This window comes from Leucopleurus acutus, assembly GCF_964270905.1.
Source record: "Leucopleurus acutus genome assembly, chromosome: X".
NCBI classification, from domain to species: domain Eukaryota; kingdom Metazoa; phylum Chordata; class Mammalia; order Artiodactyla; family Delphinidae; genus Leucopleurus; species Leucopleurus acutus.
Genome location: NC_139148.1, coordinates 64,307,723 through 64,379,811, shown reverse-complemented (window position 1 = coordinate 64,379,811; position 72,089 = coordinate 64,307,723). Strand labels below are relative to the sequence as shown.

The 72,089-nt window shown below is 37.9% G+C and overlaps 1 protein-coding gene across 1 annotated transcript; it reads right to left on the bottom strand.

Moving 5' to 3' along the window:
- Window positions 1-34,590: 34,590 nt before the first annotated feature.
- On the bottom strand, window positions 34,591-71,016 carry UPRT (uracil phosphoribosyltransferase homolog). Its single transcript, XM_082865338.1, has 7 exons — window positions 70,575-71,016; window positions 46,066-46,108; window positions 43,273-43,342; window positions 42,138-42,200; window positions 39,988-40,149; window positions 37,986-38,084; window positions 34,591-35,821 (listed from the first exon to the last, which is right to left on the bottom strand). Exons 1-7 carry the CDS (start codon window positions 70,952-70,954, stop codon window positions 35,715-35,717), a joined length of 924 nt encoding a protein of 307 aa, XP_082721464.1. The 5' UTR covers window positions 70,955-71,016; the 3' UTR covers window positions 34,591-35,714.
- Window positions 71,017-72,089: the final 1,073 nt, after the last annotated feature.

Below are 72,089 nucleotides of genomic sequence, written 5' to 3'. Positions count from 1 at the left end.
TTTGTAATGAGGTGGATGGACCTAGCATCTGTCATACAGAGTGAAGTAAGTCAGAAAGAGAAAGACAAATACCCTATGCTAACACATATACATGGAATTTAAGGAAAAAATATCATGAAGAACCTAGTGGTAAGACAGGAATAAAGACACAGACCTACTAGAGAATGGACTTGAGGATATGGAGAGGGGGAAGTGTAAGCTGTGATAAAGCGAGAGAGTGGCGTGGACATATATACACTACCAAACGTAAAATAGATAGCTAGTGGGAAGCAGCCACATAGCACAGGGAGATCAGCTCGCTGCTTTGTGACCACCTAGAGAGGTGGGATAGGGAGGGTGGGAGGGAGGGAGATGCAAGAGGGAAGAGATATGGGAACATATGTATATGTATAACTGATTCACTTTGTTATAAAGCAGAAACTAACACACCATTGTAAAGCAATTATACTCCAATAAGGATGTAAAAAAAAAACAAAAAGTAACACATGTGCCCTGAATATTCATAAAACCGCCTTTTGCCTAATTTACAATTTAACTAAAATAAATATTTTCCTTACTTTAAAAAAAAATCAGGGAATTCCCTGGTAGTCCAGTGGTTAGAACTCCTCACTTCCTCTACAGGGGGCATGTTTTTGATCCCTGTTCTGGGAACTAAGATCCTGCAAGCCACGTTGCATGGCTAAAAAAAAAAAAAAATCAGCAAAGGAGGAATAAAGGAAGGAGAAAGAATGAGAAACATAGAAAATAATAAGTAAAATGGCATCATAAATGCCACTATTTCGGGACTTCCTTGGTGGTTCAGTGGTTGAGACTTCACCTTCCAATGCAGGGGTGCAGGTTCAGTCCCTTGTTAGGGAGGTGAGATCCCACATGCCTTGTGGCCAAAACACCAAAACATAAAACAAAAACAATATTGTAACAAATTCAGTAAAGACTTTAAAAAGGGTTTATATGAAAAAAAGAAAAATTTAAAAAAATGTAACTATATCAATATTTTTAAAAAGTCACTAAACAGACTACAACAGTCTTCCAAAACAAAAAATAAAACCAGCAAACCCTGGTGTTATGGATTGAATTATGTCCCCTCAAAATCCATAAGTTCAACCCCTAAATCCCATTGTAATGGTATTTGGAGATATGACCTTTAATGAGGTAATTAACATTAAATGAGGGCATAATAGTGGGGTCCTAATGTATTAGGACTGCTGTCCTTATTGAGAGGAAAAGACACTAGGCATGCATGTACATAGAAGAAATGTCATGTGAGATCACAGTAAGGAGTTTGAAAGCCAGGAAGAGAAGTCTCATCAGAAACCAACCCTGCCAGCACCCTCATCTTGGACTTCTGGCTTCCAGAAATATGAGAAAACAAATTTGATTTTGTTTTATTTTGTTTTGTTAATTTATTTATTTTATTTATTTTTGGCTGTGTTGGGACTTCGTTGCTGCATGCGGTCTTTCTCTAGTTGCGGCAAGCAGGGGCTACTCTTCATTGCAGTGCACAGGCTTCTCATTGCAGTGGCTTCTCTTGTGGAGCACGGGCTCTAGGTGTGCAGGCTTCAGTAGTTGTGGCACACGGGTTCAGTAGTTGTGGCTCATGGGCTCTAGAAAGCAGGCTCAGTAGTTGTGGCACACAGGTTTAGTTGTTCCACGGCATGTGGGATTTTCCCGGACCAGGGCTCAAATCCGTGTCCCCTGCATTGGCAGGCAGATTCTTAATCACTGCACCACCAGGGAAGACCCAATTTTGTTGTTTAAACCAGTCTGTGGTATTTTATTATGGTATCCTAAGCAGATTAATATACATGAGAAAGGGAAGAATCTTATTTTCAGACTTGCCACATGATAATATTCAAACGCCCAACTGTTTTAAAAGGGTCTTTTTTAAAAAACAGGAAATTATGGCACAAAGGAAGACATATATTGATAGGAACGGACCCTGAAGAAGCCCAGACATTGAACTTACTAAGTAAAGTCTTTAAATCAACTGTCATAAATATGACAAAAGAGTTAAGGAAACCATGGACAGATAAGAAAAGGAAACCAAAAAATTAGGTATAAAAAATGAGAATATCAATAAAAATATAGAAATTATTTAAAAAACCAGAAATTCTGAACCTGAAAGTTAAAATAACTGAAATTAAAATTCGATAGAGGGATTTAACAGGCAATTTAGCAGGCAGAAGAAAGAAATCAGTGAACTTGAAGACAGAACCATTTAAATTAAGTCTGAAGAGCAGAAAAGAATGAAGGAAAGTGAACATAGCTTAACGTATTATGGGAGAGAAGAAGAAGAAGAAGGAGGAGGAAGAGAAGGAGAAGAAGGAGAAGAAGAAGAAGAAAGAAGGAGAAGAAGGAGAAGAAGAAGGGGGAGGAGGAAGAGGAGAAGAAGAAGAAGAGGAAGAAGAAGAAGGAGGAGGAGGAGGGGAGGGAGGAGGAGGGGAAGGAGAAGAAGAAGAAGTAGAAGAAGAAGGAGGAGGAAGAGGAGAAGAGGAAGGGGAAGGAGAAGGAGGGAGAGGGGGAGGAGAAGGAGAAGAAGAAGAAGGGAAGGAGGAGTAGGGTAGGAGGAAGAGGAGGGGGAAGAGAAGGAAGAGGAGAGAGAAGAAAGAAAGGGACACAAAAATATTTGAAGAAATAATGTCTGAAAAATAAACAAATTTGATGAAAGACATGAACTTACAAATGATTGACAAAAGGTCAATCAACTCCAAGCAGGATAAACTCAAAGAGACACGTGCTGAGACACAGTATAAACAAACTGTCAAAAGCCAAAGAAAATGAAAGAATCTTGAGATCAGCAAGAGAGAAGTAATTTGTCACATACATGTGATCCTTGATAAGATTAACAACTGTTCTCATCAAAAGCAATGGAGACAAGAAGGCAGTTGGATAACATATTTAAAGTGCAGAAAGAAAAAACTGTCAACCAAGAATTTTATATCCAGCAAAACAGTCGTTCAAAAATGAGGGAGAGGGTCTTCCCTGGTGGTGCAGTGGTTGGGAGTCCGCCTGCCGATGCAGGGGACGCACGTTTGTGCCCCAGTCCGGGAGGATCCCAAGTGCCATGGAGCGGCTGGGCCCATGATCCATGGCCGTTGAGCCTGCGCGTCCGTAACCTGTGCTCTGCAATGGGAGAGGCCACAACAGTGAGAGGCCCGCGTACCGTAAAAAAAAAAAAAAAAAAAAAAAAAAAGCTATTTGAAGAAATAAAAATCTGTGGTAAAGGTAAATACATGGGAAAACATAAAAGGCAGTACTATTGTATCTTTATGTATGTATATAATTTTAATTTCCTACATGATTTAATAGATGAGTACATAAAAATAATTATAAATCTATGTTATTGGGAACACAGTGTATAAAGATGTAATTTGTGACAACAGTGATGTAGAGAGGGAATGGAGCTATGGAGCTATATAGGAGCATAGTTTTTGTATGCTATTGAAGTTAGGTTGGTATCAATACAAACTAGATGGTTATAAACATCAGACACTAAATAATAGCCCCATTTTAAGCACAATAAAAATAACTAAAGCATATACACAAAAAGAAATGAGAAGGGAATCAAAACGTTCACTACAAAAAATCATCTAACTACAAGAGGGCAGAAATGGAGGAAATGAGGGATTAAAAACACTATAAGATAGAAAACAAATGGCAGAAGAAATTCCATCCTTATCATGAATGTAAATAGATTAAACACTCCAGTCAATATCAGGGATTTGCAGAATGATAAAAAAAAGCATAATCCAAGAATATGCTTTCTACAAGAGACTCATTTTAGAACCAAAGATACAAATAGGTTCAAAGTGAATGAATGGAAAAATACATTCCATTCAAATAGTAACCAAAAGAGAGTTAATATCACTATACTAATATTAGACAAAATAAATTTTAAGTCAAAAATTATTACAAGAGAGAAGGCCATTATATATTGATAAGTGTCTATTCATCAAATATATATTTAGCAATTATGAACATATGTGACCCAAACAACAGAAGCACCAAATACATAAAGTATATATTATATATATATATATTCAGTAGTATATATATATATTCAGTAGTATATATATATATATTCAGTAGTATATATATATATATGTATATATATATATATATAGAGAGAGAGAGAGAGAGAGAGAGAGAGAGAGTGAGAGAAGCACTTCATCCAACAACAGAAGAATCTGCATTCTTCTTGAGAACACATGGAATATTCTCCAGGATAAACCATATATTAGGCCACAAAAAAGTTTCATTAATTTAAAAGATTGAAATCAACAAAACGTCCTCTCAGACCATGATATGGATTGAATTTTGTCTCCCCTGAAATTCATATGTTGAAACCACAATCCCCAATGTAATGATGTTTGGAGATTGGGCCTTTGAGGAGGTAATTAAAGTTAAATTAGGTCATAAGGGTGAGGCCTTAATCTAATAGGACTGGTGTCCTTGTTAGAATAGTGAGTGACACCAGAGATCTATTTCTTCATATGCAAACAGAGGAAAGGCCATGTGAGGACACAGCAAAAAAGCAGCTATCTGCAAGCCAGAAAATAAGGACTCACATAAACTGACACTGTTGGCCCCTTGATCTTGGACATCCAGCCTCCAGAAATATGAGAAAATAAATATCCATTGTTTAAGCTACCCAGTCTGTGGTATTCTGTTATGGTGGCCCAAGCAGACTAATATAGACCATAAGGGAATGAAGCTAGAAATCTAAAACAGGAGGAAAATGGAAAATTCAGAAATATGTAAAAATTAAACAGCATACTCAAAGAAGAAATAATGAGAGAAATTAGATAATACTTAGAGATAAAAGAAAAATAAAACACAGACCAAAAGTTACAGGATGCAGCAAAGGCAGTGGTTAGAGGGAAAGTTATAGCTATACATGCTTACATTAAGAAAGAAAGATCTTGAAGCAATAACCTAATTTTATACCTGGAGGAACTAAAAAAAAAATAGAGGAAACTCAACACAGAACAGAAGAAAATCATAAAGACTGGAGAAGAGAAAGACAATAGAATCACAGATATCTAAAATTGAGACTTTGAAGACAACAATATTGATAAAACTAGCTAGAATGAGGGAGAAAAAAGAGAATACACCAACAACTAAAATAAAAAATGAGGAGTGACGTCACCAAGATGGTGACATAGATTATTTGTCACTTTACTCTCTCTCACAAGAAGAACAACTACCAACTATTCATGAATAAGACACCACTGAAATAATCCTAGAACACACGGGTGAGGCCAAAACAGCTCCCTGCACTACAGAGACCAAGACAGACTGCATTAGAAGGGTAAGGGAAGCAGCTATACACAAAACCACATTGCCCATACCCCAAGCCAGTGCAGCACCACATGGAGGGGTCTCCGCTGAGCCTCCAGTTCTTCCAGTGGGAAAAGAGCCCAGGGAGGACAACAAACACCCCCAGCATTGTGGCCCCTATTCTAGTCTTGCCTCATGGGGACTGCAGGGGAGCCTGCAGGGCTCAACCACTGGGAATCTGACTGTTACAAAGAAGGGGGAGGGGCTTACAACAACCAGCACACAGGCATTGGCAAACCGAGTTCATACCAGCAGTGCTTAAGTGGTAATCTCAACCAGTGGCTTTGCTTATCTGCAGAACCAAGATGGTGCACTCAAGGAACTCATTGTGGTGCAGATCTGTCTGACTCAGTTTTTCAAATGAGGAATTTTGCCAGCACTAGAGGCTGGTTTTCCCACACCCATACCAGGAGCTGAGTCAGCCCCACCCACTGGGGACTGTGTCTTCCAGCCCCTTCTGGCCAGAGGGGCTGGTGAGAGTACCTGGAAGCTGGGTACCAAGAGGTGGGTAGGCAGAACTGATTGTCCTCAGAAGAAAGCCAGTACTGGGTGTGGTGGGTTCCCCTGCTATCCCCAGGCAAGGGGATTAATTCATTAATTAGCCAAGGTTGAAGGTAGCTCTCAGACCCTCCTGACAAGAAAACCTGTTTGGGAAAAATTGGGAGAGGTCTAGAGTAGCTCCTCCCCATCCTGCCCAGGCAGGAGAACTGAGACATGGTCCCACCCACTCTAGAGAGTGTCTCCTAGCTCCATCTTATGAGAAGGAATGGTGAGAATACCTGGAATCTGTTTAAGCCAGCAACACTCAAGCCAGGATATGGGCAGGCACAGCCAATAATCTCCAGGGAAAAGCCAGTGGACTTGTTCAGCCAGTGAACTTGGGTCATGGGTTAGCTTAAGGTAAAAAAAGAATTTTACCAGATTTAGAGCTGCTTCTTCCATTGCACCTGGACAGGGAAACTAATTCATAGCCCTAATCAGTACTGAATACAGCTTTCAGTCTGCCTGAACAGGGAACCTAGCCAGAGTGCATGTGAGGCTGCATAATCCAACCAATAGCCCTGCTTACAGTGGCACTTGAACAGAGAGCACATCCCTGGTTTTCCCTGTATGCAGAGCAAAACTGGTGGCCATACCTAACGAGGGAATTCAGTGTACACTATTGTCTGATTTGGGTTCCTAGTGAGCCATACAGGCCCTGGATCCCATAATGCTGCCCTGCTAGGGGAGAGAACGTAATTCATAGCCACATCTACTACTGAATATAGTACCCAGTCCTGACCACCTAGTAAGCCTGATCAGAGAATCTAGGCAACTGAGGAGCTCATCCTCACTGGGGTAGGGAAACAAGCCAGAAGTCCTATCCAGCTGTTCTCAGCCAGTAGCACACATCCTCCCCCTCCCTGACAGGAAAATAAGGAAAAATAAGCTTAACTACAATAACCTGTTATTAGTTACACAATATAGAAATATGGAAATTGTAACAGTAATAAACTAAAATGTGAATGGGAGGAGAAGTAGAAATGCAAAGTTTGGGAATTCTATTGCAGTAAAGTTGTTATCAGCTTAAAATAAGATGTTATAATTTTAAGATATTTTTCATAAGCCTCATGGTAACCACAAGGGAAAAACCTGAAGCAATTGCACAAAAAAATATAATAAAGAAGTCAAAGCACACTGATATCAAAAGACATAAAAACAAAAAAAAGACAGCAGGGTAAGAAACAAGGGACAATGGATCTACAAAAGAGCCAGAAAACAATTAACAAAATGACAGTACTAAGTCCTTATGAATAATTACTTTAAATGTAAATGAATTAAATTCTCCAATCAAATGACACAGAATGGATGAATGGATAAAATATAAGATCTAACAACAGGCTACCTACAAGAGACTCATTTTGGCCTTAAAAACACAAATAGACTGAGGATAGGGGAATGGAGAAAGATATGTTCAAGCAAATAGTAACAACAACAAGAAAAACTCGGGGTAGCTATAATACATCAGACAAAATACTTTAAATTAAAACTATTAATTAAAAAAGACAAAGAAAGTCATTATATAAACATAAAAGGGTCAATCCATTAAGAAGATATAACAAGTGTAATATCTATGTGCCCAGCATCAGAGCACCTAAACATATTAAGTAAAAACTAACAGAGGTAAAATGAGAAATAAACAGCAATATGAGGAGTTGAGGACTTTGATATCCCACTCTCAACAATGGGTAGATCATCCAGAAAGAGAATTAATAAAGAAACAGTAGATCTGAATGACACTGTAGATCAAATGAACCTAACAGATATACATATATATATATATACATTCTATCCAACAACAGCAGAATACATGTTGTTCTCAAGCACACATGGAACATTTTCTAGGATAGACCACACGTTAGGCCACAAAATAAATCTTAGCAAATTCAAGAAGATTGAAATCATACTAAATACCTTCTCTGACCACAATGGCATGAAACTAGAAATTAATAACAAGAGGAAAACTGGAAAATTCATAAACACCTATAATTTAAGCAAACTCTCCTTAACAACCAATGAATTAAAGAAAACATTAAAGGGGAAATTTAAAAGTTTCTTGGGAAAAAGGAAAATGGAAACACAACATAGCAGAACATATTGAATGCAGGAAAAACAGTTCTAAGAGGTAAGTTTATACCGATTATCAACTAAATTAAGAAGTAAGAAAAATCTCAAATAAACAACCTAGGACCCTACCCCTAGAAAAAGAACAAACAGCTCAAAGTTAGTAGAAGGAAGGAAATAACAAAGATTAGAGCATAAATAATAAAATAGAGACTAAAAAGACAATAGAAAATATCAGTAAAACTAAGAGTTCATTATTTGAAAAGATAAAGAAAATTGGCAAAACTTCAGTGAGGCTCACCAAGAAAAAAATCAGAGGACTCAAATAAATAAAATAAAAAATGAAAGAGAATGTTACAACTGATATCAGAGAAATCAAAGAATCATTACTATGAACAATTATATGTCAACAAATTAGACAATACAGAGGAAATGAATAGATTCCTAGAAACATACAACCTACCAAGACTGAATCATAAAGAAACAGAAAATCTGGACTTCCCTGGTGGCGCAATGGTTAAGAATCTGTCTGCCAATGCAGGGGACATGGGTTAAATCCCTGGTCTGGGACGATCCCACATGCCATGGAGCAACTAAGCCCATGCACCACAACTACTGAGCCTGTGCTCTAGAGCCTGCAAGCCACAACTACTGAGCCTGCGTGCCACAACTACTAAAGCCCACGTGCCTAGAGCCCATGCTCCACAACAAGAGAAGCCACCACAATGAGAAGCCTGTGAACCACAACAAAGAGTAGCCCCTGCTCTCCACAGCTAGAGAAAGCCCGTGTGCAGCAACGAAGACACAATGCAGCCATAAATAAATAAATAAATAAATTTATTTTTTAAAAAAAGGAGCAGAAAATCTGAACAGATTGATTACTACTAAGGAGATTGAATCAGTAATCTAAAACATTCCAAGAGGGGCTTCCCTGGTGGCACAATGGTTGAGAATCCACCTGCCAATGCAGGGGACACAGGTTCGATCCTTGCTCTGGGAAGATCTCACATGCCGTGGAGCAACAAAGCCCACACACCACAACTACGGAGGCTGCACTCCAGAGCCTGTGAGCCACAAATACTGAAGTCCGCGTGCCTATAGCCTGTGCTCTGCAACAATAGAAGCCACTGCAGTGAGAAGCCTGTGCACTGAAAAGAAGATCCAATGCAGCCAAAAATAAATAAATAAAGCAAATAAATTAAAAAAAAATTGCAAGAAACAAAAGTCCAGGACCAGACAGCTTCACTGCTAAATTCTACCAAACATTAAGAGTAGAATTACTACCAATCCTTCTCAAACACTTGGAAAAACTGAAGACAAGGGACCTCTTCCAAATTCATTTTATAAGTCCAGGACTACCATAATAAAACCAAGTGACAAAGATACCACAAGAAAAGAAAATTACAAGCCAATATCCCTGATGAACTTAGATGCAAAAATCCTCAATAAAATAGTAGCAAATTGAATCCAACAATACATTAAAAGGATCATACACCATGATGAAGTGGGATTTATTCCAAGGATGCAAGAATGGTTCAGCATTCACAAATCAGTCAATGTGATACACTACATTAATAAAATCAAAGATAAAATCATATGATCATCAAGATTGTTGAAAGATGTCAGAGTAGGAAGACTCTGAGCTCACCTCCTCTCATGGGCACACCAAAATTACAACTGCTTATAGAGCAACTATTGAACAGAAAAACAAGAATCTACCAGAAAAGATCTTCTACAATTAAAAATATAAAAAAGAACCACAAGACAGGTAGGAGGGACAAAGATGCAGTATAGTCAAGACCCACACCTCTGGGTGGGCAAACCACAAACGGGAGGATAATTATAATTGCAGAGGTTCTCCCCACTAAGTGAGGGGAAAAAAGCTCCACATTAGGCTTCCCAGCTCAGGGGTCCTGTGCTGGGAAGATGAGCCCCCAGAACATTTGGATTTGAAGGCCAGCACGGCTTTCTTCTGGGAGACTAAGAGGGCTGTGGGAAATAGACTCCACTCTTAAAGGGCACACAAAAATCTCACACACTTGGACCCAGGGCAGAAGCAAGTAATTTGAAAGTAATCTATGTCAGACCCACCTGCTTATCTTGGAGAGACTCCCAGAGAGGCAAGAAGCAACTGCAGCTCACCCTGGGGACACAGACACTGATGGCAGCCATTTTGCAGAGCTCATCCTACCACATGGACACAGGTGCTGGCAAGTGCCATTTTGAAAACCTCCCTCCAGTTATGTGTACAGGGACCCAACCCCACCCTCCAGCTTGTTGGCACCAGTACTGGGATACCTCAGGTCAAGCAAATAGCTGTGCAGGGACACAGCTCCACCTACCAGCAAGCAGGGTGCCTTAATAACCCCTGAGGATACAGACGCCCTGGATACAGTCCTATCTACCAGAGGACCCAGGACATAGCACCATACACCAGTGCACAGATACTAGAACCAGGACCCCTAGAGACCAGCAGCCAGAGACCACAGGACAAGCTCTACTGACCAGTGGGCAGACACCAGCCACAGGATCTCCTAGAACTTGACCCCACCCACTGGTGAGCCAGCTGTAACCTCAGGACCAGCCTCACCCACCAGTGGGCAGGCACCAGCCCAGCAGCAGGTGGACAAAAGCCCCATGACAACTGCAGCACCACAGCCTGCCATGGCAGGACCCTGCCCAACTAACAGATCCCACCAACCTAAAAACCAGCTTCACCCACAATGATCTCTTAGACACTGGCCATGCACACCAGCCTGGACATAGGCCCCAGGACAACTGCAGCCCTGCAGCCTGCCTTGTCAGAACACAACTAGCACATAACCAGGCTGGAACCAGCCCTGGGAACCTCCAGACCCTGGCCCCACTCAGCAGCAGGCCAGCACCACCTATGGGACATCAAAGAACATGCAGCCAGCCATGTCAAGAAATAGTTCCATACACCAGTGGGCCAACAATAGGTCCAGGAACACTGGCCCCATAACCACACATCCTAGAACCCAGCTCTGCCCACCAGTGAGCCAGCACTAGACCCAGGACTCACTGGGATTCTGCCGTCAGCTGCCTTGTGACTCAGCCTCACCAACCAGCAACCAACAGCCTCTGCACAGATCAGGGTCTGGCAAACAACCAGACTAGGGGCCAACCACACTACCAGACCATGCACAGTAGTCAGCCAGCCAAAACAGAAAGACCCACACAGCCCAATGAGGGGGTACACTAGAGCTTATAGCTTTCGTGACAAGAGGGGAATGAACTACTGGAACACATAGAATGTCTCCTACAAAAGGTAACTTCTCAAGGTCAAGAAATGTAACCAACCTATCATATACATAGAAATAAAAACAGCAAATTAAGAAAAAGGAGACGACAGAGAAACATGTTACAATTGAAGAAACAAAATAAAACTCTAGAAGAACTAAGTGAAATGGAGCTAGGCAATCAACAAGATAAAGAATTCAAGGTAATAACTGTAAAGATGATCAAAGAACTGTGGAGAACAGAGGAGAAGTATAACAAAGAGCTAGAAAATATAAAGAAGATCCAAAAAGATGTGAAGAACACAATAACTGAAATGAAAAATACAATAGAAGGAATGAACAGTAGATTCAGTGATACAGAAGAACAGATCAGCAAGCCAGAAGACAGAGTAGTGGAAATCACTGAAGCTGAACAAAAAAAGAAAAAAGAGTAAAAGGAAATTAGGAGAGTTTGAGACCTCAGATACAACATCAAACCTACTAATTTTAGCATTCTGGTGTCCCAGAAGAAGACAGAGAGGAAGAGGCAGAGAACATAATTTAAAACATAATAGTGAAAATTTCCCTAGGCTGAAAATGGAAACAGATATCAAGGCCCCAAAAACACAGAAAGTTCCAAATAGGATCAGTCCAATGACGACCACACCAAGACACACTGTAATTAAAATGGCAAAAATTAAAAATAAAGAGAAAATATTAAAAGCAGCAAAGGAAAATCAACAAGCTGCATACAAGGGAATTCCCATAAAGCTATCAGTTGACTTTTCAGCAGAAACTCTGCAGGCCGGAAAGGAATGGCATGATATATTTAAAGTGATGAAAGAGGAAAACCTACAACCAAGAATACTCTACCTGGCAAGGCTTCCATTCAGATTTAATAAAGAGATCAAAAGTTTTACAGACAAGCAAAAGCTAAAAGAGTTTAGCACCACAAAACCAGCTTTACAAAAAATGTTAATGGGACTTCTCTAAGTGAAAAAGAAAAGGCCACAACAACAAACATGAAGATTATGAGAGAAAAAGCATATTAGTAAAGGCACATATGTAATAAGGCAGTAAATCACACAACTAAAATGGACAACCTAGAAGAAATGGACAAATTACTAGAAATATACAATCTCCCAAGACTGAACCAGGAAGAAATTGAAAATATGATAAGATTGATCACCAGAAATAAAATAGAATCAATAATAATAATTTAAAAAATCTCCCAACAAACAAATGTCCAGGACTTAATGGGTTAACAGGTGAATTCTACTGAACATTTAGAGAAGACTTAACACTTATCTTTTTCAAACTATTCCAAAAAATTTCAGAGGAATTAACCATTCTGAACTCATTGTGTGAGGCTAGCATCACTCTTATACCAAAACCAGACAAAGATACCACAAAAAAAGAAAAGTACAGGCCAATATCATTGATGAACATACATGCAAAAATCCTCAACAAAATATTAGGAAACTGAACCCAAAAATAAAACAAAAGGATCATATACCATGATCAAGTGGGATTTATTGCACAGATGCAAGGATGGATCAATATCCACAAATCAATCAATGTTATATAACGCATTAAAAACTTGAAGAAAAAAATCATGTGATTGGGCTTCCCTGGTGGTGCAGTGGTTGAGAGTCCACCTGCTGATGCAGGGGACATGGGTTCGTGCTCCTGTCCAGGAAGATCCCACATGCTGCAGAGCAGCTAGGCCCGTGAACCATGGCTGCTGAGCCTGTGCATCCGGAGCCTGTGCTCCGCAATGGGAGAGGCCACAACAGTGAGAGGCCCACGTACGAAAAAAAAAAAATCACGTGATCATCTCAATAGGTGCAGAAAAAGCTTTTGACAATTTTCAAATTCCATTTATGATAAAAAAAAAAACTCTCCACAAAGTAGGTATAGAGGGAACATATCTCAAATTAATACACGTCATATATGATAAACCCACAGCTAAAATCATACTCAATGATGAACAGGTGATGGCATTTCCTCGAAGATGAGGAACAAGACAATGATGCCCACTCTCACCATTTTTATTCAATACAGTATTGGAAGTCCTAGCCACAGCAATCAGACAAGAAAAAGAAATAAAATGAATCCAAATCGTAAAGAAAGAAGTAAAACTGTCACTGTTTGCAGATGACATGATACTATACATAGAAAATCTTAAAGAAACCACCAAAAACTACTAGAACTCATCAATGAATTTGGTACAGTTTCAAGATACTTAGTATATAGAAATCTGTTGAATTTCTATAAATTAACAACAAACTATCAGAAAAAGAAATTAAAGAAACAATCTGATTTACCATTGCATCAAAAAGAATAAAACACCTAGGAATAAATCTAACTAAGGAAGTAAAAGGGCTGTACTCAGAAAGCTATAAGACACAGATGATAGTAACTGAAGATGAAATGAACAGATGGAAAGGTATACTGTGTTCATGGATTGGAAGTATTAATATTGTTAAAATGACCATAATACCCAAGGCAACCTACAGATTCAATGTAATCCCTATCAAAACACAAATGGCATTTTCCCCAGAACTAGAACAAATAGTTTTAAAATTTGTATAGAAACACAAAGGACCCTGAATAGTCAAAACAATCTTGAGAAGGAATAACATTGCTGGAGATATAACCCTCTCAGACTTGAGACTATACTACAAAGCTACAGTAATCACAACCATATGGTACCTACATGAAAAGAGACATATATGTCAATGAAACACAATAGACAGACCAAAAATAAATGCAAACTTTTATGGTCAATTAATCTAACAAAAGAGGCAAGAATATGTAATAGAGAAAAGATAGTCTCTTCAATAAGTGGTGCTAGAAAAACTGGAAATCTTACCTGTAAAAAAAAATGAATTAGAATACTCCATCACAACATATACAAAAATAAACTCAAAATGGGATAAAGACCTAAATGTAAGGCTGGAAACCATAAAACTCCTAGTAAAAAACATATACAAGGGAATCCTCTTAAGGCTATCTGCTGATTTTTCTGCAAAAACTTTGCAGACCAAAAGGGAGTGGCATGATATATTCAAAGTGCTGAAAGCAAAAACTTGCAACCTAGGATACTAGCTAACAAGATTACCATTTAGAATAGAAGGAAAGATAAAGAACTTCTCAGAGAAGCAAAAACTAAGAGAATTCATCAATAATAAACCTACCCTAAAATAAATGTGGAAGGGTCTTCTCCAAATGGAAAAGAAGAATCTATAGAAAATGGAAAATCCCAATAGGAAAGGCAAATGTATATTAAAGATTAAAGATGACTTAAATAAGCCAGCACATAGACTAAAAGACAAAAAAATTGTAAAAGCAACTATAACTACAATAAACTATAAAGGGATAAGCATGAAGATATAAAATATGATACCAAAAATACAAAAAGTGGGGGAGGAGAGTAAAAAATGTAGATATTTTAGTATGTGTTTGAACTTAAATGACTATCAGTTTAAGCTAATTAGATATAATTAAGGGTCAACATAGATGAACCCCATGGTAACCACAAGTCAAAAACCTACAACAGAGACACAGAAATCAAAAAGAAATGAATGCACACACACTATTAAAAAAGTCATCAAACTACAATAGGAGAAACAAAAAGAAGAAGAAATGAACAGAGAACTACAAAAACAACTGGAAAAAAAAAATCAAATGGCAATATGTTGAGGTATGTTCCCTCTACACCCACTTTCTGGAGAGTTTTCATCATAAGTGGATTTTGAATTTTACCAAAATCTTTTTCTGCGTCTATTGATAGGATCATCTGGTTTTTATTCTTCAATTTGTTAATGTAGTATATCACTTTGATTGATTGGCATATATTGAAAAATACTTGCATTGCTGGCATAAATCGCACTTGATCATGGTGTATGATTCTTTTAATGTATTATTGATTTGGTTTGCTAGTATTTTGTTGCAGGTTATCAACATCTATTACAAACCCACAGCTAACATCATCAACACTGAAAAGCTGAAAACATTCCCTCTAAGATCAGGAACAAGACAAGGATGCACACTCTCACCACTTTTATTCAACATAATTTTGGAAGTCCTAGTGACAGCAATCAGAGAAGAGAAAGAAATAAAAGGAATCCAAAATGGAAAAGAAGAAGTAAAGATAACATGATACTACCATACATAGAAAATCCTAAAGATTCCACAAGAAAACTAGAGCTCATCAATGAATTTGGTAACGTTGCAGGATACAAAATTAATATAAATAAATCTGCCTCATTTCTACACACTAGCAATACAATATAAGAGAAATTAAGGGGAAAAATCCCATTTACTGTTGCATCAAAAAGAATAAAACACCTAGGAATAAACCTACCTAAGGAAGCAAAAGACCTGTACTCCAAAAACTATAAGATGCTGATGAAAGAAATTGAACATGGCACAAACAGATGAAAAGATCTACCATGTTCTTGGATTGGTAGACTCAATGTTGTTAAAATGACCATAATACCTAAGGCAATCTACAGATTCAGTGCAATTCCTATCAAATTACCAATGGCATTTTTCACAGAACTAGAACAAATAATTTTAAAATTTGTATGGAAACACGAAAGACCCTGAATAGCAGAACGAATCTTGAGAAAGAAAAACAGAGCTGGAGGAATCATGCTGTCTGACCTCAGACTATACTACAAAGCTACAGTAATCAAAACAGTATGGTACTGGCACAAAAACAGACACATTGATCAATGTAATAGGATAGAAGGCCCAGAAATGAACCCATGCACTTATGAACAATTAATCTATAACAAAGGGGGCAAGAATATACAATGGAGAAAAGACATTCTCTTCAATATGTGGTGCTAAGAAAACTGGACAATTACATGTAAAAGAATGAAGTTAGAACATTCTCTAATATCATACACAAAAATAAACTCAAAATGGATTAAAGACCTAAATGTAAGATCAGATACTATAAAACTCCTAGAGGAAAACAAAAGCAGAATACTCTTTGACATAAAATGACAGCAATAATTTTTTTGGATCCATCTCCTAGAGTATTAAAAGTAAAAAAAATAAACAAATGGGAGCTAATTAAACTTAAAAGCTTTTGCACAGCAGAAGAAATCATAAACAAAATGAAAAGACAACCCATAGAATGGGAGAAAATATTTGTGAATGAAGTGACTGACAAGGGATTAATCTACAAAATATAAAAACAGCTCATGGAGCTCAATATAAAAAAAACCCCAAACAACCATATTAGTTTTATGGTCAAAAAAACCACAAACAACCAAATCATAAAATGGGCAGAAGATCTAAATAGACATTTCTCCAAAGAAGACATACAGATGGCCAAAAAGCACAGGAAAGGATGCTCAACATCACAAATTATTAAAGAAACGCTAATCAAAACTACAATGAGGTATCACCTCACACTGGTCAGAATGGACATCATCAAAAAGTCTACAAGCAGGGAATTCCCTGGTGGCCCAGTGGTTAGGATGCTGCACTTCCACTGCATGGGGCAGGGGTTCAATCCCTGGTGAAGGAACTAAGATTCCACAAGCTGTGCCACTTGGCCCCCCCCCCAAAAAAAATGTCTACAAACAATGAATGCTGGAGAGGGAACCCTCCTACACTGTTGTTGGGAATGTAAATTGGTACAACCACTATGAAGAACAGTATGGAAGTTCCTTAAAAAACTAAAATAGAACTACCATATGATCCAGCAAGCCTACTTCTGGGCATGTATCTGGAGAAAATCATAATTAGAAAGGATACATGCACCCCAATGTTCATTGCAGCACTATTTACAATAGCCAAGACATGGAAGCAACCTAAATGTCCATCGACAGATGAATGGATAAAGAAGATGTGGCACATATATACAATGGAATATTACTCAGCCATAAAAAAGAATGAAATAATGCCATTTGCAGCAACATGAATGGACCTAGAGATAATCGTACTCAGTGAAGTAAGTCAGATATAGAAAGACAAATATCATATGATATTACTTATATGTGGAATCTTAAAAAATTATACAAATTAACTTATTTACAAAACAGAAACAGACTCACAGACTTTGAAAAAAATTTATGGTTATCAAAGGGGAAAGGTGGGGGGTGAATGTAAATTAGGAGTTTGGGATTAACATATACACACTACTCTCCATAAAATACTCAACAAGGACCTACTGTATAGCACAGAGAACTCTACTCAATATTCTATAATAACCTATATGGGAAAAGAACCTGAAAAAGAATGGATATATGTATATTTATAACTGATTTACTTTGCTGTACACCTGAAACTAACACAATATTGTAAATCAACCATACTCCAATATAAAATAAAAGTTAAATTAAAAAAAAAAACCACAAGGGAAGAAACTTAAAAAAACAGAAAAGAACAAAGTACACACACACAAACACAGGTAACAAAATGGCAGTAAGTACATACCTATCAACAATCAATTTGAATATCAATGGAGTAAATTCTCCATTTGAAAGATATAGGGTAGTTCTATTTTTAGATTTATGAGAAACCTCCATACTCTTTTCCACAGTGGATGCACCAATTTACATTCCCACCAACAATGTACAAGGGTTCCCTTTTCTCCACACCCTTGCCAACATTTCTTATTTGTGTTGTTTTTGATGATAGCCATTCTGACAGGTGTGAAGTGATATCTCATTGTATTTTTTTTTTTTTTTTTTTTTTGCGGTATGCAGGCCTCTCACTGTTGTGGCCTCTCCCGTTGTGGAGCACAGGCTCCGGATGCGCAGGCTCAGTGGCCATCGCTCATGGGCCCAGCCGCTCCGCGGCATGTGGGATCTTCCTGGACCGGGGCACGAACCCATGTCCCCTGCATTGGCAGGCGGACTCTCAACCACTGAGCCACCAGGGAAGCCCTCATTGTAGTTTTGATTAGTATTTCCCTGATGATTTGCCATGTTGAACATCTTTTCATGTGCCTGTTGAACATCTGTATGTCTTCTTTGGAAAAATGTCTATTCGGGTCTTCTGCCCATTTTTGCTAGGGTTATTTCTTTTTTTGATATTGAGTTGTATGAGCTGTTTATTTATTTTGGATATTAACCTCTTATCTGACATATCACTTGCAAATATTTTCTCCCATTTAGTAGGTTGTCTTTTTGATTTGCTTTATCCAGCCAGAAACAGAAAGATCGCCCTGGAACCTCTGGCCTGGAATATGCATGTCCATGAGTCAAGGTTCTTGGAAAGGAGATGAGGTCAAATACTCTGCACTTTCCTTCCCTTTGTTATTACTTTTATGGTCAAAGTGGGGAGATAAGCACCTTTTTGGTACAGCCAGCTGCTACTTGTTTTTACATGGTAGGTTAGACTTTAGGTTTTACAGTGTTGGGTGTTTTTATTTGGAAAGGCCCCCTTTGCGCAGCCTGGCATTCTAGTCTTGGTCAGGTACACTGTCCCCGTGATCTTTCACGGTGCCCTCAGGAAGCCCGAGGACGTTTTGCAAGTTCCCAGAATTTAGGGATTGATTTCCTGACTGTAGTAGAGGCAAAAATTGCTAAGGAACCATCCTTGGTGTGAACCCTCACCGATAGGCAGAGACTGGGGAAAATGAGCTGGGGCTTATGTATACTGTTATTCTTTGAGTGTTTGTAGGAATAAGCTGTGGAGGTTGAAAAGGAAGGAGGAGAGAGGTTGTTTTGTTTTTAAGAGAAAAGAAATGATTTTCTCTTAGATGCATCTCGAGTTGGGGTTTTTGAGCCAACACAGACTGCCAGTGCTTTTTTTTCATTTGGGGAGCAGGGGTTGGACTGAAATCACTTTGGGATTTTTTTTTCTGCAACACTGGTGAATTTTGCCTTTTACAAAATACACTTATGCGGGCTTCCCTGGTGGCGCAGTGGTTGAGAGTCTGCCTGCCAATGCAGGGGATGTGGGTTCGTGCCCTGGTACGGGAAGATCCCACATGCCACGGAGCAGCTAGGCCCGTGAGCCATGGCCACTGAGCCTGCGCGTACGGAGCCTGTGTTCTGCAATGGGTGAGGCCACAACAGTGAGAGGCCCGCATACCGCAAAAAAAAAAAAAAAAAAAAACCCAAAAAAACACTTATGGAGATATGTATATATATATATTTTTAAATCCTTTTTATAAGAGACTCTCTTCATTAGGTGTGCACCTCCATCCTAGATCCTGTTAGAGACATTGTTTTGCTGTCAGCTGGGTTAAAGGGCTAACCCTGCATGAGTTTGGTTATAAGAGAGTTTTGAAGTTTAAAAAAAATGGGCAGAAGGTCTGCATAGGTATTTTCCCCAAGAAGACATGCAAATTGGCAACAGGTACAGGAAAATATGCTCTACATTATTATTCATCACTGAAACGCAAATCAAAACCACAATGCAATATCACCTCATTCTATTAGAATGGCTATATCAAAAATATTAACTAAACAAGTGTTGAAGATGATGTGGAGAAAAGGGAATTCTGCTCATTGAAGGGAATGTAAATTTGTGCAGTTACTATGGAAAACTGTATGGATTTTCTTCGAAAAATTAAAAATAGAACTACCATGTGATCTAGCGATTTCATTTTGTTTCATATGCAAAGAAAACGAAAACACTACCTTGAAAAGATATATGCACAGATGTTCATTACAGCATTATTTACAGTAGTCAATATATGGAAACAACCTAAGTGTCCATCGAGGGATGAATGCATAAAAATGTTGTGAGATATATATATATATGTATATATATATACATATGTATATGTTTATATTTATATTATTCAGCCATAAAAATAAGGAAATCCTACCATTTGCAACAACATGAATGGACCTTGAACACATTATGCTGTGTGAAATAAGTCAGGCCAAGAAAGACAAATACTGTATGATTTCACTTATAGGTGGAATCTAAAAAAAAAAAACTCCCCAAAACCCCACCCAACTCATAGAAAATGAGATCAGATTTGTAGTCACCAGAGGCGGGGTTGGGGTGAGGGATAGGGAACTGGAGGAAAACAGTCAAAATGTACAAACTTCCTGTTTAAGACAAATAAGTACTAGAGATGTAATGTACAGCATGATGACTCTAGTTAACACTGCTGTATGATATATAGGAAAGTTAAGAGAATAGATTCTAAGAGTTTCATCACAAGGAGAATTTTTTTCTTTTCTTTTGTTGTATCTGTATGAGATGACATATGTTCACTAAACCAATTGTGATAATCATTTCACAATATATGTAAATCAAACCATCATGCTGTACACCTTAAACTTATAGAGTGATGCATGTCAATTATTTATCAATAGAATTGGAATAAAATAAAATAAGAAATGAAAGGGAGCCATTACCATCAACCTTACAGAAATTAAAAGGATTATAAGAGACTACTATGAAGAACTGTACACTGACTAATTAGATAACCTAGATGAAATGGACATATTCCTAGAAACACACAAATTATTTACACTGACTCAGAAAGAAACAGAAAACCTGAGCACCTATGACAAGTAAGGAGACTGAATCAAAACCTTCTAACAAAGAAAAGCCCTAGAACAGGTGGTTTCATTGGTGAATTCTACCAAGCATTGAAAGAAGAATTAACACCAATCCTTCTCAAACCCTTCCCAATAATTGAAAAGGAAGGGACAATTCCTATCTCATTCTATGAGGCCAGTATTATTCTGATACCAAAGCCAAATAAAAATATCATAAGGAAAGAAAATTACATACCATTATCCATTATGGTTATAGATGGAAACATCCTTGACAAAATACTGGTAAACTGAATCAAATAGCATATTAAAAGGATTATACACTCTGACCAAGTGGGATTTATTCCAGAAATGCAAGGGTGGTTTAGCATGAGAAAATCAATCAATACCTTATATTGATAGAACGAAGGAAAAAAAACACATGATTATCTCAATTAATGCAGAAAGGCATTTGACAAAATCTAACACTTTCATGAAAGAACACTCAGAACATTAGAACAGAAAGGAAATTCCTCAATATTATAAAGGGCACTAATGAAAACCCCAAAAGTAACCTCATATTCAATGGGAAAAGACTGAAAGCCTTCTCCCTAAGATCAGGGATAAGTATTCCCACTTTTGCCACTGTTATTCAACACTGTATTGTAAATTCTAGCCAGAGCAATTAGACAAAAGAAAGAAATAAAAGGCACCCAAATTGGAAAGTAAAATGTAAAACTACCCTATTTACAGATGATATGATCCTATATAGGGAAAACAACAAGGAATCTGCAAGAAAGCTACTAGAGCTAATAAATGATTTTAACAAAGTTGTAGGGTATAAGAACAATACACACAAATCAGTTTTGTTTCTATAAATCAGCAATTAACAATCTGAGAAAAGAAATAAAGCAATTCCATTTATAATAACATCTGAAAGAATAAAATAACTAGGACTAAATTTAACCAAGGAGATGAAAGTCCTGTACACTGAAAAACTACAAAACAGTGCTGATAGAAATTAAAGAAAACCTAAATAAATGAAGAGACATCAAGCGTTTATTGACAGAAATACTTAACATTGTCAAGACCTTCATACTACTCAAAACAATCTACAGATTTAATATAATTTCTATCAATATTCCAACAGCCTATTTAGCGGATATGGAAAAGTTGATCCTTAAATTCATATGGAATTGCAAAGGGCTCCAAACAACCAAACAATCTTGAAAAAGAAGAACAAATTAAGAAGACTCACACTTCTTGATGTCAAACCTTACTACTAAGTTATAGTAATGAAAACAGTGACAGTGTGCTGCTAGGATAAGGACTGACATATAGACAGTGCAATAGAAATGAGAGGCCAGAAATAAGCTCATATGTCTATGGCTGGTTGATTTTTCATAAGTGTGCTAAGTCCATTCAGTGAGGAAAGAATAGCCTCTCAACAGATGGTACTGGGATGACTGGATATCCACATGCAAAAGAATGAAGTTGGACACTTACCTCAAACCATATAAAAAAGTTAACTCAAAATGGATCAAAGACCTAAACATAAAGCTACAACCACAAAATTCTTAAAAGAAAACATAGAGGGAAATATTCATGACCTTGGATTTGGCAATGGATTCTTAGATATGACACCCAAAGTCCAAGCAACAATAACCAAAACTACATAAGTTGCATGTCATCAAATTGAAAAGCTTTTGTGCATCAACAGATATTAACAATAAAAGCAAAAATATTATCTACAGAATAGGAGAAAATATTTGCAAATCATATAACTGGTAAGGGCTTAATATTGTTTATATAAGTACTCCCACAACTGAATAGCAAACAAACAACCCAATTTAAAAATGGGCAAAGAACTAGAATAGACATTTCTGCAAAGAAGATATACAAATGGGCAATAAGCACAAGAGAAGATGATCAAAATCCAGTCATCAGGAAAATTCAAATCAAAACTACAATGAGATATCACTTCACACCCATTAGGATGGCTATTATATATATAATTACAAGTGTTAGCGAGGATGTAGATAAATTGGAACCCTTGTACATTGCTGTTGAAAATGTAAAATAGTACAGCTGCTGTGAAAAGTTTACCAACTCCACAAAAAACTAAACATAGAATTACCATATGATCCGGCAATTCCACTCCTACATGTATGTCCAAAAAATTGAAAACAGGGACTCAAACAGATACTTGTATGTTAATGCCCACTGCAGCCGTATCACAATAGCCAAAAGGTAGAAGCAAGCCAAGTGTCCATCATCAGATAAATGAATAAACAGATACTGTTATTTACATACAGTGGAATATCATTCAGCCTTAGAGGAATGAAGTTCTGACACATGCTAAAATGTGGATGAACTTTGAAAAATTATGCCAGACACAAAAGGATACATATTGTATGATTTCACTTACATGAAATATCTAGATTAGGCAAATTCATAGAGAGAGAAAGAAGATATAAGGTTACCAGGGTCTGGAGGGAGAGAATGGGGAATTATTGCTTAATGGTTAGAGTTTCTGTTTGGATAACAAAAAATGAAATAGTGGCTTGGTTGTACAGCACTGTAAATATAATTAATGCCAGTGAAATGTGCACTTAAAATGATTAAAATGGCAAGTTTTATGTTATATATATTTTACCATGATAAAAAACAGAGAAATAAATACATTCCTAGACAAACAAGAAAGAGAGAATATGTTGCTAGCAGCCCTGCTTAGTAAGAAATGTGAAAGAAAGTTCTTTGGTATGAAAACAAGTGACCTCAGACAGTAATCCAAATCCCCACACACACAGAATACCAGTAAAGGTAATTATAATTATATGTAATATAAATATACACAATTAAAATTCATAATATAATTATAAATGTATAAATGCATATTTTTTCCTTTCTTAACTGATAAAAGCAATTGTACAAAACAATTTGTATACAATGTACTGTTGGACCTATAACATATAATAATATTATATATTTGGCAATTGAAGCACAAGGGAGGTAGGGGGGAGCAAAGCCATATCAGAGTAAGGAGATGATACAAGATAGTAAGTTGAATCTATACAAAACAATGAGAAAAGAAGAAATGATAAATAGGAAGGTTAATATAACAAACTCTGTGACTATATATTTATTCTTTCTTAGGTTCTTTAAAAGACATCAAATTATACAAAGTAACAATTGTAACAATGAACTGTTGGGTTTGTAACATTTAGATGTAATATATATAACAATAATAGCACAAAGAGGGGGAAGAGGGAATAGAGCTATACAGGAGTAACATTTCTATATGTCATTGGAATTCAGTATGAATCTAAAGTAGATTCTGGTTAAGTTGAGATGTATATGGTAAGCCCTGGAGTCTAAAGTAACCAATAAGAAAATAACACAAAAATATAGTGAACAATAATTAAAGTATAATATTATAAAACTTAATGCAAAAGAAAGTAGGGAAGGGAGAATGGAGGAACAAGAAAGATATAAGACATACAGAAAAGAAAAAGTAAAATGGCAGACATAAACCCAAGTATTGATACATCGTAATAATATTAAATGTGAATGAATTAATCAATACAATTAAAAGGCAGAGATTGTCAGAATGGATAAAATAATATCCAACTACATGCTGTAAACAGGAGAGACAGTTTAGATTCAAAAATAAAAATAGGCTGAAAGTAAAGACATATCATGCAAAGAGCAACCTTAAGAAAACTGAAGTGAGTATACTATTATCAGCCAAAATAGACTTCAAACAAAACATGTTAAGAGAGATGAAGAGGTATACATTTTATAATGATACTCAATGATGAAATTCTGAAATTATCCCCCCCTAAGATCAGGAACAAGACAAAGATGTCTGCTTTCACCACTTTTATTCAACATTATAATGGAAATTCTAGCCACAAGAATTTGGCAAAAAAGAAATAAAAGGCATTCAAATTGAAAAGGAAGAAGTAAAATTATTTCTATATGCATATAACATAATCTTATATATAGAAAATCCTAAAGATTACACACACACAAAAACCTTTTAGTGCTAATAAACAAATTCAGCAAAGTTGCAGGATATAAGATCAACTCAGGGACTTCCCCAGTGGTCCAGTGGTTAAGACTTCGCCTTCCAATGCAGGGGGTGTGGGTTTAATCCCTGGTCAGGGAGCTAAGATCCCACATGCCTCATGGCCAAAACACCAAGACATAAAAACAGAAGCAATATTGTAACAAATTCAATAAAGATTTAAAAATGGTCCACATCAAAAAACTTTAAAGAAAAAAATAAAGATCAACACAGAAAATCACTACTATACCTATACAGTAGCAATGAACATTCTGAAAGGAAATTAAGAAAACAATTCCATTTACAATGGCATCAAAATGAATAAAATACTTAGGGATAAATTTAACCAAGGAGGTACAAGACTTGTACAATGAAAACTACAAAACATTGTTGAAAGAAATTAAAGACACAAATAAACGGAAAGATCTCATGTTCATGAATTGGAAAACAATATTGTTAAGATGTCAACATTACTCAAAGTGACCTGCAGATTCAATGTAATCCATATCAAAATCCCAGTGGCCCATTTTTCAGAAATGGAAAAGCTTATCTTAAAATTCATAAGGAATTGCAAGGGATTCCAAGTAGCCAAAATAATCCTAAAGAAGAAAAAAGTAGAAGAACTCAAACTTCCTGATATCAAAACTTACTAAAAAACTACAGTAATCAAAACTGACATAAGGGTAGACATATACAACAATGAAACAGAATTGAGAGTCCAAAAGTATACTCTTAATTTATGGTCAATTAATTTTTGACAGGGTACCAAGACAATTCAGTGGGGAATAAATACTTTTTAACAAATGGTGCTGAGATAACTGGATAACTACAAAATGCAAAAGAATAAAGTCAGGAACTTCCCTGGCAGTCCAGTGGTTAAGACTCTGTGCTTCCACTGCAGGGGCTGCAGGTTTGATCCCTGGTTGGGGAACTAAGATCCTGCATGCCACACACAGCTCAGCCAAAAAGAAAAAAAAAGAATAAAGTCGAACTCTTTCCTTACAATATACATGAAAATCAACTGAAAACGGATCACATATTATACGATTACATTTATATCAAAGTTCAGAATAGGCAAATCCGAAAAGACAGGAAGTAGATTAGTGGTTTCCAGGGACTGATGGAGGGAAAATGGAGAGTGACTACTACAGTAAGTCCCCTACATACGAACCTTCAAGTTGCGAACTTTCAAAGATGTGAACGTATGTTTGCATGTCGAATCACGTAATTCACATGTCTGGCATATGTTGTCACATGTGTGTATCTTCTACAAGTGGTTGTGCTTTTGTGTACTTTATTGTACAGTACTGTATAGAGGACAGTAGTACAGCATCTTTATTTCAAGCCCAGGATGACGAGAAAAAAAGAGCTACTACCCAGACATCACTGGATCGTTTTTTCAAGAGGGTAGATAGAATTGAATCCAGCAAGAAACCAGAACCTGTGCCATCAACATCAGGTGTGAGTGAAACTGCAGCTTGCCCTTCGTCTCCTATTGCTGAGGATCCTTCAGCTCTACCATCTCCCACCTCCTCTCCCTCCTCCAGTCAGTAACTCTTCTTGCCTGTTCACTCGATGCCTGCCCCTGTATGCCAGCTGTTGTACTGGACTACTGTACTTTTCAAGGTACTGTACTGTAAGATTAAAAATGTTTTATTTTTTTTGTGTTTATTTGTGTAAAAAGTATTATAAACCTATTACAGTACAGTACTATACAGCCTATTGTGTTAGTTGGGTACCTAAGCTAACTTTGTTGGACTTACAAATTGGACTTATGAAAAATGCTCTTGGAACGGAAATTGTTCGTATGTAGGGGACTTTCTGTAATGAATACAGGGTTTCTTACTGAGTTGATGAAAATGTTCTGGTAGGCTTGTATCCCCACAGGAAATGACCCTACCTTGAGACAAGGAGGGCCCGGGGAGGCCTTTATGGCATACTCAGAGTAAATTGCATCTAGGTGTGACTACTACACATATAACCTTAGTATGGGGGAGCCAACATTTTTGGGTACAAAACATGTATCCTAATCAAACTCAGGCAATTAGTGTGCAATGGCAACAACATGCCTGGTAGATTGGTCCATGAGATAGGAGACATTGGTCATGATATAGAAGAGAGCTGTAGGAGAGATAGGTGCCAGTTTAAGCATCAAAGGGCAAACTCAATTCACTTTTAATGAGTGGCAATCAGAAGAAAAAGTTGTGTTAGTGAGGACAGACCAATTAGAAGGGATTCTCTTTCAGAAGAAAGGAAAAGAATGGGAATCAGCCTGGGAAGATGATGAGGCTTTAGTGAACTAAACCAGGCTGATTCAATGAATAATGCTGGACAATGCTAGGCCTTGATGTTGGGAAAGGGCTTGTACCCTAATCCCCAACAGGGTCTCTTGATTATTTTAAAACAGATTCAGCCTTAAGTAGCAATGGAGCAATGACTCTTCACCTAGGGCACATTTATGAAAACTTTTGGACCTTCAGACGTATGGAAGTTCTCTAGGGGCAAAGAGTAATTTCCATTGATGCAACTCTGCTAGCCCTCATCCCAAGAATGGATCAAAATCAGATATACCCTGTAATGCAGTCAGCAGGAGTAAGAACCATACTGAATTACACTCTTGTCCTTGCCATAGGAAAGAGATGGGCCCTGCTACACAACAGCACATAATGGAAACAGTCTCAGTAAAATCATGTAAACGCCAAAAAGATGACTAGCTTTGTCTCCCTATTAGGGACAAAATCATATGTTGAAGCCTTAACCCCCAGTAACTCTGAGTGTGACTGTACAGGAGACAAGGCCTTTAAGGGGGTGATTAAGTTAAAGTGGGGCCATTAGGGTGGGCCCTTATCTAATATGACTGGTATCCTTATAAGAAGAGGAAATTAGGACACACAAGGGGAGACCAGGGATATGTACACACAGAGGAAAGACCATGTGAGGACAGAGAAGACAGCCATCTGCAAGCTAAGAAGAGAGTCCTCAGAAGACACTAAACCTGCCAACACCTTCATCTTAGACTTCTAGACTCCAAAACTGAGAAAATAAAATTCTGTTGTTTAAGCTACTCAGTCTATGATATTTTGTTATGACAACACTAGCAAATTAATACATGTGACTTAGAACCTGGAAATAACCCAATCCTGGCCAGTTGCGACAATACCCATCCATAATAACACCTTGTAAAGGAGCAAAGGTCAGTTATGCTGGGAAGGTATAATAAGTACCTCTCTTGACTCTTACTGGCCTGTGGAATGAAACAAAACTGGACTATAACCATAGTGTGATACAGTTTAATATTGGCATTGCTCCTAAGATTCAATTATCTCATATATATATTGATAAATGTATGTATTGGGAAACTGAATTAAAGCCTCACCAGGATGTGAAATCAATGGGAAATGGTTGATGTTAAGAGGAATCTGATGTAGTTAACATCAGTTAATTAATGTGCTAAATAGTTCTACACAAGTTTATCATAAGGTACAAATAACTATAGGCCAAAGACAAATTAATACAAAAATATGGAGATTTATATAATGGCTTTATAGGATGGACTAGTTGCTTCTTCATGTCTATCCCTATCCTGCACTGGCTCCTCCATGCTGGGCATACTCATGTTAATATATTACTACATCTTTTATATCAATATAAATGCTAAACTAAATGTAGGTACTCAGAAAAATACAATCATTTTCCTGTAAGAGAGCCAAAGGCCAAGAGGGTGAATTTTGCAGAAAGAGTTGACTTAGCAGGTCTAAGTTGCTCAAAATCTGCACATTCCCATTAAGAGTCTGTTTTCATAAATGGCCCTTGTCCAACTACCAGGAATTGAGCTCTTAGAATATTTTAACTCATGAAAGTGTTTTTGCACACTTGGAGGTTTGAAACACAGTCTATCAATATGTTTAGATAGTCTTTAAATAATGTAATTTATGGTGAACACTTGCTTTCCTTAAGGTGGTCTGTTTTGATAACTGTGATCAATCATGCAGGCATTGGGTACCTATGTGACCAAACCTCAATAAAAACTCTGGAATCTTAAGCAAGTGAACTTCTCTGGTAGACTACACTTCACACATGTTACAATCTATAGATAGAGGAATTAAGTGCATCCTGTGCAGTTCTACTGGAAGAGGACTCTTGGAAGCTTGTACCTGATTTCCTCCAGACTTTGCCCCATGTGCCTTTCCCTTTGCTGATTGTGCTTCATATTCTTTTGCTGTAATAAATCATAACCATAATTATAATGAATTCTGAGACCTAATGAGCCCTGAGAGTGGTCTTGAAGATATCTGACACAGGCACACTAGAAAATATCCAATTAACATAAAAGAAAGCAGTAATGGAGGAACAGAGGAACAAAATAGATATATAAGACATATAGAAAACAAATAGCAAAATGGCAGATGTAAATCCTACTTTATCAGTAATTGCATTAAACATAAATGGAAGAATAACAGCAGACCTATCAATAACATGACAAGAAGGAGAGTGAAGCAACATCTTTATGGTACTGAAAGAGAAAAAACTGCCAAGCTAAAATTCCACACTGGAGAAATATCTTTCAAAAGCAGAGGTGAAGTAAACTTTTTCATACACACAAAAGCTGAAAGAATCTCTTACTAGGAGACCTGCACTATAAGAAATGTTAAAGGAAGTCCTTTGGGTAGAAGGAAAATAATATGTGATGGAAACCTGGATCTACACAAAGAAATAGAAAGCACCCAAAATAGATAAATTAAAATGACTTCTTTTTTTTTCTTATTTCTTTTTACATCTCTTTAAAAGATAACTGTTGAAAGCAAAATATAATAGCAATGAATTGTGGAGTGTAACACATGTAGAAGTAAAATGTATGACAATAATAGCACAAAGGCTGGGGAGGGGGGAATGGAAGTACAATATATTGTTTAAGTTCTGAAATGTGAAATAGATTGTGATAAGTTAAAGATGTATACTATAAGCCCTAAAGGAACCACTAAAAAACAAAGCATTATATCTAATAAGCCATTAAAAGAGACAAAATGGAATCATAAATATTCAATTAATCCAAAGAAGGTCAAAAAAGAGGAAAAAGCAAATGGGACTAATAGAAGACAAATAGCAAAATGGTAGATTTAAAAACCAAGCATATCAATAATCACATTAAATTAAAATGATCTAAACATCCCAATTAAAAAAGAGACTTGGATGAAAAAGCAAGATCCAACTCTAGGCTGCCTGCAGGAAATCCAGAATAAACATAAAACACAATAGGTTAAAAGTAAAAGGATGAAAAAAACAAATACCATACTAACACTATCAAAAGAAAGCTGGAATGTTTATATTTACAGCAGCCAAAGTAGATTTCAGAACAAAGAATATTACTAGGGATAAAAGGAGACATTTCATAATGACAAAGTATCAATCCATCAAGAGGACATAGCAATCCTAAAAGTTTATGCACCTAACAACAGAGCTTCAAAATACATGAAGGAAAAACTGATAGAACTGAAAGGAGAAACAGACAAATCCAGAATTTAAGTCAGCGATTTCAACACCCCTCTCAATAATTGATAGAATAAACAGAAAATTTGTAAATAAATCAAAGACCTGAACAACACCATCAATCAACATGAGCTAACTGACATTTATAGAACATTCCACCCAACAACAGTAGTATACACATACTTTTAAAGCACACAGGGAAGATTTACCAAGAGAGACTATATTATGGGCCATAAGACAAATAAATTTAAAATTGAAAAGGATTCAAATTATATGATGTATATTCTCTGAATTAAATTAGGAATCAATACCAAAAAGAAATCTAGAAAATCCAATAAATATTTGAAGATTAAATAGCACACTTCTAAATAGCCCTAGATCAAAGAAGGAATCAAAAAGGAAATGAAAAAAGTATTTTGACCCAAATGAAAATGAAAACATATCAACATTTGTGGGGTATAACCAAACCAGTATTTATAGGGAAATTTGTATAATTAAATGCTTATATAAGAAATGTCTCAAATCAAGTTGTGGCCACCCAACCAGCAACATCAGTATCACCTAGGAACTTAGATATGCAAGTCCTTGGGACCTACTCCAGACCTACTGAATCAGAAACTCTAGGTGTGAGGCCCAGCCATCTGTGGCCCTCCAGGTGATTCTGATGCACATTCAACTTTTGATAGACACTCATGTATACTGCTTCTTGTTTTTATTGTGTTAGGGTTTCTTTCTTCAATAAGGAATCTACACAGTTTATACTGTTGTGAAGTTCACGTCCTTAAAAACAATCTAGTTTTAAAAAAAAAACAATCTAGTTTTGAATAGACTGTTGATTTTGTGTCATTTAGAAAATTTCATGGGTTCAAAAGAGTCCTGCAATTGGTTAACCCTACAAATAATGTCTCATTTGCTAAAAAGATTCAAACATCAAAAGACATAGTTACAACTGCTCTTGAAATCTGCAGAGGGGTAGAGGACAATCACCAGTGGGAAATGTGACCCCACTGAATAATTCCTACTGCTTATAGTAGGAATTCCGTTTATGTGGGAACCAAATGTAGTCAATTCCCAATCATGTTCAGTGATGAAAAGGAACAGAGACACATTAAATTTAAATGGCTGATAATATAAAATTAATTTGCTTGAAATATTTTATACCTATACTCGAATATGAATTTGTCTAATGTTCTGGAAAGTCACTTCAAACAAAATACTGAAACCCTAATATAAGCACTAACTCAGAAGCACTGATTCCTACAGTGGTAGACATCACCTTTCCAAACTAATTCAGTGCATCAACCTGAAGCAGATCTGGTCTCTATCTAAATTTGCTGGCTCACATCTTTCCTGGGACAAGGAGATAAAGATCTTGGTTTTAATGGGCTTCAGTTAGAGCTTCTGCTAATCAGTAGTAAACAAAATCTACACTGTATCAACATACTTAACTGATAAATACAGATGATAATTTCAACAAGAACATGAGAGCAACATTTGCCTTGGAAGAATTGTAATATGGGTAATCAATTAATCTCAGTTTATTATGACAGTCTTCAAAAATAAAGGGAAAAATATAGTGAAGTCCTTCTAGGCTCCAAAGGGAAAATGCAGTCCATTCTACACCAGCTTTCCTTCCTTTCCCGGAATTTTTGCTGACTTCTGTCAGCTTTGATTCTAAGAAATGGGCTTCTGTTCTTTTCTGCTTTTTTTTTTTTTAAAAAAAAACAGAAGGCCACAAGAGCTGCCTATGGGGCTATAGGAGTATAATTAATCAAGTAATCAGCCAGCCACCATTGTTAAAATGTTTTAATATCAATGTAAAATGAGATCAGGGTTTTACAAGCAAGTTTCAGAACATGAACATCCTTTCCTAAAATGATTTATCTTCCTTTCAGAAGCCTAAATATGAACACATATAAATCTTAGGGATTTTTTTTAATATCATGGTATTTTTTCCCATTTTAATACATCTAGAATTGACAAACATGCAAAAGAACTAAGTTCCAAATTAAAAGCCTCTAGTAGAAACATCCAAATTAAAAATGAAGCATTTTATTTTTTTATTTTTTTCACGTGGGAGATTTTTTTTTACATCTTTATTAGAGTATAATTGCTTTACAATGGTGTGTTAGTTTCTGCTTTATAACAAAGTGAATCAGTTATACATATACATATGTTCCCATATCTCTTCCCTCTTGCATCTCCCTCCCTCCCACTCCCCCTATCCCACCCCTCCAGGCGGCCACAAAGCACCAAACTGATCTCCCTGTGCTATGCTGCTACTTCCCACTAGCTATCTACCTTACATTTGGTAGTGTATATATATGTCCATGCCTCTCTCTCGCTTTGTCACAGCTCACCCTTCCCCCTCCCCATATCCTCAAGTCCATTCTCTAGTAGGTCTGTGTCTTTATTCCTGTCTTACCCCTAGGTTCTTCATGATTTTTTTTTCTTAAATTCCATATATATGTGTTAGCATACGGTATTTGTCTTTCGCTTTATAACTTACTTCACTCTGTATGACAGACTCTAGGTCCAACCACCTCATTACAAATAGCTCAATTTCGTTTCTTTTTATGGCTGAGTAATATTCCATTGTATATATGTGCCACATCTTCTTTATCCATTCATCCGATGATGGACACTTAGGTTGTTTCCATCTCCGGGCTATTGTAAATAGAGCTGCAATGAACATTTTGGTACATGACTCTTTCTAAATTATGGTTTTCTCAGGGTATGTGCCCAGTAGTGGGATTGCTGGGTCATATGGTAGTTCTATTTGTAGGTTTTTAAGGAACCTCCATACTGTTCTCCACAGTGGCTGTACCAATTCACATTCCCACCAGCAGTGCAAGAGTGTTCCCTTTTCTCCACACCCTCTCCAGCATTTATTGTTTCTAGATTTTTTGATGATGGCCATTCTGACTGGTGTGAGATGATATTTCATTGTAGTTTTGATTTGCATTTCTCTAATGATTAATGATGTTGAACATTCTTTCATGTGTTTGTTGGCAGTCTGTATATCTTCTTTGAGAAATGTCTATTTAGTTCTGCCCATTTTTGGATTGGGTTGTTTGTTTTTTTGTTATTGAGCTGCATGAGCTGCTTATAAATTTTGAAGATTAATCCTTTGTCAGTTGCTTCATTTGCAAATATTTTCTCCCATTCTGAGGGTTGTCTTTTGGTCTTGTTTAGTTTCCTTTGCTGTGCAAAAGCTTTGAAGTTTCATTACGTCCCATGTGTTTATTTTTGGTTTTATTTCCATTTCTCTAGGAGGTGGGTCAAAAAGGATCTTGCTGTGATTTATGTCATAGAGTGTTCTGCCTATGTTTTCCTCTAAGAGTTTGATAGTTCTGCCAATAAAATGTACAATCTGGAAGAAATGAATAAAGTCTTAGGAATTCACAACCTGCCAAGACTGAATCAGGAAGAAATAGAAAATATGAACAGACCAATCACAAGCACTGAAATTGAAACTGTGATTAAAAATATTCCAACAAACAAAAGCCCAGGACCAGATGGCTTCACAGGCGAATTCTATCAAACATTTAGAGAAAAGCTAACACCTATCCTTCTCAAACTCTTCCAAAATATAGCAGAGGGAGGAACACCCCCAAACTCATTCTACGAGGCCACCATCAGCCTGATACCAAAACCAGTCAAGGATGTCACAAAGAAAGAAAACTACAGGCCAATATCACTGATGAACATAGATGAAAAAATCCTCAACAAAATACTAGCAAATAGAATGCATCAGCACATTAAAAGGATCATACACCATGATCAAGTGGGGTTTATTCCAGGAATGCAAGGATTCTTCAATATACACAAATCAATCAATGTGATAAACCATATTAACAAATTGAAGGAGAAAAACCATATGATCATCTCAATAGATGCAGAGAAAGCTTTTGACAAAATTCAACACCCATTTATGATAAAAACCCTGCAGAAAGTAGGCATAGAGGGAACTTTCCTCAACATAATAAAGGCCATATATGACAAGCCCACAGCAAACATCATCCTCAATGGTGAAAAACTGAAAGCATTTCAAGTAAGATCAGGAAGAAGACAAGGTTGCCCACTCTCACCACTCTTATTCAACATAGTTTTGGAAGTTTCAGACACAGCAATCAGAGAAGAAAAGCAAATAAAAGGAATCCAAATCGGAAAAGAAGTAAAGCTGTCACTGTTTGCAGATGACATGATACTATACATAGAGGATCCTATATATGCTACCAGAAAACTACTAGAGCTAATCAATGAATCTGGTAAAGTAGCAGGATACAAAATTAATGCACAGAAATCTCTGGCATTCCTATACACTAATGATGAAAAATCTGAAAGTGAAATCAAGAAAACACTCCTATTTACCATTGCAACAAAAATAATAAAATATCTAGGAATAAACCTACCTAAGGAGACAAAAGACCTGTATGCAGAAAATTATAAGACACTGATGAAAGAAATTAAAGATGATACAAACAGATGGAGAGATATACCATGTTCTTGGATTGGACGAATCAACATTGTGAAAATGACTCTACTACACAAAGCAATCTACAGATTCAATGCAATCCCTGTCAAACTACCACTGGCATTTTTCACAGAACTAGAACAAAAAATTTCACAATTTATATGAAAACACAAAAATGAAGCATTTTAATTTACTTATTGGCCATACGCCCAGCAAAAAACCATCCATTCCCCCACACCTCAGAAAAATCACCACCAATTCATTTCTAGGTCATTGATGGCATTAACAGTATTTAGCCCTCCCTTGTCAACATCCAGACATCCCTGGTTCAATCTGAGCAATTAGTGTTACATTTCCAGTTGCTGGAATGCCCCACCATCGTCTTCACTGCATTACACTTGACAAGGCACCTACCAACAATGCACATGGTAGGAAGTGAGCCATGAAGAACATAATGGCTTGAACGAAGAGCTAACTGTATACCCTGGATCTGCCAACTGAGTAAGGACACTAATGGAAACGTAAAATTATATGAGGCATTCTTTATTCATCCTCTCCAAGTTACCAGTGTGTATTGTACTAGGAAGTAAAGAGTAGAGGAAGGTGACAACAGCCACATATATGAAATCTCCCTAGAACTAAAAGCAAACTAAACAAAATGCAAACTAGAGTGGGCCAATGAACTGACTCCCATTTGGGTTTTACTTGTGGCTGCAAGCAACCTCTAAACTGAGGTTCATAAATTAGGGAACAGTTTAATGCACTGATGGATCAGCAATTTGCATAAGAACATTATTAAAATATTTTTGAAGAGCTGCGTGTGCTTCATTGCTGAATTTGGTGCCAACGGTCAAGAAATAGCTAAATAAAAAAACAAACCTCAAGTATTTCCTTTTAATATACCTATTTCCAAAACTTACAAAGTATCTTTAAAATGATTTTCTATGTCATTCCTCAAGTGAATTAGTCAAACAGGTAGAAACTCATAACTGTAATATTACACAATAGAATAATTTTCCTTCAATAACTTAGTCTGTTCCAAAGTATTTCTGTCCAAAATGTGTAGGTGCAACAGGATGAACTTCAGTAGTTAAAATTGTGATCTCTGGAAACTCTTGAATGATTGATTTGGCACCTTCAAGAAATAAAAGAGAATTGTCATTATGGCAGAATTTTTTGATAACATTACTTGGAATTCAGTAATTTTATAATCAGTCACTAGGTCTAATATTGACAGACCAAGAGCAATGACCTTTGGACACATAGTCAGACTTGGTTAATCTCTTAGTTTATATAATGTCTGTATCTGAAAAGTTTTGATAGTAGTCAGACTATGTTTCCACCCACTCACTAATAAATTCTTAGAATCAAATTGTTTTCTATCCAAGATTTGAAAAATATATTCAGTTATAGCAACTTTTCCCCTGAAGAGTCTTTTTTTGTTTTATTTTAAAGGCAGCTGGAATACAGAGAATACAGTCCTTTCTGGAAACAGGATCATACATAAGATGCTGGTTTCTCAACTGGAACACTGTTGAAACAAGTGCAAAGACTTCTTTGTTATGTTAGAGAAAGCTAGCTTTTGAGAAGTTATGACTCTAGCTTGGGTGGGGAGGAGATGGAGGAAGAAAGGAAAGGGACTAGCTAGGATGCCAGTCAAACTAAAAAGCCATAGCAAGGCTGCCACGGAATAAGATTTTTTCATCTATAATGTCAAAGAATTAGTATACTATTCTAATGTATACTATTACAACTAACATGGTTACTTTTCTACTCCCAAAGACAGAAAACCCAATAATTATTTGGTTATCTCAGTGTTTACAATGCCACCTCTGTTATATGGATGGATAACCAAGCAAATTACCCTTTGTCACCATCAACATTTGAACTACAGGTAATTTTTTATTATGAAACAGCAAGATAATCAATGGCATACTAAATGCAGCCATCCCAACTGGTTTCTCTGTAGCCTCTTCAGGGTTGGCTGAGACTTGGAACCTTTGGAAATGAGGAAACGCCCTAACTAGAAGCCACATATTTCTTTCTTTTCGATTATGAAACAAATACAAATTCATTGTAGAACATTTGGAAAATACAAAAAAAAAGCTTAAAAAAGAAAATGAATCACTTAGAATCCCACCACCCTAAGACAACCACTATTAATATTATGTGATTTAAAATGAAAATTGAAATAGTATTGTGCATCTGTCTAGCCTTTCATGCTGAGGAAAGATTTATTAGGTCCCATCTTAATCCAAGTCTGATTTTGGTAGTCATAATAGTCATAATTTGTATTAGTCATCTCTAAACTTGGTGATGACATTTTATACTATTCTAATGCTGTTGTTTATTCTGCTCTTACATTTACCAGATTCTTTGATGTCATTAAATGTTTTTTCAAAAACATGATCTAACAGTTATATAATATTATACTCTTTGAATATACAGTTGACCCTTGAACAACATGGGGGTTAATCCATATATATAACTTATAGTTGACCCTCTGTATCTGCAGTTCCTCTGCATACATGAATTCAACCAACCATGGACTGTGTAGTACTGTAGTTTTCAGTATTGAAAAATATCCACGTATAAGTGGACCAACGCAGTTCAAACCCACGTTGTTCAAGGGTCAACTGTATATTTATTTAGCCATTTCCAAGTAAGTCATTTATATACTTTCAAATTTTCTCTTACATGAAATACAGCTTTACAGTGACTATCCTAAATGCTGAATTTCTACATGCCTTTATGATTATTTTCTTAGGATACTTTCACAATCGTCTTAGATTACATGGCAAAAAAAACTAGGGTCGTAAATTAGGCTTACCTCTCTCAGGAAATAGAGGACACAAGTTCTTTCACTGTGCCCTTTGAGCAGAAGTCTAACTTTACAAACTTTTGATCTTTGCTTCACACTGCAAAGCTTACTTCAGTAAGACCACAGGGCTAGCTAGAACCTCGAGTTTCTTGCTGTTTGAGAGCAGTTTTCAGGCTCAGGTCGGGAGGCAAGAGAAATAGTGACCTTTCAGCCATTTGCAAGCTCTACTCAAACAGGGCCACCATGAAAACAACTGCAATCCCCTTCAATGGAATTAGTTCGTACTTCTTCATTTGAATTTGAACAACAGTAGAATGGTGTAAAGTATTACCACTAAGCTTAGAGATGACAAACACAAGTTATAACTACCAAAATTCAATTTGAATTTAATGTGGAAGCAAATGAACTTTTCCTCAGGATAAGAGGCTGGGCAGATGTACACTTAACCACCCCATGACCATCAAGAGCATGAACTCACCATGAGGAGTGGAGAACAGACTGAGTAGGATAATAACACCAGGTTGAACTCCATGTTCTATGAGAACCTTTACAGCTTCAATTACAGTGTTTCCAGTGCCTGAAATAAAATGACAACCAAATGCATTGGCAACTTTAACATTCATCTCAAAATGTCTTTGAGTTTCTTTGAAGTAAAGGCAGTTTAGTAATGTAATACAAGATACTACTAGAGGGCTTCCCTGGTGGCGCAGTGGTTGAGAATCTGCCTGCCAATGCAGGGGACACGGGTTCAAGCCCTGGTCTGGGAAGATCCCACATGCCGCGGAGCAACTGGGCCCATGAGCCACAATTACTGAGCCTGCGCGTCTGGAGCCTGTGCTCCGCAGAGAACAAGAGAGGCAGCGATAGTGAGAGGCCCGCGCACCGCAATGAAGAGTGGCCCCCACTTACCACAACTAGAGAAAGCCCTCGCACAAAAATGAAGACCCAACACAGCCATAAATAAATTAATTAATTAAAAAAAAGATACTACTAGACACCTTGAGAAAACCATAGTTCAAAAAGAGTCATGGACCACAATGTTCATGGAAGCTGTATTTACAACAGCCAGGACATGGAAGCAACCTAAGTGTCCATCAACAGATGAATGGATAAAGAAGATGTGGCACAACCTAGAGGGGTGGGATAGGGAGGGTGGGAGGGAGGGAGACGCAAGAGGGAAGAGATATGGAAACATGTATATGTATAACTGATTCACTTTGTTATAAAGCAGAAACTAACACACCATTGTAAAGCAATTATACTCCAATAAAGATGTAAAAAATAGATAAATAAATAAAAAATAAAATAAAAATAAAATGATGTGGCACATATATACAATGGAATATTACTCAGCCATAAAAAGAAGCAAAATTGAGTTATATGTAGTGAGGTGGATGGACCTAGAGTCTGTCATACAATGCAGTAAGTCAGAAAGAGAAAAACAAATACCATATGCTAACACATATATATGGAATCTAAAAAAAAAAAAGGGTTCTGAAGAACCTAGGGGCAGGACAGGAATAAAGATGCAGATGTAGGGAATGGACTTAAGGACACAGGGAGGGGGAAGGGTAAGCTGGGACGAAGTGAGAGAGTGGCATGGACATATATACACTACCAATTGTAAAACAGATAGCCAGTGAGAAGCAGCCGCATAGCACAGAGAGATCAGCTCGGTGCTTTGTGACCACCTAAACGGGTGGGATAGGGAGGGTGGGAGGGAGATGCAAGAGGAAGGAGATATGGGGATATATGTATATGTATAGCTGATTCACTCTGTTATAAAGCAGAAACTAACACACCATTGTAAAGGAATTATACTCCAATAAAGCTGTTAAAAAAAAAGATACTACAAGACAAAGCTTCATTTGAAGGTGCCTGTTTTTTATCAATGATGTTATTTTCAATAACAGACATAACCCATATACTTTTCAGTTTTCAAATGCACAACAAGCCCTAAATTCATTCAGTATTTGAGATATCAAATATAACACCCACCCACCACCCCTAACCCCAGGATATGAGTAAGCTTAGGAAACAGACTAGAATAGGAAAAAAAAAATTACCTCCAAAGAGGATAAATCCTTGAGAAAATCATTGCTATACTCATTGGGCTAGAGAAGGGACATATTTCAATGTATTTTCTGTGTTCTATATATTTTGCCTCATTAAATCCTTTGCTTCAATGTGTTAATTTTAAGATAGAAGTTTTTGGAGCTAATAAAGTTTGACTAATGTGTATTCTCTTATTACACAATAAGAATTCCCCAGAGAACTGCCCAGGGCAACTCCAAATCAAAACAAAACATTTAGAACAAAACAAAACATTTAGAAATGGCTTTCTAAAGAATGGTTTTTGAGAAAAACAAAAAACACATTTAGAAATGGTTTTTGCCTTTATATAAGGGTACCTAGAAGGCAGGCACTAAGTTGAATTTAAACCCTAACCAAAGGTTACAAATTAAACACAAGCCACTCACTGAGAATCGGATACATCAGAAGGACTTTTCTCCTGTAAATGTCTGGGGGGAACTTGGCATAATACACTTTGGCTCTTTGTGTCTCCTCATCACTCTGAATCAGGATCTTTCCAATTCGTATGGATCGACAGCAGTCTCGTAAACCTTGTTCCATTGCCTCACCTTGAAGAAGGAAATAAAAAAGAAGGAAAGAGGGATTAGGAGGAGATACAGTGAAAGTCCAAGAATAGGCCAAAGCAGAGTTTTTGACTGTTATTAATACAATAAATAAAGACATTGTCAAAATGGAAGCAATTCTTCTTAAGCTAACAGCTTTTACTTCGGATATGCTCATATTTTATACTTAGTTCAGGTCAATGAAACTAGGATACGCTAGTTTTATTGCTGGCTTGCAAGTTTTAGAGCTGTCATGCTTCCATGATTACAGTAAATAAAGTGTTTTATTAAGCTGCTCCTTGAACTTTTCTAATATCAGGAACATTTTACTCCTATTATTTTAAAGAAACTGTGTTACTTTCATCTGGCAAAAATATAAAATATTTATGGAAGAATGGGGGCTACAGACCAAAGGCTCTCCATTTAGATTAAGCTGGCGTCAAGAGATATCACTTAGACCCAGCAATGACTTCAATGGCAGAGGCTTCATTGGCAAACAGTGAAAAAGTAATATATGTTCCCTCTCCCCGCTAGAGAACCACAACCAACACCACCACCACACCCTTGGTTTCTGAACACAGAGCTATTTTTGAGTCTGAATTCCTTTAAGGAAGTGTTTGCCAAAGGTCAACCATTTTCATACCATCGTCAAGATTTTAGGCCACATCAAAATTCTACTTGTATGGTTATTTACTTAATATTTTTCTTTAAATTAACTGGTTTTTTTACATTTATTTTAAAAGGAAACTTTATATCACTAGTGAAAATATAAAAACAGTTTCTTTCTATTAGGTATGAAAATCAACCAATAGCTATTAAGGTTAAAAACACCCTGTCTATGCATCACCCCCAAGGTCATCCTGTATACACTAGGGGTGCGAGGACCATGCTGCTGCCTTTAGGGCAGAAGCTGGACTAAAACAGAAGAAATTGTGCCTTAAAAGCCCATCTCCATTGTCTTCACCAGTTTTAAAAGGTTGAACACCATTGTCCTGAAAATCCTATCGTTGCTTAAGAGCTACCTTCTATAAAAAAGGGAGCTTAAAGCTCCTATTTTATTGGAGATATTCAATTGTTCACAAACAGAACTTCATAGCCAGAGAAGAAAAGGGAATGTTTATATGTGAAATAAAAATCCGGGGACTTCCCTGGTGGTCCAGTGGTTAAGACTCCATGCTGCCACTGCAGGGGACACAGGTTGGATCCTTAGGGGAACTAAGATCCCACATGCTGCATGGTGTGGCAAAAAAAAAAAAAATCTGTTTCCAATGCAAGCAAGTGGGGCTTCTACCATACCTTGGATCCTGTACAAAGAATAATTAAGGAATTAAGTTGCTGAACGGAAATAATCATCCCCATGTAACAGGTATAGGTCCTAATTACAGGCATGTGATTTTGCTGCACAAAGGTTGGTTTAGAAGGATAATCGGTTGGACTCAAACACAAATATTTATAAGACTAGCAATTGGAAATACCTAGAGTTAATCACAGTTAAGTTCTTTTGCCTACATAGTCACATACTCATCAAATATAAAACTAAAAATATTAAACAAGCCATTCAGTCCAGTTCCTGACAGGGTAGGACTGTTCCTCACAAAAGAAATTTAAAAAAACAGAACAAAGATTTTCTCTAGTTGGGTGCTCAGAGTTCTGCAGGCCTGAATTTGTGCTGTATTCCCTCAAAATTCAAGCTGCCCTGTTCTCTCCAAGATAGCATCATTGCATCCTCTTGTTCTCCCACCCTCCTCTGAATCTTTCAAAGCTGGCTTGCCCATGGGGATAGGCCACTAGGGAAGATGCTCTGCAGTTAAAATTAGCCAAACTCGGCGACACATAGGCTATGATTCCAAGGCACCATGAGGATAGACAACACAGGTGGTGAGATTTAAGCTAAGGAAGGCTGCAATTGTGACAGACAAGACCGCCTCTCTCCTGGAAAATAGCAACTGCATCTATGCACGCAAAGAGACAAAGTCACACATATGCAAACCTACCGCTTCTCATTATGCTGACCCCACAGTTTCCCTTCTCAAATTTCACTCCTTCATACTTGTACCCTGTTGGGGAATAAAACCGAAGAATTTATCTTTCATCATTGGAGAGACCTACTTATTTAATAAAGTATCTAAGCTTTAAAGCAGATGGGTACAGAGCAACTCTTGTCCAGACATACTGTATAACATCATAGGTTCCCTGTGAAAGTAATAAGAAGAGCCATGATTTTTCATATTTACTTTTTAATTCTTCATAAAAAACCTGTGGGAATAATTGGGAGAGAGGTAGACTTCATCGACTGGGAACAGGCCTTATGATAGAATGATATTCACATACATGTTCCTCAAACTGAATTCAGACAAGAATTGTACTCCAAGAATGCTAGAAAGCCCATCAATTCAAACTGGGACCCCACTGTGAGCCACAGCAGAGAGCCTCCTCATTCCGGTCCCTTTTTATGAGCCTCCATTCTGCATTAAAAAGCAGAAGAGAAAGGTTGAAGTAATTATCAAGACATGTTCATGCCTTGGTCTCATCCTGAATTCGTATCAATTATGATGCAGCAAATTCAGCCCCCAATTTTCATAAAATCAACCTTTGGATATAACAGCTTCCATTATTTACTAAAGAACCAAATCAGAATTTCAAATCCCTAAAATAGGGATCCTTGGTTTCTTTCTATTAGAGCAGAACAAAGCCCCTTCTCTAATCCTCATCACTTTTAGTTTTCCTTTTTTTTTTTTTTTTTTTACTTTTCATCCTTTTACCTGGAGTTTCAATGCCAAACCAGCCCACCCATTTGTTAACACCAGAAGCTTCCCTACAGAGGTGAAGATAAGCTGCCAGCAATTCTTAGCTCTGGTCCCAATGTGCCATCATCAAAGGCAACACCTGCATGCTGAAGAATATTTATTAACCTTTAACTTGCACTGACCAGCAAGCCATTAACAAAAGGTCATCCACATAAATTTCTTTGCTAAATGTCTCCAAGTTTATTAAGTTGTTTAAAAGAACAGCTCCACATAGACTCCTCATTTTGCATACTGATTTACTCAGACTGCTTTTTTTCCATTTTCCCCCAATTCTATCTCAGAATTTTTATGAGGCGAATATGAGAGTAACAGCCCTGGTTACCTGTTGGAGTGGTCACCATGCATTCTTTATATGGTAGCTGATTCAATCCCTCTTCCACAACAAGTCTGATCTAGAGAGTCAAAGGAAGAATAAGTTGAGAACTTGCTAAGAATCTCCTGTTAGCTGTAAGCCTCAGGAGCTGAAAACTAGGCAAAAAGTCAGTAACATACTAGGCAAGGATTTAGCTTATGGAAGTAGGAAGGGGGCCCCTATCATGTGTTAGATACAGAGATAGAAACAAATGCCAGGCTGCTTGCTGCTAGGTATCCAACCTCAGTTAGGCACATGATTGCCACTAAAAGGCTCAAGTATGCTTTCTGATTCTCATTCAGTCAGTCCAGGCTATATTATGAGAAATGCAATAATACAGCAAGTGTCAAGAGTCATGGCAGGAACACTTGGAAGTAATATACTTCTGGCTACTCTAGAAATAGTGCTCACTGGAAACTTCTTTGCCTTGTTTAGTACTCTGAAACTGTCAAGTCAGATACTTTTTAACAAAGGCCCACCATAATGCAAAATAAAGCCTGAATTTCTTAGGAGGAAATAAATGAGTGGATGGGGCTGAACCAATTTACTGAACTTGAAGAAGGATCCAGTCGAATGCATTGGGACTTCCCAGCTTAAAAAAAAAAAAAGGCTCCTAATGATCTTAATATGTGGTACAGAGGAAAGAATCCATCAGAACTACTAGGAATAGCCTCCAAAAACCACCGGTTATGGTATTTCTATGACTACCCAGAGCCCATTACAAAAAGGCAGTGCTGAGTCTGCAAAGCACATTTTCTCCAATCAATATTACATTACTGATTGAGAATCAGGAACATCAGGGAGAAATGTCAGGCCCCATGCTCTGTTATCACAACAAAACATCCTGCTGCCATTAAAATGATCAATGCTAAATGGGCCAGCACTTTGTCAACCTGCAGCACCAGAGGGTCAAGGAAGCTCATGAATACTGTGTGTGTGTGCATACTCACCTCTAGCCACCACCTTCTGTGGAGGTTAATGTTTCTTACGAGCAAAAAGTACAAGGGAAGAAGAGGATCATTTTCTTTGAAGAGCCTAGTTCTCCTAGTAACACTCCTCTAAAGAGTCTTACCTCCTGCCCATCTCCTGCAACTCTGGGACAGAAACTAGTGTGTCCAAGCCTTACAGGAGAACATAAAACCAGAAGAAGGGTGACTAAAATATAAAGAACTCAAGATCTGAGCGCCAGGAGAGCCAATCCTGACAAATTCAGGATAGAATTAATGTCCACTATAACAGGACCCTTGTGCTAGAAGAGACAGTGTACTAGAAATCCTCAACACTAGAAACCTCAACAGCTCCTGTCCCTACCACAATCACAACTGACCCTCCACACCCCCCACCCCCAATATCAGGACCTTCAAATCCAACTGCAGAGAACAGACAGGTCCTAATTACCATCCCCTGAGGTGAATTATGCCCTGGATCCTTATTATCTCACTTGACTAAGATATAATACTTGCCCTTCCAGGCAAGCATTTTACAATAACCATGAACTTACTTCCTATGTTCTCCAGAAAAATGGAACAAGGAGAGCAAAAGAAAGAGCAATCATTTTCTACCAGTGAACACCAAGACCTCTGTTTTCCCCACAGCAGCCACTGACACAATTGCCTTGAACCTGTCCCTTTGGTTTGATAAAAGCATAAAGACAGAATAACCTATCACTCCAAGAATGTCAACTACATTTATCTTGATGCAGTCCAAGGATTATTACTGGCCCTGGAAGCTCAAATAGAAGTGGCCTTTGAACCAAGAATACTTAAAGTCAAAAATGGAACAGGAGTTGTCTACACTCTTTTGGAATAAAGATTTCCCTAGGGAAAAGGTAAATAAAGAGTTTCGCGCCTCCCCCCACCAACACCATCACATTCTCTTTAATAATATATCTTCTACTATCTGATTATAACTATAAGCTTAATAAGTCACTTTTCTTTCTTTCCCAAACTAAATACTGAGAACAGTATTTAGATTGTAAACCCCACAATATCAGACACCATGCTATATGCCTTACCACTGTATCTCCTCCCCCCACAACACAGTCTAGCACAGTGTCTGACTCACATGAGTTCAATGTATATTTCATGAACAGATGAATACTAATAACCACAGCAGAATATGTGTCAACCTCATTCTAAGCACTGAACAAATTTAGATATAAACACAAGAAGTAAACAGGGCTTACCCAAGACAGCCCAATTTGGCCTGAGATCCTCTCAGATGACACTAACTAAACAGAATTGGGCTTGGTCAATTCTTAACAGCAAGTCCCTGAGCATAGACAGTACAACTTAGTATTTCACGTGTGAGGATACTACAGAAAAGAAGAGGCAAAATAGATATCCAACCCCATGTAAACTACAAGCTAGGTATTAGTTTTTGTGCATTCGATGGATCCCACAAGGGTAACTACTAGGTCTTTTACATCTTTGATTTCCTTTTAATTTACTTCACTTCACTGCCCTAAGAGGAGGCATTTAAGCCTCAGGATCAGGTTACCAAGATCCACTTGAAAGGTAGTAAGTGGTACCTCAGAACTACAGAGAATTAGTTCATGGACAATGCTTTGAGGTGAATGGGACTGAGGCAGAGCTTTAATGCAACAGTAGAAACAACACTTGCAAAGTCTAGCAAGATGTGGGTTACTTGGTACAATCTCTTTTGACCCCAGAATGCTCTAGAACAAAAAAGCCCCTTGGCCTACTACGATTGTATCACTAGGAACAACAGTGAAATGAAAATGGAAAGCCTCCATCCACCTACCAAACGATCCGCAGAAAACATGAAGTCCCCTCTACTGGCTGTCCTAAAAAAAAAGTACAAGTTTTAGTCTAGATTAGAGCTTTAAAGTGAAATATTACTTAATATATATAGTAACTCTGATATTAAAATGTATTACATGCTAAAAGCTTAAAGGCTTACCTGTAACAGACTATTATTGAGACATGACATTTTTCACTAGGATACAGGAACCTAAATGGAATGACTTGGTAAATATTATTGAAAATGCTCATTTGATATTAACACTAGAGAGAGGAATTGAAAGATCATGCAGTCTCCCACGGAACTGCCCAAGTATATACTCTTCAATCAGGAGATGAACAAGTTCCCCCTGGAAGATGGCAGCAAGTCCAGAGCTCAAGTTAAGAAAAAAACTTTGCAGTTAGAAAACCAGGTTCTCCCCATTCTCGCGCACCATTCACCTTGATCTAAAACCCTATTACCAACATAAGTAACCCATCTATTGATACTTTGTCTCTAATCCTTTTTGGAATGAGAATGGCACAAACAAGTAAATCCTCTATTTCTGCCATTGCTTTCAAGAAGACATAACCTAATTTCCAAGACCTTTCTCAAACTATTGATAACTTTTTCCCTTTGCCTGTTTTTCAACCAAATAGTTTATTCCACACATCTTTCTACCTACTTCCTGTACACTTCCTTCTGGCCAGTACTTTCAGATCCTGAGGTACCCAAGTAATAATAATCGAGGGTTGCACCTACCCACAAACTGTTACCCAGCCAAAAGAAGAATGTTTATAAGGCTGACATTTTTTCTGTATGTAAAAACCTAGCATTGTTCCTCCTCTTTTTCTCATGTAAGTTAAATGATCTGACAGATTTACAGTTTATGTACTTAAAAATCCCCATCTGCCTATCCATAGCATACCTAAAATATTCCCCAACACAGCATCGAAACGGCATATGCAAGCATATATTATCTCACTATACGATTAATCATGACTCTTTTTCAAGCTTCATTTACTTTCTCTGACAGGGAAAAGCAATGAAATACCCCTGACACAAATGGCATTAGGTTTCTTAGAGTAACCACAGTTCTATCATTATTACAGATACTAACTCTCTAAAATATGGACTATAATTGAGCAATAGGAAGAATATAGGCCTGTATTCTTTTTTTAATTTTAATTTTTTACATCTTTATTGGAGTATAATTGCTTTACAATGGTGTGTTAGTTTCTGCTTTATAACAAAATGAATCAGTTATACATATACATATGTTCCCATATCTCTTCCCTCTTGCGTCTCCCTCCCTCCCACCCTCCCTATCCCACCCCTCCAGGTGGTCACAAAGCACTGAGATGATCTCCCTGAGCTATGCGGCTGCTTCCCACTAGCTATCTACCTTACATTTGGTAGTGTATATATGCCCATGCCTCTCTCTCGTTTGTCAAAGCTTAGCCTTCCCCCTCCCCATATCCTCAAGTCCATTCTCTAGTAGGTCTGTGTCTTTATTCCTGTCTTACCCCTAGGTTCTTCATGACATTTTTTTTCTTAAATTCCATATATATGTGTTAGCATATGGTATTTGTCTTTCTCTTTCTGACTTACTTCACTCTGTATGACAGACTCTAGCTCTATCCACCTCATTACAAATAGCTCAATTTCGTTTCTTTTTATGGATGAGTAATATTCCATTGCATATATGTGCCACATCTTCTTTATCCATTCATCCAATGATGGACACTTAGGTTGTTTCCATCTCCGGGCTACTGTAAATAGAGCTGCAATGAATATTTTGGTACATGACTCTTTTTGAATTATGGTTTTCTCGGGGTATATGCCCAGTAGTGGGATTGCTGGGTCATATGGTAGTTCTGTTTGTAGTTTTTCAAGGAACCTCCGTACTGTTCTTCATAGTGGCTGTACCAATTCACATTCGCACCAGCAGCACAAACGTGTCCACACCCTCTCCAGCATTTATTGTTTCTAGATTTTTTGATGATGGCCATTCTGACTGGTGTGAGATGATATCTCATTGAAGTTTTGATTTGCATTTCTTTAATGATTAATGATGTTGAGCATTCTTTCATGTGTTTGCTGGCAGTCTGTATATCTTTTTTGGAGAAATGTCTATTTAGATCTTCTGCCCATTTTTGGATTGGGTTGTTTGTTTTTTTGTTATTGAGCTGCATGAGCTGCTTATAAATTATGGAGATTAATCCTTTGTCAGTTGCTTCATTTGCAAATATTTTCTCCCATTCTGAGGCTTGTCTTTTGGTCTTGTTTATGGTTTCCTTTGCTGTGCAAATGCTGTGTAGTTTCATTAGGTCCCATTTGTTTATTTTTGTTTTTATTTCTGTTTCTCTAGGAAGTGAGTCAAAAAGGATCTTGCTGTGATTTATGTCATAGAGTGTTCTGCCTATGCTTTCCTCTAAGAGTTTGATAGTTTCTGACCTTATATTTAGGTCTTTAATCCATTTTGAGCTTATTTTTGTGTATGGTGTTAGGGAGTGATCTAATCTCATACTTTTACAAGTACCTGCCAAGTTTTCCCAGCACCACTTATTGAAGAGGCTGTCCTTTCTCCACTGTATATTCCTGCCTCCTTTATCAAAGATAAGGTGACCATGTGTGCCTGGGTTTATCTCTGAGCTTTCTATCCTGTTCCATTGATCTATCTTTTTCATTTTGTGCCAGTACCATACTGTCTTGATTACTGTAGCTTTGTACTATAGTCTGAAATCACGAAGCCTGATTACTCCAGCTCCGTTTTTTGTTCTCAAGATTGCTTTGGCTCTTCAGGATCTTTTCTGTCTCCATACAAATTGTGAAATTTTTTGTTCTAGTTCTGTGAAAAATGCCACTGGTAGTTTGATAGGGATTGCATTGAATCTGTAGATTGCTTTGGGTAGTAGAGTCATTTTCACAATGTTGATTCTTCCAATCCAAGAACATGGTATACCTCTCCATCTATTTGTATCATCTTTAATTTCTTTCATCAGTGTCTTATAATTTTCTGCAAACTGGTCTTTTGTCTCCTTAGGTAGGTTTATTCCTAGATATTTTAATCTTTTTTTTGCAGTGGTAAATGGGAGTGTTTTCTTGATTTCACTTTCAGATTATTCATCATTAGTGTATAGGAATGCCAGAGATTTCTGTCCATTAATTTTGTATCCTGCTACTTTACCAAATTCATTGATTATCTCTAGTAGTTTTCTGGTAGCATCTTTAGGATCCTCTATATATAGTATCATGTCATCTGCAAACAGTGACAGCTTTACTTCTTCTTTTCCGATTTGGATTCCTTTATTTCCTTTTCTTCTCTGATTGCTGTGGCTAAAACTTCCAAAACTATGTTGAATAAGAGTGGTGAGAGTGGGCAACCTTGTCTTCTTCCTGATCTTAGTGGAAATGCTTTCAGTTTTTCACCATTGAGGATGATGTTGGATGTGGGCTTGTCATATATGGCCTTTATTATGTTGAGGAAAGTTCACTCTATGTCTACTTCCTGCAGGGTTTTTATCATAAATGGGTGTTGAATTCTGTCGAAAGCTTTCTCTGCATCTATTGAGATGATCATATGGTGTTTCTCCTTCAATATGTTCATATGGTATATCACGTTGATTGATTTGCGTATAATGAACAATCCTTGCATTCCTGGAATAAACCCCACTTGATCATGGTGTATGATCCCTTTAATGTGCTGTTGGACTCTGTTTGCTAGTATTTTGTTGAGGATTTTTGCATCTATGTTCATCAGTGACATTGGCCTGTAGTTTTCTTTCTTTGTGACATCCTTCTCTGGTTTTGGTATCAGGCTGATGGTGGCCTCGTAGAATGAGTTTGGGAGTGTTCCTCCCTCTGCTATATTTTGGAAGAGTTTGAGAAGGATAGGTGTTAGCTCTTCTCTAAATGTTTAATAGAATTCGCCTGTGAAGCCAACTGGCCCTGGGCTTTTGTTTATTGGAAGATTTTTAATCACAGTTTCAATTTCAGTGCTTGTGATTTGTCTGTTCATATTTTCTATTTCTTCCTGATTCAGTCTTGGCAGGTTGTGAATTTCTAAGAATTTGACCATTTCTTCCAGTTTGTCCATTTTTTTGGCAGAGGGCTGCTTGTAGTAATCTCTCCTGATCTTTTGTAATTCTGCAGTGTCAGTTGTTACTTCTCTTTTTTCATTTCTAATTCTATTGATTTGAGTCTTCTCCCTTTTTTGCTTGATGAGTCTGGCTAATGGTTTATCAATTTTGTTTATCTTCTCAAAGAACCAGCTTTTAGTTTTATTGATCTTTGCTATCGTTTCCTTCATTTCTTTTTCATTTATTTCTGATCTGATCTTTATGATTACTTTCCTTCTGCTAACTTTGGGGTTTTTTTGTTTTTCTTTCTCTAATTGCTTTAGGTGCAAGGTTAGGTTGTTTATTTGAGATGTTTCCTGTTTCTTAAGGTAGGACTGTATTGCTATAAACTTCCGTCTTAGAACTGCTTTTGCTGCATCCCATAGGTTTTGGGTCATCGTGTCTCCATTGTCATTTGTTTCTACGTATTTTTTGATTTCCTGTTTGATTTCTTCAGTTATCACTTCATTAGTAAGTCATGTATTGTTTAGCCTCCGTGTGTTTGTATTTTTACAGATATTTTCCTGTAATTGATATCTAGTCTCATAGCACTGTGGTCAGATAAGATACTTGATACAATTTCAATTTTCTTAAATTTACCAAGGCTTGATTTGTGACACAAGATATGATCTATACTGCAGAATGTTTCATGAGCACTTGAGAAAAATGTGTATCCTGTTGTTTTTGGATGGAGTGTCCTATAAATATCAATTAAGTCCATCTTGTTTAATGTATCATTTAAAGCTTGTGTTTCCTTATTTGTTTTCATTTTGGATGATCTGTCCATTGGTGAAAGTGGGGTGTTAAAGTCCCCTGCTATGAATGTGTTACTGTCGATTTCCCCTTTTATGGCTGTTAATATTTGCCTTATGTATTGAGGTGCTCCTGTGTTGGCTGCATTAATATTTACAATTACTATACTTTCTTCTTGGAGCGATCCCTTGATCATTATGTAGTGTCCTTCTTTGTCTCTTCTAATAGTCTTTATTTTAAAGTCTATTTTCTCTGATATGAGAATTGCTACTCCAGCTTTCTTTTGCTTTCCATTTGCATGGAATATCTTTTACCATCCACTTACTATCAGTCTGTATGTGTCTCTAAGTCTGAAGTGGGTCTCTTGCAGACAGCGTATATATGGGTCTCATTTTCATATCCATTCAGCCAATCTGTGTCTTTTGGTGGGAGCATTTATTCCATTTACATTTAAGGTAATTATCGATATGTAAGTTCCTATTCTCATTTTCTTAATTGTTTTGGGTTCGTTGTTGTAGGTCTTTTCCTTCTCTTGTGTTTCTTGCCTAGAGAAGTTCATTTAGCACTTGTAAACCTGGTTTGGTGGTGCTGAACAGTCTTAGCTTTTGCTTGTCTGTAAAGGTTTTAATTTCTCCATCAAATCTGAATGAGATCCGTGCTGGGTAGAGTAATCTTGGTTGAAGGTTTTTTCTACTTCATCACTTTAAATATGTCCTGCCAGTCCCTTCTGGCTTACAGAGTTTCTGCTAAAAGGTCAGAGGTTAACCTTATGGGGATTCCCTTGTGTGTTATTTGTTGTTTTTCCCTTGCTGCTTTTAATATGTTTTCTTTTTATTTATTTTTTGACAGCTTGATTAATATGTGTCTTGGCGTGTTTCTCCTTGGATTTATCCTGTATGGGACTCTCCGTGTTTCCTGGACTTGATTAACTATTTCCTTTCCCATATTAGGGAAGTTTTCAACTATAATCTCTTCAAATATTTTCTCAGTCCCTTTCTTTTTCTCTTCTTCTTCTGGAACCCCTATAATTCGAATGTTGGTGCATTTGATGTTGTCCCAGAGGTCGCTGAGACTGTCCTCAGTTCTTTTCATTCTTTTCTCTATATTCTGCTCTACAGTAGTTATTTCCACTATTTTATCTTCCAGGCCACTTACCCATCTTCTGCCTCAGTTATTCTGCTATTGATCCCATCTAGAGTATTTTTAATTTCATTTATTGTGTTGTTCATCATTCCTTGTTTCATCTTTAGTTCTTCTAGGTCCTTGTTAAATGTTTCTTGTATTTTCTGTATTCTATTTCTAAGATTTTGGATCATCTTTACTATCATTATTCTGAATTCTTTTTCAGGTAGCTTGCCCATTTCCTCTTCATTTGTTAGGTCTGGTGCGTTTTTATCTTGCTCCTTCAACTGATGTGTGTTTTTCTGTCCTCTCATTTTGCTTATCTTACTGTGTTTGGGATCTCCTTTTTGCAGGCTGCGGGTTCATAGTTCCCGTTGTTTTTGGTGTCTGTCCCCAGTGGCTAAGGTTGGTTCAGTGGGCTGTGTAGGCTTCCTGGTGGAGGGGACTAGTGTCTGTGTTCTGGTGGATGAAGCTGGATCTTGTCTTTCTGGTGGGCAAGTCCACGTCTGTTGGTGTGTTTCTGGGTGTCTGTCAACTTTTTATGATTTTAGGCAGCCTCTCTGCTAATGGGTGGGGTTGTGTTCCTGTCTTGCTAGTTGTTTGGTATAGGGTGTGCAGCACTGTAGCTTGTTGGTCGTTGGGTGAAGCTGGCTGCTAGTGTTGAGATGGAGATTTCTGGGACATTTTCGCCATTTGATATTACATGGAGCTGGGAGGTCTCTTGTGGACCAGTGTCCTGAAGTTGGCTCTCCCACCTCAGAGGCACAGCACTGACTCCTGGCTGCAGCACCTACAGCCTTTCATCCACACGGCTCAGAATAAAAGGGAGAAAAAGTAGAAAGAAAGAATTAGTAGAAGTAGAAAGAAAGAAAGAAAGGAAGGAAGAAAGGAGGGAGGGAGGGAGGGAGAGAGGGAAGAAGGAAGGAGGGAAGGAAGGAAAAAAGAAAGAAAGAAGATAAAGTAAAATAAAATAAAAGAAAGTTATTAAAGTAAAAAATAACTATTAAGAAGAAAACATTAAAAAAAATGGACAGATAGTACCCTACAACAAATGGTGGAAGGAAAGCTATACAGACAAAATCTCACACAGAAGCATACACATACACACTCACAAAAAGAGGAAAAGGGGAAAAAATCATAAATCTTGCTCTCAAAGTCCACCTACTCAATTTGGGGTGATTTGTTGTCTAAAGGAGGGAAGGAAGAAAAGAAAGAAAGAAGATAAAGTAAAATAAAATAAAAATAAAATAAAGTTACTAAAATAAAAAATAATTATTAAGAAAAAAATTTTTAAAGAAGGATGGATAGAACCCTACGACAAATGGTGGAAGCAAAGCTATACAGACAAAATCTCACACAGAAGGATACACATACACACTCACAAAAAGAGGAAAAGGGGAAAAAAATCATTAATCTTGCTCTCAAAGTCCACCTCCTCAATTTTGGATGATTTGTTGTCTATTCAGGTATTCCACAGATGCAGGGTACACCAAGTTGATTGTGGAGCTTTAATCCGCTGCTTCCAAGGATGCTGGGAGAGCCTTCCCTTTCTCTTCTTTGTTCTCTCAGCTCCCGGGGCTCAGCTTTGGATTTGGCCCTGCCTCTGAGTGTAGGTCGCCGGAGGGCATCTGTTCTTCGCTCAGACAGGACGGGGTTAAAGGAGCAGCTGCTTCAGGGACTCTGGCTCACTCAGGCCGCGGGAGGGAGGGGTACGGAGTGTGGGGTGAACCTGCGGCGGCAGAGGCCGGCGTGATGGTGCACCAGCCTGAGGCGCGCCTTGCGTTCTCCCGGGGAAGTTGTACCTGGATCCCAGGACCCTGGCAGTGATGGGCTGCACAGGCTCCCCGGAAGGGGCGTGTGGATAGTGACCTGTGTTCACACACAGGCTTCTTAGTGGCGGCAGCAACAGCCTTAGCATCTTATGCCCGTCCCTGTGGTCCGTGCTTTTAGCCGCGGCTCACGCCCGTCTCTGGAGCTCCTTTAAGCAGCGCTCTTAATCCCCTCTCCTCCCACACCAGGAAACAAAGAGGGAAGAAAAAGTCTCTTGCCTCTTCGGCAGGTCCAGACTTTTCCCCGGACTCCCTCCCGCCTAGCAGTGGTGCACTAACGCCCTGCAGGCTGTGCTCATGCCGCCAACCCCGGTCCTCTCCCTGCACTCTGACCGAAGCCCGAGCCTCAGCTCCCAGCCCTGCCCACTCCGGTGGGTGAGCAGACAAGCCTCTTGAGCTGGTGTGTGCTGGTCGGCACTGATCCTCTGTGCGGGAATCTCTCCACTTTGCCCTCTGCACCCCTGTTGCTGTTCTCTCCTCCGTGGCTCCGAAGCTTTTCCCCCCTGCCACCCGCAGTCTCTGCCCACGAAGGGGCTTCCTAGTGTGTGGAAACCTTTCCTCCTTCACATCTCCCTCCCAATGGTGCAGGTCCTGTCCCTATCCTTTTGTCTCTGTTTATTCTTTTTTCTTTTGCCCTACCCAGGTATGTGGGGAGTTTCTTGCCTTTTGGGAGGTCTGAGGTCTTCTGCCAGCGTTGAGGAGGTGTTCTGTATGAGTTCTTCCACGTGTAGATGTATTTCTGGTGTATCTGTGGGGAGGAAGGTGATCTCGCATCTTACTCTTCTGCCATCTTCCAAAATCCCTAAGTCTGTATTCTTTATATATAAATACTCCCTAAACTCAGAAAACTCTATCCACACACCTACACATAGACAGCCCATTTAAAACAGGCTTTATGTACTGTGGTTTTCAAATGAAACTATACTAATAATATTACACTTTCACCTTTCATTTCTATAAGTAACCTTCACAACATGCTTGTCAAAGAAGTAAAAGTCAGCGAACTACCAAGAAAAAAAAAAAAAAGACTGACGCCTACTTCCCCATTTGCTAGACCTACATAAACTTGTCTAAGTAGCCAGAACACAGTTTTTCAATAGGGAAGATAAGTCTGGATTTGTCTTAAAGAAATATTCAATAGTATATCTTGAGAACACATCTGAAATGTTTGTCTTTAATTTTTAAACAGTTACACAAATATATTACATAGAAAAGTTAGGTTAATTGATCAGAGTTGCCCAAATTCATTATTTTACTTTAGAAACAGACATTGTAACATCTTCACACTCTCCTCGAAAGTATCAGCATCATCTGATAACTTCTGGATGATAAGCACTTCTCTACATTCCAAAAAAGGTACACACTACGAGAACCTAATGTGAACTGTTATCTCTTCATAGCTATTTGACTTCCAGTTAAAGCAGTCACTGCTCCAGGTCATCCCACTACAAACAGTAATTACTAACTTATCCCCTGATGTTTTTGACAGGCTTCAGATGGACACTGTTTACTTAAATCAATTTAGAAATTAAAGTACAGTTAGAATACAGTAAGTGGGTTGCATTCCTTAAAAACCCACAGTCACACCGCACGGGTTTGTGACCAGGGGCTGTCGCAGTCCTCATTCTGGGTTATGGTTTTATGTTTAAATTATCCACATCAATCAGCAGCATCATTTGGGATTTCTGAGCAGACACTTCAAGCACAATTTCTGGACTGAAGGGGCGAAAAATGTCTGACAGCAATGCAAGCTTACTCCGTGCTGCCAGAGCAGGCAACTTAGACAAAGTAGTGGAATATCTCAAGGTGGGCATATACATCAATACCTGCAACCAGCCGTGTGGATGAAAGGCTCTTGGTGCTGCAGCCAGGAGTCAGTGCTGTGCCTCTGAGGTGGAAGACCCAACCTCAGGACACTGGTCCACAAGAGACCTCCCAGCTCCACATAATATCAAATGGTGAAAATCTCCCAGAGATGTCCATCTCAACACCAACACCCAGCTTCACTCAACGACCAGCAAGCTACAGTGCTGGACACCCTATGCCAAACAACTAGCAAGAGGAACACAACCCCACCCATTAGCAGAGAGGCTGCCTAAAATCATAATAAGTCCACAGACACCCCAAAACACACCACCAGACGTGGACCTGCCTACCAGAAAGACAAGATCCAGCCTCATCCACCAGAACACAGGCACTACTCCCCTCTACCAGGAAGCCTACACAACCCACTGAACCAACCTAACCCACTGGGGACAGACACCAAAAACAACGGGAATTACGAACCCGCAGCCTGCAAAAAGGAGACCCCCAAAACAGTAAGATAAGCAAAATGAAAAGGCAGAAAAACACACAGCAGATGAAGGAGCAAGATAAAAACCCACCAGCCCTAACAAATGAAGAGGAAATGGGCAAGCTACCTGAAAAAGAATTCAGAATAATGATAGTAAAGATGATCCAAAATCTTAGAAATAGAATACAGAAAATACAAGAAACATTTAACAAGGACCTAGAAGAATTAAAGATGAAACAAGCAACGAAGAACAACACAATAAATGAAATTAAAAATACTCTAGAAGGGATCAATAGCAGAATAACTGAGGCAGAAGAACGGATAAGTGGCCTGGAAGATAAAATAGTGGAAGTAACTACTGCAGAGCAGAATAAAGAAAAAAGAATGAAAAGAACTGATGACAGTCTCAGAGACCTCTGGGACAACATCAAACGCACCAACATTCAAATTATACGGGTTCCAGAAGAAGAAGAGAAAAAGAAAGGGACTGAGAAAATATTTGAAGAGATTATAGTTGAAAACTTCCCTAATATGGGAAAGGAAAAAGTTAATCAACTCCAGGAAGCACAGAGAGTCCCATACAGGATAAATACAAGAAGAAACACACCAAGACACACATTAATCAAACTGTCAAAAAATAAATAAAAAGAAAACAAATTAAAAGCAGCAAGGGAAAAACAACAAATAACACACAAGGGATTCCCCATAAGGTTAACAGCTGATCTTTCAGCTGAAACTCTGCAAGTCAGAAGGGACTGGCAGGACATATTTAAAGTGATGAAGGAGAAAAACCTGCAACCAAGATTACTCTACCCAGAAAGGATCTCATTCAGATTTGATGGAGAAATTAAAACCTTTACAGACAAGCAAAAGCTGAGAGAGTTCAGCACCACCAAACCAGCTTTATAGCAAAGGTTAAAGGACCTTCTCTAGGCAAGAAACACAAGAGAAGGAAAAGCCTTACAATAACAAACCAAAACACTTAAGAAAATGGGAATAGGAACATACATATCAATAATTACCTTAAATGTAAATGGACTAAATGCTCCCACCAAAAGACACAGATTGGCTGAATGGATACAAAGACAAGACCCATATATATGCTGTCTACAAGAGACCCACTTCAGACCTAGAGACACATACAGACTGAAAGTGAGGGGATGGAAAAATATATTCCATGCAAATGGAAAACAAAAGAAAGCTGTAGTATCAATTCTCATATCAGGAAAAATAGACTTTAAAATAAAGACTATTAGAAGAGACAAAGAAAGACACTACATAATGATCAAGGTATTGATCCAAGAAGAAGATATAACAATTGTAAATATTTATGCACCCAACATAGGAGCACCTCAATACATAAGGCAAATACTAACAGCCATAAAAGGGGAAATCGACAGTAACACAATCATAGTAGAGGACTTTAAAACCTCACTTTCACCAATGAACAGATCATCCAAAATGAAGATAAATAAGAAAACAGAAGCTATAAATGATACACTAAAAAAGATGGACTTAATTGAGATTTATAGAACATTCCATCCAAAAACAACTGAATACACATTTTCTCAAGTGCTCATGAAACATTCTGCAGGATAGATCATATCTTGGGTCACAAATCAAGCCTGGTAAATTTAAGAAAATTAAAATTGTATCAAGTATCTTTTCCGACCACAATGCTAGGAGACTAGATATCAATTACAGAAAAAGATCTGTAAAAAATACAAACACATGGAGGGTAAACAATACAGTTCTTAATAACGAAGTGATCACTGAAAAAATAAAAGAGGAAATCAAAAAATACCTTGAAACAAATGACAATGAAGACACGATGAACAAAAATCTATGAGATGCAGCAAAAGGAGTTCTAAGAGGAAAGTTTATAGCAATACAATCCTACCTTAAGATACAAGAAAAAACTCAAATAAACAAAGTAACCTTGCACCTAAAGCAATAAGACAAAGAAGAACAAAAAAACCCCAAAGTTAGCAGAAGGAATGAAATTATAAAAATCAGATCAGAAATAAATGAAAAATAAATGAAGGAAATGATAGCAAAGATCAATAAAACTAAAAGCTGGTTCTTTGAGAAGGTAAACAAAATTGATAAATCATTAGCCAGACTGATCAAGAATAAAAGGAAGAAGACTCAAATCAATAGAATTGGAAATGAAAAAGGAGAAGTAACAACTGACACTGCACAAATACAAAAGATCATGAGAGATTACTACAGGCAACTCTATGCCAATAAAATGGACAACCTGGAAGAAAAGGACAAATTCTTAGAAATGCATAAACTTCTGAGACTGAACCAGGAAAATATAGAATATATGAACAGAAAAATCACAAGCACTGAAATTGAAACTGTGATTAAAAATCTTCCAACAAACAAAAGCCCAGGACCAGATGGCTTCACAGGTGAATTCTATCAAACATTTAGAGAAGAGCTAACACCTATCCTTCTCAAACTCTTCCAAAATATAGCAGAGGGAGGAACATTCCCAAACTCATTCTACGAGGCCACCATCACCTTGATACCAAAACTAGACTAGGATGTCACAAAGAAAGAAAACTACAGGCCAATATCACTGATGAACATAGATGCAAATATCCTCAACAAAATACTAGCAAACAGAATCCAACAACACATTAAAAGAATCATACACCATGATCAAGTGGGGTTTATTCCAGGAATGCAAGGATTGTTCAATATACGCAAACCAATCAATGTGATCCACCATATTAACAAATTGAAGGAGAAAAACCGCACGATCATCTCAATAGATGCAGAGAAAGCTTTCGACAAAATTCAACAACAATTTATGATAAAAAGTTCTGGAGAAAGTAGGCAGAGAGGGAACGTTCCTCAACATAATAAAGGCCATGTATGACAAACCGACAGTCAACATCGTCCTCAATGGTGAAAAACTGAAAGCATTTCCAGTAAGATCAGGAACACGACAAGGTTGCCCACTCTCACCACTCTTATTCAACATAGTTTTGGAAGTTTCAGACACAGCAATCAGAGAAGAAAAGGAAATAAAAGGAATCCAAATTGGAAAAGAAGAAGTAAAGCTGTCACTGTTTGCAGATGACATGATACTATACATAGAGAATCCTAAAGATGCTACCACAAAACTACTAGAGGTAATCAATGACTCTGGTAAAGTAGCAGGATACAAAATTAATGCACAGAAATCTCTGGCATTCCTATACACTAATGATGAATAATCTGAAAGTGAAATCAAGAAAACACTCCCATGTACCACTGCAACAAAAATAATAAAATATCTAGGAATAAACCTACCTACGGAGACAAAAGACCTGTATGTAAAAAATTATAAGATACTGATGAAAGAAATTAAAGATGATACAAATAGATGGAGAGATATACCATGTTCTTGGATTGGACAAATCAACATTGTGAAAATGACTCTACTACCCAAAGCAATCTATAGATTCAATGCAATCCCTATCAAACTACCACTGGTATTTTTCATAGAACTAGAACAAAAAATTTCACAATTTGTATGGAAACAAAAAGACCCCAAATAGCCAGAGCAATCTTGAAAACGAAAAACGGAGCTGGAGGAATCAGGCTGCCTGACTTCAGACTATAGTACAAAGCTACAGTAATCAAGACAGTATGGTACTGGCACAAAAACAGAAACATAGATCAAAGGAAAAGGACAGAAAGCCCAGAGATAAACCCACACACATATGGTCACCTTATCATTGATAAAGGAGGCAAGAATGTACAGTGGAGAAAGGACAGCCTCTTCAATAAGTGGTGCTGGGAAAAGTGGACAAGTACATGTGAAAGTATGAGATTAGATCTCTCCCAAACACCATACACAAAAATAAGCTCAAAATGGATTAAAGACCTAAATGTAGCACCAGAAACTTTCAAGCTCTTAGAGGAAAACATAGGCAGAACACTCTATGACATAAATTGCAGCAAGATCCTTTTTGACCCTCCTCCTAGAGAAATGGAAATAAAAACAAAAATAAACAAATGGGACCTAATGAAACTTCAAAGCTTTTGCAGAGCAAAGGAAACCATAAACACGACCAAAAGACAACCCTGAGAATGGGAGAAAATATTTGCAAATGAAGCAACTGACAAAGGATTAATCTCCAAAATTTACAAACAGCTCATGTAGCTCAATAACAGAAAAACAAACAACCCATTCCAAAAATGGGCAGAAGACCTAAATAGCGATTTCTCCAAAGAAGATATACAGATTGCCAAAAAATATATGAAAGAATGCTCAACATCATTAATCATTAGAGAAATGCAAAGCAAAAGTACAATGAGATATTATCTAACACCAGTTAGAATGGCCATCATCAAAGAATCTAGAAACAATAAATGCTGGAGAGGGTGTGGAGAAAAGGGAACACTCTTGCACTGCTGGTGGGAATGTGAATTGGTACAGCCACTATGGAAAACAGTATGGAGGTTCCTTAAAAAACTACAAATAGAACTACCATATGACTCAGCAATCCCACTACTGGGCATATACCCTGAGAAAACCATAATTCTAATAGAGTCATGTACCAAAATGTTCATTGCAGCTCTATTTACAATAGCCCGGAGATGGAAACAACCTACGTGTCCATCATCTGATGAATGGATAAAGAAGATGTGGCACATATATACAATGGAATATTACTCAGCCATAAAAAGAAACGAATTTGAGCTATTTGTAATAAGGTGGATGGACCTAGAGTCTGTCATACAGAGTGAAGTAAGTCAGAAAGAGAAAGACAAATACCGTATGCTAACACATATATATGGAATTTAAGGGAAAAAATGTCATGAAAAACCTAAGGGTAAGACAGGAATAAAGACACAGATCTACTAGAGAATGGACTTGAGGATATGGGGAGGAGGAAATGTAAGCTGTGACAAAGTGAGAGAGTGGCATGGACATATATACACTACCAAACGTAAAATAGATAGCTAGTGGGAAGCAGCCGCGTAGCACAGGGAGATCAGCTCGGTGCTTTGTGACCACCTAGAGGGGTGGGATAGTGAGAGTGGGAGAGAGGGAGACGCAAGAGGGAAGAGATATGGGAACATATGTATATGTATAACTGATTCACTTTGTTATAAAGCAGAAACTAACACACCATTGTAAGGCAATTATACTCCAATAAAGATGTAAAACAAACAAACAAACAAGCAACAACAACAAAAAACCCACAGTGGTCTGCAATATCCACATCTATATCCCTTACACTGTTAACACTAGAGTTTCATAAAACAGATATTTACTTGTTGGATCAATTGAGTTGCACATAATCTTTGGACCCCTACTTTAGGCCCAACACTGGACTAAAGTATGTGTTAATAAAGATGTTTTAATGTAAACCAGACCCCAGGTCTTATTGACTCCATATGCTTTGTTTCAAATCATAACTCTATACACTTTTGTCTCAAAACCACTTTTAAAAAAAATCTATCATACTGGAAACAAAGTTTTGAAAGAGATTTTAATCATCTTGTATCTGATAACTGTCCCAAATAATATCTAATGCAAAATTATCACAAAGCAACACACACACTGACACACATCCCTGGAATATTCTAAAATATATTCAAATATTTAAACAGTGAGATCCAGGTGCTCATAATTCAGAGCATAGAAATCTAACTAATGTTAAGCAGAGTATCTTTTAAATTGTGCAAACCCCATATAGGATTAACAATGCAGACCTAACCATATCTGAGAATATACTTTTCTTGACACTCCCCCCAACAAATGTGTCACACATCTATAGTAACAAAATGAAAGCCAAAGGTAGCCATTTTTTAAAAAAATGATCTTCACACAGAAACAACAAAAGAATGAGAATCATACCAGAAGCCAAATCCTCATTTTAATGTGGATTTGGTAAACCAGACTCTTCCCTACTTAAGACCGTCTATAAAGCACTTTAAAATTTCCAGAGAGGCTATAGCAATTGTATATTTATATATTTTAAGACACGTACATCTCATAGCAAACCCCAACGAAGATGAAATCAAGAGAAATCTCTGACCTTTCTTCCAAAAGGCTAATAGGTATTTACTTATCATCCATAACATATGGAACTATGAGAGGAATGTCTTTATAATATTAAAAAATTAAGACTTCAAGTAGAGATCCTCTCCCCTCTTCTTACTAGACCTCACTACTACTACTGCTGCTGCTGCTATTACTACTACCACCACCACCATCACCACCACCATCATCACCACCACTAGAGGGATTCTCTAGTGTGTTGGAAGACATCCTCTCCTGGGGCAATTACACTTCAATTTCTACAGCAGAAACTTCCATTTGATCACTATCTGCTACTTCTCTCTATTCAGAATAAACTTGACAACCTCTCCTCTTCTTTTTTAAAGAAAATTCATTTAATAACTGTACACACACACACACACACCCAAGTGTACAAGATTTATTTAAAAGGCTTTTCTTAAAAGGTCCAAAAGTTACAGCAGGTACGTAATATTATACATATATTACTCCCTTCGTTCCCACAGGTCATCATTTATTAAAAGCTTCTTTGGTGCCAAGTATTAAGCACTTTTCGTGCATTACCTGGTCTAATCCTCACATAATCTTAAAAGGTAGATTCTATTCTTACCACCTCTTTAGTGAAGAAAGTAGTGAGGCTTATAGAGGTGAAGTATTCCAAGGTTCTTCCCAGACTGAAGCTCTCTTAAGTCCCTGAGTAAAGCCATTATCTATATTTTGCTCTAATAAGGGAACGTTTACTAAAAGGTAACCAGTTTTTAGGTGTATTTTAATGAGATTTCTCTCCCTGTCAATCAGACTGGCATGTACATACAATGCAAATAATGAAATAAAGAGACTGGCCGGCACATAAAACATCATTAAAATTTTCCTTCTCAAGATGGAGAAGCTGCTATTATAATGTGGCTTGTAAAGAGTATGTAATTAAGGTTAAAACAAGAATACACCCTTTTCAAATGATTAAATTAAAACCTCTGACTCATAACTTAAAAAACAATTTAATTTAAATCCAAGTAGTACTGAATTAGGTGTCATTTTTTTCTCTAAATATTTTTTTATTTCCTCTTTGATTTCTTCAGTGATCTCTTGGTTATTTAGTAACGTATTGTTTAGCCTCCATGTGTTTGTATTCTTCACATTTTTTTCCCTGTAATTTATTTCTAATCTCATAGTGCTGTGGTCAGAAAAGATGCTTGATACGATTTGAATTTTCTTAAATTTACCAAGGCTAGATCTGGGACACAAGATGTGACTTATCCTGGAGAATGTTCCGTGTGCACTTGAGAAGAAAGTGTAATCTGCTGTTTTTGGATGGAATGTCCTATAAATATCAGTTAAATCCATCTGGTCTATTGTGTCATTTAAAGCTTCTGTTTCCTTATTAATTTTCTGTCTGGATGATCTGTCCATTAGTGTAAGTGAAGTGTTAAAAGTCCCCCACTATTATTGTGTCACTGTCGATTTCCTCTTTTATAGCTGTTAGCATTTGCCTTATGTATTGAGGTGCTCCTATGTTGGGTGCATATATATTTATAATTGTTATATATTCTTGAATTGATCTCTTGATCATTATGTAGTGTCCCTTCTTGTCTCTTGTAACATTCTTTATTTTAAAGTCTATTTTATCTGATACAAGTATTGCTACTCCAGCTTTCTTTTGATTTCCATTTGCATGGAATATCTTTTTCCATCCCCTCACTTTCAGTCTGTATGTGTCCCTAGGTCTGAAGTGATTCTCTTGTAGACAGCATATATATGGTTGTTTTTTTTTTTGCTGTATGTGGGCCTCTCACTGTTGTGGCCTCTCCCGTTGCAGAGCACAGGCTCCGGACGCGCAGGTTCAGCAGCCACGGCTCACGGGCCTAGCTGCTCCGCAGCATATGGGATCTTCCCAGACCGGGGCACGAACCCATGTCCCCTGCATTGGCAGGCGGACTCTCAACCACTGCACCACCAGGGAAACCCTACATGGGTCTTTTTGTATCCATTCAGCGAGCCTGTGTCTTTTGGTTGGAGCATTTAATCCATTCACATTTAAGGTAATTATTGTTATGTATGGTCCTATAACTATTTTCTTAATTGCTTTGGGTTTGTTTTTGTAGGTCCTTTCCTTCTCTTGTGTTTCCCAGTTAGAGAAGTTCCTTTAGCATTTGTTGTAGAGCTGATTTGGTGGTGCTGAATTCTCTTAGCTTTTGTTTGTCTGTAAAGCTTTTGATTTCTCCGTTGAATCTTCAGGAGATCCTTGCCAGCTACAGTAATCTTGGTTGTAGGTTCCTCCCTTTCATCAAATATATCATGCCACTCCCTTCTGGACTGTAGAGTTTCTGCTGAGAAATCAGCTGTTAACCTTATGGGAGTTCCCTTGTGTGTTATTTGTTATTTTTCCCTTGTTGCTTTTAATAATTTTTCTTTGTCTTTAATTTTTGTCAATTTGATTACTATGTGTCTTGGCGTGTTTCTCCTTATCCTGCCTGGGACTCTCTGTGCTTCCTGTACTTGGGTGGCTATTTCCTGACCCATGTTAGGAAAGTTTTTGACTATAATCTCTTCAAATATTTTCTCGGATCCTTTCTCTGTCTCTTCTCCTTCTGGGACCCCAATAATGTGAATGTTGTTGCATTTAATGTTGTCCCAGAGGTCTCTTAGGTTGTCTTCATTTCTTTTCATTCTTTTTTATTTATTGGTTCCATAGCAGTGAATTTCACCATTCTGTCTTCCAGGTCACTTATCCATTCTTCTGCCTCAGTTATTCTGCTATTGATTCCTTCTAGTGTATTTTTCATTTCAGTTATTGTATTGTTCATCTCTGTTTGTTCTTGAATTCTTCTAGGTGTTTGTTCTTGAATTCTTCTAGGTCTTTGTTAAACATTTCTTGCATCTTCTTGACCTTTGCCTCCATTCTTTTTCCAAGGTCCTGGATCATCTTCACTATCATTATTCTGAATTCTTTTTCTGGAAGGTTGCCTATCTCCACTTCATCTAGTTGTCTTTCTGGGGTTTTATCTTGTTCTTTTTATCTCGTTCCTTGTTCCTAAATAGTCCTCTGCCTTTTCATTTTGTCTATCTTTCTGTGAATGTGGTTTTTGTTCCATAGGCTGCAGGACTGTAGTTATTCTCGCTTCTGCTGTCCTAGGTCTCATTTTTGAAAATGAGGATTATACACAAAGATTGTCTTTAGCATTGGGGGTGGGAGAAGTTAAGTCTGGGCATAAAGTTGCCAGATTTAGCAAATAAAAATACAGGACACCCAGTTAAATTTGTATTTCAGAAGTATGTCCCATACAATGTTTAGGATATACTAAGAAAAGTATTCATTGTTTATCTGAACTCAACTTTAACTGGGTGTCCTGTATTTATCTAGCAACCTAAGCTAAGGAGGAAGAACTAAATGGACTCAGTTTTAGCTCTAATATGTTCTTGGGTTTTTTTTGTTTGTTTTTTTAAGCAACAGTTTAAAGGGAAGTAAAAAATATAAGCTTTTCTGGCAGGTTTAAACCAAAGGAATGTTTCACTTAGAGTTAATGTTTAGTGGAAGCTCTGAAAACACAAGCACTACTTCCATAGCTACTTTGTTATGTGATCATTAAAATAAAGAAGCTCTAAGCTCAGTCTGTCATTGTATGCAGATGATTTATAAATGATTTTCCTCCTCCTTCCTTCCCCCTCAAAAAAAACAAAATGCAGTGAAGTACTTGCAGCAAACCTAATCTGATGTGAAAACCAAAACAAACAGCAAAAAAAAAAAAAATGAAAATAGCTTTTACTACCTGCCAGGTGCAAGTCATCAGGGCCACAGATCTTCAGCACCTTCTTAAGAATCTCATAAAATAGTGTCATTAATTATTTATTTGCACCTCAAAGCAGAGTTCAATGTAAACATTCGAGATCAGGTAGAAAAAGAAGAGAAGCTATCATTTTCCTTTAGAACCCAGGCCTCAGTCATTCAAGTTGATTTATTAATTTTTATAATGATTGGAACATTAATTCCCCTATATGCCAGGTACTGTGCCAGGCCACACTTTCTTTCTGCCTCCCCAGAGTCCAGACTAGCTGGTAAGATATTACTAGGATATGCCCAATAAATATTATAACAGAGGTATGTATAAAAAGTCGACTTCCTCACTCCTGGCCTAAAAGCCAGTTAGAAAATTCACATGGAAAACCAAAACCATGTCCGTGATTTATTGATAAATAACTTGTAGGTCATAGTGTTTTCTGTGGTGGACATTTTGGTTTTGTATAAGTTGAAGGGAACAGTTCTGAGATTCCTCCAGTCTCAGGGTGATACCAGGCCAGGTTCTCTAGGCTGGTTCTGTTTAGTTTAGAATCCTTGGCTCAGCCTACACCCTAAATCCAAAACTAGCCAAATCATGACGCAAGGGAGAATGGCCATTCTCCCGCAGGCAGTGGCCCAGCCTGAGCACAGCACAATAACCTGTGGTGTTTGAAAAGCTACAAGTGCTCAGGTTCCACCCAAGACTACTCTACTACTCCACTCTAAGGATGGGTTCCAAAAAAAAAAAAAAGACTCCCCAAGCAATTCAAATGTACAGCTTTGGTTAAGAACACTACCTAGCCAAATGACGCAAATCACATCAGGCTGTGCTCATATTAGGGCTGCACAGGATGTTCATCCATCCTGAGGTTAATTGTCTCCCCACCAGGTGACTAAAAAAAAAAAGTCACAAGAATGAATGTGTTCTTTCTTTAGCGCTATTTCATGGACTAAAATACTCTAAGATGGCTCAACTTTCATCCAAGCTGCCTGCTGAGGCCATGGTGAAACCCCTTTGAGGGCAAATATACAGGAAACATTCAATAGCTCATGAAACAGCTTTACTTTAATGTTTCAGAAAACGAAAGAAAACAAAAACTGGGGCTAGGAGATGATCTTTTAAATACACTGCACTGCCTTATATATGAGGTCATGAACTGTGTTCAAGGGAACAGTGCATTACACTCAGATTTTGCTGGGTTTAGTATATAAAGGAGGCAGAAAGGGAAGGATGTGTGGTTTAAATCCACTGCAACAACAAAAACTGCAAATGAAGCAGTCATTTCTTCCTGAGTTCATGAGTGACCCCTGTGTGACAGAGTAAATTATCTGATCATTTGATGTTTAGACTACTGCATACTCAAATAGAGAAAAAAACATTTCCTTGAAATTCAATAATACCACCAATATTTTATGCTGCAAATACAGCACATTTCAAAAAAATAAGTAAAAAGATATTTTAAATAAGTCCAATGTTCTCAATCTTGCCTGCTTTATGTATTTACAACAACATGCAGTTCTCTGGCTCAACCCCATTTCCCCATGCCAAAGTCAATTCAGAAAGCAATCCCTTCACTAGATAGACACTAAGGACCAGGAACAATAAAAGGAATAACAAGTACTTCAATGGCCTCTATCATCAGACAGTTCCATCGTGCACATATATGATGTCACATCAAAATAGAGAAGAGCATAAGGGTACAAGGAAGACAGACTGATAACTGATGGCACCTTCCATAACTAGACCCCTGTAAATATAGCTCCTCTAACCACGAGCACTCCACACCAGCCCCGGATAAAACAGGTCCTGTTTGTGTGAGGGGATGCCAATTTTTTAAGATAAAGGAACAGAGGCCTCCATTAACAGATTTGATTAACAGAAACAAAACTAAAACTCTGTCTCCACCCTAAATAAGCATCAATTAGTTATTAAAAATTGTAATGAGTTTTTCTATTCTGTATCATAGCAGGATAAAAATAATCTAGGATCTCTCAGTGTTGTTTTTTAAAATAAGAATGTGCATTCTATGTAGTTAAATTCCTTTTACTGTCTCCCAAAAGCTGAAGAAACCAGCACTTATGGATACAATCTGAACCATGCACAAATCTAAACATAAAGGCTTGAAATGCCGTAAATATACATACTGTTCACAGTTTACAACAAATGTTCATAGACAGTATCTTGTTTTAGCCTCCCAGGAGCTTCATGAGATATTAGGAACATCCTCATTTTACAAATGATAAAGCTGAAGCACAGAGATGCTAAACATCTTGCCTAAGATGATTCTGGATCCTGCTGTCTCCTACCAAACTCAGAAAAAAAAAAAGAAAAAAAATATTTTGCTTACACCCAGGTTTACTACACCACCCAGGCTTTTCTGAGTAATGCAGTAAAATCAGGTATTAATACTGTCATATATGAATGCTGAATGTCATGCCCTCTCCAAGTTCTATAGCAACTGTTCACTTTTACATGGTCAGGAAGACCCCTTTGTGAAATCTAATGAAAGCGAAGGAATCCCCACCCCATAAAAAAGCACATATGCAAATGTTCATAGTAGCATTATTCATAATAGCCAAAAAATGGAAACCAAACCACCCAAATGTCCATCACCTGATGAATGGATAAACAAAATGTGGTATATCCATACAGAGGAATATCATTCAGCCAAAAAAGAAATGGTGTACTGATACAAGATGGATAAAGCTTGAAAACATTATGCTAAATAAAAGAAACTAGCCACAAAAGACCATATGTCATATGATTCTATTTACATGAAACAACCAGAATAGGCACATCAATAGACACAGAAGGTAGATTAGTGGTTGTCTAGGGCTCTTGGTGGGTTGGAGGGAAGTGGGGAGTGACTGCTCATGGGTGTGGGCTTTCTTGTTGAGCTGATGAAAATGTTCTAAAATTGTGTGGGTGGCTGCAAAGCAATAAACATACTTGAAAACCACTGAATTGTACACTTTAAAAGGTGTATTGTATGGTATGTAAATTATAGCTCAATAAAGATGTTATGGGACTTCCCTTGTGGTGCAGTGATTAAGAATCTGCCTGCCAATGCAGGCGACATGGGTTTGAGCCCTGGCCTGGGAAGATCCCACATGCCCATGGAGCAACTAAGCCCGTGTGCCACAACTACTGAAGCCCGTGCACCTAGAGCCCATGCTCCACAACAGAAGAAGCCACTGCAATGAGAAGCCCGTGCACCACAACGAAGAGTAGCCTCAACTCGCCGCAACTAGAAAAAGCCTGCATGCAGCAACCAAGACCCAATGCAATATTTTTGTATTTATTTACAAAAATAAATAAATTTATTTTAAAAATACTAAAAAATAATGCTATTTAAAAAAATCATTTAAAATGCACATACAAATAACATTTCCCAGATAATTTCTGAGGGTTTGCTAAAGCCCAGAAGCCCATCTACAGGTACAGCACAAGGTCCAAGACAGCACAGGTCCAAGACACAAAGTCAGTAACTCTTGCTCTATAGAAACAAGAATCATCCTATTTTCTTTGTTTTACAGATTAAGTCTTATTTCAGTTCCCCCCACCACAACTACCAAGCCTGTCTCCTACTTTTTAAGATCACTACTTCATTTATTGGTTCACGTGACCACAGTTTTCAATATTAATTCATTAAAAACCATTAAATACTTTCATAAATATAACTTTAACAGCTACAAAGAACTTTTAGTAATTGAATGACTACTGCTTGCAAGGCATAGTTGGAATTCAAAAATGTAAAAGATACTTCTGCCCTCAAGGAGCTTAAAATCTAACAAGTGCGATAAGAGCGAAACGAACAACAATACACAAAACAGAAGGTGAATCTTGCACTAAAAAGGCCAGGGAAGATCAGTGAGGAAGAATGATTGAAGGAAAGCTTCTTGGCAGAGGTGGACATTTAATGCTGAATGTTGAAGAGTAGGTAGGATTTGAACATGCAGAGGAGTAAAGAGAATTTGAGATGCGAGGAGAAGTGGGGATGTTTCAGAATAGTTCCTAGGGACCACGAAGATGGGCCTTAATGTCAAGCTAAGGATCCTGACTTTATTTGGTAGGCTCAGAGAAGCCAAAGAAGGCTGCTGAGTACGGTAGTTAGCGAATCAAAGCAGTATATTAAGAAGATTAATTGTTCAGTAATGTGTGGGTACACGTAGAAGAGAGAAATGGAGACAAGGAAACAAACTGGGAGTCTATTAAACAGTATGAAGTGAAAGGGCTACGCTCTCTGCCCTGTGTCTGTTCACGTGGTAAACCTACAACCCAGAAATGGTTACTGCCCACGAGAACAGGCACAGGGCAGATCAGCACGTTTACCTGACTGGAATGACTGAGTATTCCGCTCATAAGAGACAAAGAGGAAACAGAAGGTTACCTAAAATGCTTCCAAACTACACAAAGCGATGTTAAACACAGGTACTGGGAAAAAGGGTAGGAGGCCTGAGTCAAGTGACACCGCCCCGCAAAGAAAATGCCCTGCCGAAATCTCCAGACCAGCTTCCCTAGGCCAAGAACCTTCGCCCTTTTACTTCCAATCCCCGCCCAACCCCTGAGAGACCCTCCACCTCCCCTTCCCCTTCCGCCCTGGCTCACTTGTCCCGGATGATGGTCTGCAGCTCCCGGATCTGATCATTCATTGGCAGGAGCTTAAGCTGCGCCCCGATCTGTCGGGAGAGTTCGCAGTCCCCTAGGAGGGAGTCGCTGGCTGGCGCGTCAGAGTTGCCAGTGCCACCGTTGCTCTCTGAGTTGAGGGTGGCGCCGCCGCAGGCCTGTGAGTCCCGCTCAGCCGGTACGCTAGAAGAGCTTACTCTCCCCCTGAGGAGAGTCAGCTTGCCCGCGAAGTCGCTGTTTCCCCCGGCATGGTCCGGGATCAGTTCGCCAGCTTGCTGCGGCTCGGGGTTTTGGGTCGAGGCACAGTTTACTTGCTGGTTGTGACAGGGCATGGAGTCCAGACACCTTAACTCCGTGGCCATACACCAGGCACCAGGCCGTCCCCGACCCCTAAGGATAAAGGAGAGCAGGGAGAACGGACCAAAGCTCCTTTGCTCTCCCGGTCGCCCCGCCTCCTCGCAACCTCTAACCGCCGCTGCCCTCTCACCCCTTTGGCCTCCACCGCTTCCCTTTCGCACATTACGTCCCGGCCCCGCCCACACCAGACTTACAGCCCGCCTAGACACTCGATTGGCTTTGCTCCCTGCCACTCTGCAGCGAAAGGCTTGTTAACCCTTTGCGTTGCCCCAGCTGCGTGGGGATCCCACACCGAACTTGGCAGACAAGGTGAGGCCAGGGATATTTGGTTTCCGGGTCTCCCGGGAGCCTCTAGGGATTCTGCCTGCAGAACTTTGAGTGAGTGAGAGAGCCGGGAGAAAACTAGGGCTGGAGAGTGCTAAAATGATGACACACAAAGACCCATGTTTTCAGACTTTGTGTCTTGGCAGAAAAGTTAAACTTCAGTAACTGCATCTACTGTATGCTTGTCTGTGTAGCCCAAAAAGGAAGTTTAAAAATGCCTAGCAGCATGCTGAAGAGCCTGCCCTCTACTAGACTGTTGTACCAGCTGCAGCTTCCCAAGTGTGCTTGACTACTAGAGCTTTCCTTATCTTTATTGGTTGGACCCTACACTGTACAGTTACCATGAGGATTCTGACAGCATTTCAGATCCACTACCGCTTTGCTTCTTTTAAATACTTGGAAAGACACTTTTTTTTGTTGTTTGTTTGTTTTTAACGTGAGGATATAGTATAAAGGCTTGAGCTAAGAATGTCTAGGGCAGTGCTTTTCAACACCTTTGTGTGTTAGAACAATTATAAAGTTTGTTAAAATGCAGGTTGTCGTGGCCTACCTTTGAGATTCTGATTCAGTAGATCTGAGATGGGACCCAAGAATCTTTATTTTTAACACGTAACCCAACAATTCTGATTTTTTTAAATGGTACTTTTTGAGAACAGTGGCTTACAGGCTCCCTTTTTGAAGAGCTACAAAGTCAGAAACCTGCTAATTCTACTAAAAAATTATTGAGCAGTATTTAACAATTTCCCTCCCGTCTCTGGACTTGACTTTGTCCATCTATAAATGAGATGCATTAACTATTTGACCCCTAAATGTTCT

Bases quoted from the DNA above. Each gene is read 5' to 3' on its own strand.
- UPRT (XM_082865338.1), bottom strand. From the start codon at position 70,954: ATGGCCACGGAGTTAAGGTGTCTGGACTCCATGCCCTGTCACAACCAG. The intron at 46,109-70,574 runs GTGAGCCAGGGC...CTTTTTTTTTAG, and splicing joins CAGACCATCATCCGGGACAA to GACAGCCAGTAGAGGGGACT. The intron at 43,343-46,065 runs GTAGGTGGATGG...TTGACTCTCTAG, and splicing joins TGTTTTCTGCGGATCGTTTG to ATCAGACTTGTTGTGGAAGA.